Below are 72089 nucleotides of genomic sequence, written 5' to 3' on the forward strand. Positions count from 1 at the left end.
TTTAGTTCACTCATTGCTGCTCTTGCTAGTTGAATGCGTATTCTAATTTCGGGTTCACAACTGCCTGTGTTGTTAACTAGAGCTCCAAGATATATCATAGATGAGACTACCTCGCATCCCGCAATAGTTTCGGTTTCAGGAAACTGTTGTTGGCGATCAATAACCATGATTTTGGTTTTGTTGTAGTTAACCATGAGTCCAAATTTAGCACTTTCTTCCTCGAGTTTTTTTAATAATTCAATAATTTCTTCTGGAGTAGAGGCTAGAAGTGTAGTGTCGTCTGCGAAACGCAAGTTAGATATCTTAACACGACCTAGGTTTACTCCTCCCTCCCAACCATCCAAGACTCTGCGCATTATGAACTCCGAATAGATGTTAAATAATAAGGGAGATAAAACGCATCCTTGGCGTACTCCCTTCTCCAAAGTGCATTTGTCAGACAGGTATCCGTCCATTCGAATATATGCCAGGTTATCTTGGTACAGTTTGCTAATAAGGTGAGTCAAGTGTTTAGGTACACCCATTGTCGTCAATATGTTCCATAGTTTGTCCCATCTAACATTATCAAAGGCCTTTGTATAATCGACGAAACATATAAATATCGGGATCTGGTATTCTCTGGCTTTTTCTATGATGTTTCTTACATTAAGGATTTGTTCTCTAGTACCTCTGCCCTTTACAAATCCAGCCTGCTCAGGTGCTATTTGCCAACTTATGAAGTTTTCTATACGCCGTTGCAGTATGTAGAGGATCACCTTACTGGCGTGTGATATTAGAGCTAATAGCCTGTAGTTGTTACAATTATTTGTTGAACCTTTCTTATGAAGAGGTATGATTATGGTCTTTCTCCAATCCTCAGGCCAAACGCCTGTGTGCCATATTTCATTACACAATCGATGTAATATTTTCACTCCACATTCCGGAAGATGCTTCAAGACGTCTGCAGTAATGAGATCATATCCTGCTGCTTTGTTTAACTTAAGTCTTTTTAAAGCGAATTCCACCTCGGACAAAAGTATGTCAGGTTCAGATTCAAAACTAGTGTGGTGTGTCTCTGTTGAAGGAGACTGGAAAGTGGAGGTCTGGAAGTCAGGTACAAACGGGGTGTCCGCTGGCATCTGGTCCGTATTGGCGTATAAAGACTTACAATACGCCCTCCAAAGATCAATAACCTTGTCCAAATCCGTCTGTACATTACCTTCATCATCTTTGATAGACCAAGATCGATAAATCGATACACTAAACGAAGTAAATTGTAAAATAGCACTTAATTTAAAATATATTGATAAAACAAACCACCTTTTCATTAACCTTCTAACTCTCATAATTTACTTAATGAACCCTTGTAGATTATATTTTTTCTCTGAATAAATAACAAAATATTTCCATTATGTAACTTTTATTATCACCCCTGTAACAGTAGAATTTATCGCCATAAGCTGATCGCAAATTGGTTTAACAAAAACAGGAAATCGTTATCTAACCGGCGGCGATACATCGTCGACTCCGGCATTTCACATTTTTATAATCTATTCCAATTCCCGATGTTTAAATGGGCGATATTAGAAAAACAGTCAATCTGATAGATGCATTTACGTAATCTTTTTTGTTGACCACCTATTAAAATCTTTTTATTAATACAAAAGTTTTGCTAACTTCAACACCGTCTTGTCATTTGCAGCCTCTTTGTACTCTTCCCTGTGGAGGTACATATTACGAAAATCGCAGACCAAGTGTGATACGATCATTATTTATGACTAAAAACGAACCACCGTCAAATTCTCACTACTCTTATACTAATACACATTATATCTATATAAAATTTATCTGGAGGTCCGAACGCTGTCTAATGCGCTCACGAAGAGGAAGAAGCATTCGAAATGCACCAACGCAGTCTTTATATATACTGAACCGAACAAGTTACCAACATGGAAGTAATCTACAGAATCGGAAAAGAAATCGTGAGCAAAATTAGCCAAAGAATTTTAGGTGTTTCCATATAAAATTTAATATAAGTTGGTATACAGTGTTTATAGTACTTGTCGTATCTGTAATATGTCGGTAGTACTGATTCTCTCATGTATCTCTCGTAGCATGAGTAGGGAAAAATGTATCCAAGTTCAATAAATGTCTTAAATGCAGCACTTTTACATTGATCCTTATGGAACAACAAGCACAAATCTTCACATTTCAGGGGCCTTTTGAGCTACCATTCAGTCTTCCGTCCGACTAAAAGTATATTTAATACTGTCCATGTTACGGATAGGGGGAATAAGCTAGGCAAAAGTCTGGGTCTCTAGTATTACGGATAGGGGGAAGAAGTTAGGCAAAAGTCTGGGTCTCTAGCTTATTCCATACAAGGAGCTACTCAATTCACCCCCGGCCTATCCGTATCCTCGTCCATTTTCAAAGTATGGCACGGCTTCGCTGGTCATCAGTTACGCCTCAGCCCTCCAGGGCTAAGGCAATGTGGAAATGCAACAGGCCTTGACGAAGGCGAGTGCAAAGGGGCACACTGGGTTCTGACAAGAACTCAGTGTCGTTTCTTACATTAATAAAACCTAAAATAAAAAGATACAGCTACTCTGGCAGCGATTGGCTGGTTCTGAAAAGAACCAAGCCAAAGCCATTGCTTTCTTACATTTGAAAAGAACCCTAAAAGAGAACACTGGAACTATTCTAAATTTTTTTTTTTTATTAACTCCATTGAGTACAACAATCTGCCCATTGGGCATTAAGCATTTGTTATGGTAAAAAATATAGACATGTAGAGAGTTACTCCAGTGAGTAACCTCTTTACAATTCTAAAACTAAAATTTTATCAGTCTGAATACACTTTTGATTACGTTCAGTTGGTTAAGTCGGACGGCAGTTGCCGTTTTAGTCTACGCACTTCAAAGACGTCCCGCACATTTAATTGTCTGGCAAACGCATTAGGATGCACTAACACTCGTTCAAAGTATTTAACACTAAAACGTTGTATGGCTTCTTTCACGGATTCTAGGGGGATGTCGTGTTGAATCACCTCGTTGGATACATAGTATGGCGCATTGACTATGGAACGCAGCACCTTGTTTTGAAATCTCTGTAAGATGTTTGTATTGGAGACGCTAGCAGTGCCCCATAGCTGAATCCCATAAGTCCATATGGGCTTGAGGATGGACTTGTAGAGTAAAATTTTGTAATCCAGAGATAGCTTGGAATTGCGTCCAATGAGCCAATACATATTTCTCAATTTAAGTCCAAGCTGTTTTCGTTTTGTAAAAATATGTTTTTTCCAAGTAAGGCGGCGGTCCAAGTGCATGCCAAGATATTTGGCGTCCTCGGATTGAGGAATTAGACAATTATCAATATATACAGGGGGGCATGTTTCTCTGCGTAGCGTGAATGTTACATGTAATGATTTAGTTCCATTAGATTTGATGCGCCATACTTTCATCCATTGCTGAATTCTATTTAGGTTTGATTGAAGATTCCTTGATGCTGTTGTTGGATCTGTGTGGGATGCCAGGATAGCAGTGTCGTCTGCATACGTTGCAACTGTAGTTGTACTAGATGTTGGAATGTCCGCTGTGTATAAAAGATACAGAATTGGGCCGAGAACGCTGCCTTGTGGGATGCCTGAGTGAATGGGATATATCTTGGTGTGCTCGGTACCGTGCTTCACAAGGAAGTGTCTATTTTCTATGTAGGATTTTAAGAGCTGGAAGTGAGGATAGGGTAGGAGCTTCTTTAATTTTATTTGTAGCCCTATGTGCCATACCTTGTCAAAAGCCTGAGATATGTCAAGGAAAGCAGCAGAACAGTATCTTTTGGAGTTAAAATCCTCGTTTATTTGGTTGACTAGCCTATGCACTTGTTCTATGGTTCCGTGCTTGTCTCGGAAACCGAATTGGTGTTCTGGAATTATTTTATTTTCGTCTATTATCGTTTTCAACCTTTTTACGTACATTTTTTCAAAGACTTTGCTAATCATAGGCAAAAGGCTTATAGGCCGGTATGAAGATGCATTTTCCGGTCTTTTTCCTGGTTTAAGGATCATTAGGATTTGTGCCACTTTCCATGAACTAGGGAAGTACTTTAGACGCAGAATTGCATTAAATATAAAGGTGATTAGTTTTATGCACTTATCCGAGACTTCTTTTAGAATCTTGCCAGAGATTAGGTCAAATCCAGGGGCTTTTTTGATGTTGATTTCATCTATTATTGTTTGTTTTACTTGGTTGACTGTAAATTTCGTGTGGGGCAGATCCATTTGAAACGGTGCTGTTAGGAATCTGGTTAGTTCTGTTTCTTCCTCTGTAGATACTGTAGAAGGGTATGGCGTAAATACTTTTTGAAGGTGCTTGCCAAAAAGATCAGCTTTTTCTTTGTCGTTCCTAGCCCAGGTGTTTGCCTCATCTTTGATTGGTGGGTTATGCTGTTGGGGCCGTTTGAGCTTTTTCGTGGCTTTCCAGAGTGAATAATCTGTAGCTTCAGTTGGTGTTAAATTTTCTAAATATTCTTGTATTCCATGGTTTTCTTCTTCATGGATTAATTCCTTTAATTCCTTTGTTGCTTTGTTAAGTTTTTTCTTATTTTCTGCCGTTCTTGACTGTTGCCAATTTTTACGTAATTGTCGTTTTTCTAAAATTTTTTGTTTAATTGTGGGAGACACATTATTTCTGTTTTGAGATGGTTCGTAGCTGGGAGTCGCGTACCATGCAGCAATTTGTATGCTTTCTGTTAGTTTATCTACAGCTGATTCAAGTTCGAGTTCATTTTTCAAGGACAGATTTAGTGAGATCAGGCTGTCTAGTTTTTCTCTAAATTGGGACCAGTTAGTCTTGGTGTTATGCAAAGTTGGTTGATGTTCTTTGTTTAAGATTTTTTCGGAGATTGTTATTATAAAGGGTGAGTGGTCTGATGATAAATCAAAGCATGATTCAGCTTTACATTTTTTGGTATCGATGCCTTTTGTGATGCAGAAGTCAACGACATCAGGTATTTTGTTTAAATCAGACGGCCAATAAGTTGGTTCGCCAGTAGAAATTTGTTGCAGGTTATTTTCTACCATTGCTTTAGCTAATTCTCTGCCTCTTGGAGTTGTTAGTCTAGAACCCCACATCGGATGTTTTGAATTATAATCTCCACCTGCAATGAATTTGTTCCCTAGAGTGTTAAAATATTTTAGGAAATGTTCTTTTTTAACGACATGTTTAGGTGGGCAGTATAAGGCAGATATTGTTATTGGGCCGTGTGCTTCCTCAATTGTTAAGCTGGTTGCTTGCAGGTAGTCTTTGTTATATTTTTCCATTTCGGAGTGTTTAATAGAATCACGTATAATCATGGCGCTTCCACCGTGAGCTCTACCGTCTGGGTGATTTGTATAATACAACTTGTAGTTGGGAATCCGCATGTAGTGTTTTTCTGTAAAGTGTGTCTCAGAAATTAATAATATATCAATATTTTGATTAAGTATGAATGTTTTGAGTTCTTTAGCCCGTTGATAAAGGCCATTTGCGTTCCAGACTACTATTTTATATTTAAGTTGTGAAGCCATTAAGCAATCTTATTGATGACAGTAGTAAGTAAATTGAGCATTGTGCCCATTTGCTCCATGAGTTTTTGCATCATTTCTTCCAGCTTGGCTAAGTTGTTATTAGGTTGGTTAGGTCCTGGTATTGTTTGGTTGTTATAGCTACACTGTGGTTGATTTTTGTTGGACTATTTGAGCATAGGTTAAATCAGGTTGTATTTGTTGAGTATTATTTGTTTGGATATGCGGTTGCATGATTCTTTTCTCTCTTAGTGTAGGATATAGCTTCTGCTGTAGTTGAATGTGAACTTGGCATCCTCTATAGTTAGCCGGGTGGTCACCGTTACAATTGACACATTTTACTTTGTCATCACGTGATTTCCGAGGACAATCTTTTGTTTCGTGATTGCCTGTACATTTTACGCATCTGTGTACTTTGCGGCAGTATGTTTTGGTGTGTCCGTAGTCTTGGCATCTTGTACACTGGGGGATTGTTCTTTTCGTACGAGGAGGTTCGCATTTGATGATATTGTTTCCTAATTTTTCTATTTTATAAACCTCTTTGTTGTTTTCCTTCGATACGATATCAATGAAAAACATTGGCAAGGGGGTTTTTGATACATAATGTTTTATATTGTGAATGTTCACTGCTTCGTGGCCTTGTGCTGCTAGATTTGTCTTTATGTCATTAGTATCTGTACCATGATGCAGTCCTTTTATGACAAACCTGAATGTTTTCTCGCTTTTTGGCCTAAAAGTATGGTATTGAGTATTCCTTTTATCAAGTTCAGTGATCAATTTTTTAAAATGTTCGGCCTCAACGACTTGAACTTTTACTGTTTCATAACTAATGGTTTTAATAGTGTATTTATCTCCTGTGGTTTGTTTCAGTAGATCATGAATGTGTTGGACAACACCTACATTATATATGGTTATCGGTGGGGGCTTGGGTACATGTTTTGTATTGTTTTCTTGATCTTTTGCTTCGTCTTGGCTTTCTTCGTTTTCTTCTGTAAGCATACTATACGAGTTTTTTGTTTCTAGTGGCTTTTGCAGCCAATAATCACTTAATTTTGTTTGTTTCCTGGATATTTCCACTTCGGGACTTCTTATTCTTTTTTTATTTGTTACTTTCTCCCATTTATCTTCAGATTCAGAGTTAGGAGCTGCTTGTTCATTCATGTGTTGGACTACCTGTGGATTTTGTGGATTTTGATATACTAAGTGTTGGGGGAGAGGTAAAGGATTTGGTTGTGAAAGATATTGTGGGAAAATTGGTTGCATTTGAGTAGATGAGCCTGGCATTTGCTGATATATGGCCTGTTGATTTTGATCATGGTAACCCGTTTGGGGCTGTGACATTGACGTAGGAAAAAAATATTGTTGATAAGACATATTATTGTTATTCACCTGATATCCGGATTGATGAGTTGGCACACCATTTCATTTGATATCCCTTTTTAACTCCACTCCACTGGTATGAAATTGTTGGATATTTTCTTCAGTTATTATCACTAATTGCCTTATGATAACTAGCTCGATTCCAAAACACTTATTTACTTTTAAAATGTAAAAATGTAATTAAAAATAAAAACTGAATTTATTTATTTAAACAAGTTTACGGAGACGTTCAAATTACTGTTATTAAAACATGTAGGTAATTAAAATCACATTTAAATAATCACATTTTGTACACAAATCGAAATTAACGTTTACAATATAAAATGTTTTAAAATATTCTGGACTGAATGCGACCGCCTTACTCGGAGGTTTGTGGTCGACTAACTATTCTAAATGAAGAAATAAAAACAACTGCTTTGAGGTAGAATGACCCCAGACCACAGAGTCGGGGAAGGTAGGTGCAGCGCCCCAGGCTGACGGGCAAGCCCGTGCAGGCCGGAGGACGACTGCGGACTGAGATGTCGAGGATACTTTACTACTATCATTGTTTGATTTGCGTGTATAGATAAATTGCTATGTGGAAATGCGATCAATGATTGTCCCCGTTTAGGATTTTGTCCTCTTCAGGGTTTGTAGTGAATGTGTAGTGTTGGCAGCAAAAGCAAACAGTCCGAAAAACACACTGGGGCAAGCGCCGTGTCCTGGTGTTTTTGGATCCTGGGTTATGCCGGACGGTGGTGTCCAGAAGGCTAAGAAGTCAACAGAGAAGAAAGTTTGATGGATTGTTGTTGGTTCCATAGACATTTACGTGTACTGTCCGTGCTTTGCTCTCGACCAGTCTCCCTAGAAACCATTGTACAACGACAGGCGAACCTGCGTCCCTCGTCGGCGGTCAGGAGGTGGCTTTGAGCGCAGCGTGGACAGTGTGCGTTCGAGTGGAGAAAATAGTTGCGGCTATTTTCTTGGGACGAACAGGTATAATTGTGCAATGAAGTTGGGAAACCGCAAAAAACCAACTTCTCCCTGTTCGGGGTAGGGAAGAGGAGATGTTAAAGGTGGGTACGGAAGGCTAATGGGGTAGCCTCGAGGATGTTTTCGTACTCCACCGGGAGTTCGTCAATGCATGTTTGCATTAGAGCGGACGGTAAATGAATCTTTTGCGTTTGGGCTTTCGGTGGAGTACGTGGCCGGAAGATGAACAGGAACATTTGAGAGATTCTTGTGTGTCGGAGGGGGGGCCGTTGATTACTTTGATTGTGAAGTTCCTGTTCAGAGAGTTTATTCTCTCGGTGATTTTGGGGATGTTCGAGATGTTATGGATTTCGTTTGAGGGATATCGCCAGTGCTCATAGTTACATCTACGCAAGATTCTACGTTCAGCGCTCAACAACCACTCTTGTTTTGCTCTAGCGCAAAGAGAGTAGAGGCAAGATTTGTACTCCATGACGGGTCGAATAAAGGTCTTGTAAGTGTGAATGAGAGTCTTCTTGTGTGTCTTGCCAATTCGTCCAGAGAGAGAGTTGAGAAGTCTGGCCCTGTTCCTTACCCTATCTAAAGTTGCCTTTAGATCTGCGTTCCAGTTAAGAGTCCTGGTGAACAGAACTCCTAAATAGTTCGCAGTCGGACTAACAACCAGCCTTTCTCCCAACAGTCTCAGAGGATATTGGTCGTCTTCATTAATTATGATTCTGTGTGACACAGAAGGGGCGCGAAACACAATTGTTGTTGTTTTGTTCGCGTTCAGCGTGACTCTCCACTTACAACACCATTCACCGACACCGTCCAACAGAGCCTGGGCTCTTCTGAAGAGGAGTCTTGGGTTGTATCGAGAGGTTGTTGTGAGCAGAGCCGTGTCGTCTGCATAGAGAAACAGCCGAGTGCCTGGGATATTTTGGTTAGTGATATCGCTGTTGTAGATGATGTACAACAGCGGTGCTAGGACTGAACCCTGGGGGACTCCAGCTTGTGGAGTGAAGGGGGTGGACTTTTGATCACTTATTTTCACTCTGACAGTTCGGTTGTGGAGGTATGAGTGTACAATTTTGGTAAATTGCAATGGTAGCCCGATGTCCAGAAGTTTCCGAACAAGCTCGTCATGCCAGACCTGATCGAAAGCCTTCTGCACATCCAGGAATGTGGCTATGGCGAATGAACCATCGTTGATGGTTTGAGTAACTTTAGTAGTGAAATCAGTTATTGCATGTTTGGTAGATTTACCTGACTGGAATCCGTATTGAAATTTTGGTATGATATTGTGGTTTTCGAGAAAGTCATTGAGCCTCTCTTTTAGGATTAGCTCAAGAACTTTGCCCAGAGTGTTGATTAAAGAGATTGGTCTATAGGATTCCACGATGGTTGGGGGTTTGCCTTTTTTCAAAAGCATGATGGTATTGGCCACTTTTCAAGGAGTAGGGAAGTGGCTGTTTTTGAGACATGCATTGAATATTTTAGTTAGAAAAGGGATGATACTCTCTGGAAGTTTTTTTGAGGCATCTTCGGTTGATGCCATCAGGTCCGGGAGCGCTGTTTTTACCTATTTGGCAAAAGCTCTCCGTTTCCCTGTTTGTGAGGGGGTCCATGATAGGATCATAGACTGGAACGTGGTGATTGAGAGTAACATTTACTATGTATTCTGTGTTGAATTTAAATAAGTGATCAAAGTTCGGGTTGTCTGGGGTTTGAAAGTTGATTTGAAGCGAATTTTTGAATGCTTCGGCTTTCCCTTCTGGGGAATTGACTATGTGATTGTTGACCAACAGATGAGATGGTTGAGATAATTTTTGTTTTGTTAGGACTTTGAATTTGTGCCAGAATTTACTTCCGTCTCTGTAGTCCAGTTTTGAGGTAGTATCTTCCCACCGGCGAGTCGTTAGGTCAGATATCTCTCTCTTTATCCTGGCGCAGATTCGGTTGTATTCTGTTTTGATTAGTGGATTTCTGTTGGCCTTATATTGACGTAGAAGACGTCTTTTTTGTTGGATTTTGGCAATGATGTATTGTGGAAGTGCCGGTGATGTATAGGTTATTTGTTTAAGTGGAATAGCGTGCGTGATCGCCTCGGTGATGAGGTTCTCGATTTCGGTTGCACTGGTGTCGATACTGTCGTTAGTATCAAGTTCGCCTAACATAGGGAGATTTTGAGTGATGAAATTTTGGAATTCAGTCCAGTTAGCGTGACGATAGTCTCTTATAGTTCTTGGAGGATTGGGTTGTTTTGGAGTTAGTATGTCAGTGTTGACAAGAAGTGGTACGTGGTCTGACGTTATTGAGTCACCAATGTGGCATCTATCCCCGAACCGATCCAGAATGTTACTAGTAACTAGGATGTGGTCGACAATAGAGGCCCCAGCAGCGTTCAAAAACGTGTATTCAGTGTTGGTGATTCGAGAGATAGGAAGGTCTAGTAGAAAATCCGTGAGGCGGATGCCTTCTGGGTTTTGACGGTGATCACCAAACTGTGTGTGTCTACAATTCAGATCGCCCATCAACACGGCCTTGCCGAGCCTTGAAAAATACTCTAGCAAATGCCTGTTGAGTGGTTGATCCGGGTGTTTGTAGTAAGAGACTATCGTGAGGGTTTCGTTATTGGGAATATGCACGTCAATTGCCAGGAAGTCCACATCAGGTGGACGAAAATTTTGTGGGAATGTGTGTATGGTGTGCGGTATTCCGTGTTTAACGAGAATACCAGTCCCGCGTGAAACCTGACAGCGGCTTCGATGGATGATCGAATATCCTGCGAAGTGTGGATCGCTTTTCGACAGAGTATCTGTGAGTGCGAGGATCTGGATGTTATGCTTCGACAGGATATTCTTGATGAGGGGTCTCTTTTTGGAGAGACCCTGACAGTTGACTGTGCCTAGGGTGAAATCCATAAAGGGAGGGTGTTTAGTGGTTGGAGCGGAATGTCACCGTGACATTGCTTCCGTACCCGTGGTCCACTGTCGAGTGGTCGTAGACTTGGCTAATTAGATTAGCCGTGATAGCTGCGATATGCTCGCGAAGTTCGGGCAACAAGTTCAGCAGCAGAGCAGTCTGGATAGACAGGATGTTTTTCGTTTCAGTTGGGAGTTCAAATGGAGGGAATGATCTTTCGATCGTTAGTGGCTGTATTTCATGTGGGGCGGAGGAGATAGTGTGTCTTTGTGGACACTTATTGGAATATGCAGGGTGGTCGCCGCTGCAATTCGGGCATTTGGGTTCCTGCTGTTTTGTGCAGGCGCTGGATTTGTGATTGCCACCGCAGTGGGGGCAGACGAATGCTTTTTGAGGGCATTCATCAATAGAGTGTCCGTTGATGCAACATTTGCTGCAATATTTTGGGGTAGGGATAGTTGGATCGGAGCCATGTGGAAGTTCGGCATTGTAGATTTCTCCGTCGAGAGTTATGCCTCGGCTCAATGCTGTTGTGAATTTTTCTAAGGATTTAGTCACCACCTTGATCACCTTAGAGTCCTTGCCTAGCTTGTAGGACTTGACTCTCCACAGTTTTTCAACTGGGAATTCTTGTTCGGTGAGCAATGCGGTGACCTCCTCCTCAGAATAATCCACATCGATTCCGGTGATGCAGAGGAGGTAAGTGGGCTCTCTAGAGGAAGTGTTGGGGTTTTTGCTACGGCTGTGAACCGTAACCATTGTTTGGCCAGTTGCTTTTCGGATAGCTTTCTCTATCTCCTCTGCATTTATTGAATTAAAGAGTCGCAAGTGTGCGATGCCGTGAGAGAGAACTTTGCATGCGTGAATCTTATTGGCTAGAAGAGAGGTGGCATTTATTTGCCGAAAGAAGGTGCGTTTATTGCATAGATCTTTTGGAAGATCTTTGATAAGGTACTCGGACAGAGTCGGATCATTAATGGCATTGATAACGTTTTGATTTTTAGACTGATTTTTTGGGCGAGGATTTGCTGCGGCATTGGCATATGAAATTTGTTTTAGTTGTCTTCTTTGGAAGACGAAGTCGTTAGATTGTTGCGGATTGTTGGCGCTGATGGGTGCTTGTTGTGGCGTGGGTTGTTGTTGAGATGATTGAGATACTTGCTTAGATGAGCAGAGTATGGGTCGGTTGGGCCAGACGGTCAAACTCCAACTCAGACGTCCATAGCACTCCAAGCCCCGCCCACCACAAAGCCACGCCCATCGACCAAAGCCACGCCCACCGACCAAGCCCCCACAAAGCCACGCCCATCGACCAAAGCCACGCCCACCGACCAAAGCCACGCCCACCCGACCAATGATCGCCCACCACAAAGCCACGCCCACAGACCAATGGGAACAAAACCACCGGCCAATGATTGCCCCCCGACCAATGGGAACATAGTCACCGACCAATGATCACTCATCGACCAATATCCCGCAGCATCGCCCAAGGATCAATGAGATGAGCACTTACCGAACAATGAGAACGTCACAAAGGTCTCATCTAGCCTGTCTCTTCTTATAACACGGATGTAGTCAGAAAGCCAAATAAAGTGTCCTCTTATCCATCGGTCTACCCGATCCATGCAGCACCTATCTGCCATCTGCGCTGTTATTGGTTCGTTTATTACATGTAAGACATTAGCAAAAGAGCAGCAATCACAAAGACATTAGCAAAAGAGCATTATAGCATGTCTCCGACCTGACTGATTATATATTGTTGGAAAGCGGAAGGCTGAAGGAATATGTTAACATGAAAAACAAACGCAAAGACATTGCCAAAACGACACTATATCGTATCTTCGTGTCTATTGGTCCAATTCGTGTGAATATGGTCTCGTTGGGGAAAAAGAGGGGACAGTGAATATGTTACCATAAAAACAAAGATGTCAGCAATGCCAAAACAGCACTATATCTTCGTTGCTATTGATTTTAGCGCAACAGACGTTGAAGGAAAGGAGAAACATGGCAACACTGCCAAAACGGTGATATATATTTGTTGCTATTGGAGATATTTTGACCTAGCAACTTAATGAGGATTCCACGTCTATTACAGTTCTTCATCGTATCATGCCACCGGTCGGCTGCAACATGTAACTATGTCCAAACCCTCTATAAGAACATATACCATTCTTACGCTGTGGTCAATTCTTCATCTTATCATGCCACCTGTCGGCTGCAACATGTAACTATGCCCAAGCCATCTAGAAGAACGTATACCATTCTTACAGTATGACCATCAAACATCATCAATCTCCCTCCAATCATACGTTCCTACAATGAACATATACCATTCTTACGCTGTGGTCAATTCTTCATCTTATCATGCCACCTGTCGGCTGCAACATGTAACTATGCCCAAGCCATCTAGAAGAACGTATACCATTCTTACAGTATGACCATCAAACATCCTCGATCTCCCTCCAATCATACATTCCTACAATGAACATATACCATTCTTACGCTGTGGCCAAACCAGCAAACATTTCATGCACAAGTCTTTTCAGAAAAATGCGTATTATTTTTATGTAATTGACTGCTGTATTGTGAGTTGCATACAATATTTTATCTACGGAAAGTCCGGCAAGATTATTGTTTTTTTACAGTTTGATATTAAAGATCTGCGATAAGAATATATGAGGGCCATAGACGGTTCTTTAATAGCCATCAGATAACAATTTCCCCTGATCATGTTTATAAAACATACGGAATGCACTGTATATACTAACCCAAGCTGACAACATACTTTGCAGATATGGATTACGATCAGCTTATAGGTTTATGTACAATTCCCTTCGTAAAGGTACATAGGCGTGCATCCGTGCGGGTTAAAAGTCGACCGTCCTTTTTATACTCCAAAAGGAGGACCATATTTAAAGGTATTATGTATCAGATATATTGAGAAAAAAATTATATACACTTAGAGTATACCTAGGTAGAAAAAAAACTTTTGTTAATGTATAAAGACATATCTAACAGTATTGTCGTAAAGAAAAAGCATGTCGTAAAGGTCTTCACGTTAAAGCTAACATAGCTCCAAATTGCGTGCTGATTTTTTTTCAAGTCGTAAAGGTCTTCACGTTAAAGCTAACATAGCTCCAAATTGCGTGCTGATTTTTTCAAGGATAATCTGAAACAAAGGTTACTCGTGTTGATTTCCAAGGCACCCATGAGGTACAACACATACCTCGTTGGTGTTTTATCGTGGACACCATCCCCTAGAGGCCTACAACCACCAAATTTCCTCAGAGGAATCAAATGTGATGTTGATTCAATATATATATTTGTGATAGCATAGAACAAGCGATTGTTGCCCCACCTTCTAGTAAGTAACGAGCAAAGCTGTAATGATGTTACAAAATCACAAAGTGGTTCATAGCCGAAAACTGTTTATTGTATTTTAAAAATACCGAAAATGGTTCAGCAGGTATCTTTTTATTAACATTATTTTATAGTACAATTTTTTTTTATAACGAATATCTTTTAGTGACCTTAACTGAGTATCTTTTTAAACATACAGGAAATGGTTCAGCAGGTATCTTTTGATTAACATTATTTATAGTACATTTTTTATAACGAATATCTTTTAGTGACCTTAACTGAACATCTTTTTAAACTAACTAAATCTATGTGGTTCAGCAGACATCTTTTTATGATCTGATTGCCATCTTTTATAATAGCGGCTACACGAGCAACGGTTCTAGAGTTAACCAGAACGGCTCATTAATTTGCCAGTGGGCTATATCAGATATCTTTTAATGGTCTTAACTGAACATCTGTTAAAGATTTTTTAATCATGTAGGACAAACGACAACTCACTACAACTTTTTAGTAACCCACTTTTCAGTGTGACAGACGATCGGTTGTATCGCAAAGGAAAAAGCATCCACTGTTGACAAAACAAAAGTAATCTATTAATATATAACTTACTAGTTAAAAATGTTGATTGTGTGTGTTAAAAAAGGTATAGTGTTATAAAATAAAAAAAAAGCTGAGTCTGGGCCATAGTTTAAATTTTAAGTTTTTTATAACCATAAGGTAAGGATGTAAAATCGTCAAAAAAATTTCTTTTTGTTGAGTTTGGTCTATATTTTTTTCAAGGGTTTTTGTAATAACCCAATGATCCTGTGTCCTTTGTATTTGTTTAGTCACCACAGAAACAGGGTCAGACTTCATAAGTACCATCTTCTTAATGGTATCGAAATTAACTAATTTAGATGCCTCATAATTTAGACAAATACCTTTAACCTTACAACAAATTTTTTCTTCACCGTTAGGCAAAGTGTATTTATATGCGTAATTTTTAGGCCCTCCAGAAACGAACTCCGAAATATATCCACCACCAAGCTCATCTGTTAGATCACCGAGGCAATCACCTGTAGGAAGGTTTGGCAAACCAAGCTTAGAAAGGTATATTATGGAATCTGTGTCATAGTAATAAGCTCTTTTGCGAACCCGATCTAAATAGGAATATAGTTTGAGACGAGCCAGAGCCGTAACGTATGATGCCAGAACAACATTAACTGTTGACGACATTGAGTACGCCTCCTCCACATACTCCCACGTAACAACCAGTGTGTCCTCATTTACAGGGATCACCGTATTAACCTGAATGGATGGATTAATCAACATAGCAAAAAATTCTCCAGGCTTGTTTATTATGGATGTTTTAGGGAGGTTCTCTCGCTGAGCGAACTTACCCCAGAAAGAATTGAGCATAAGTTTAGCCAACGACCTCAGACCAGGGTTCTCCGTTATGTCGGAAAACTCCAGCATGACATCCTCCCTCTGAAGAAACTCCTCGATGTACCGGCTCTTTTCCTCATCCGATACACATCCTCGCGGCCACCCTGAAGCTTGTTGTTTCACTTTGATAAATTTGTTCATCATATCGGAAAAAAGACCTTTCTGAGATTTCGATAACTGTAAAGTATCATAGGACCATATCTCATAGGTCTCAATTATTTTATAACCCTTTGATAAAGCTTTCACTACCTCCTCAATCACCCAAGTACCTGTTAGAGCCCGTTCATCATTCGAATGCTCACACTCTTCTTCCTCAAAGTCCTCTCCACACTTTCGGCATAAAACGAACATACATTTACTGTTCATCTTGGTAGGAAGAACAGGATGATAGAGGTTTGTAGGAGGAAGCACTTTACACTTTATTAATCCAGATAACTCAGTAATGTCTACAGCAGTGCATTCCTGTCCAATATATATTTTCTTTGGATGTCCGATTGGGAACTTTCCGTACTTGCATACCCACGGATAAAGCGAACAAACATCAACGTATTTAATTTTTTCATCATCTTTACACTTGTAATACTCTACAGTATTGCCTGTACGACCACCATACAGAGCTTGTCGCGGATTTAAAGGTAAGCTAGCCATAAGAGGATGCCCCTCGGTATACGACTTTATCTCGGCCGTCAGCATTTTACGGAATTGACATTCCCATATTTCAACCACCTCATATCCTATTGGTCTAAGATGCTTAACTTTAGCAATTGTTTTATCATGACGATTTTCCATACAATCTGAAGGATCGTCATGAAGGGGTGCAGTTCTATCTGTAGGGTAACAAGTAGGACAACCGTGATAATAACAACCTTGAAAATCAAAGATGGTGTTTTCGTAAAGACCGTCCACCCTACAATTTCCAATAAGAGCTTCAGGTCCTCTGGCAGCATGCTGAATTTCAATACAGCGTTGCTTTTCTTCCCACAATAACCACTGCAAAGCGATTTTAGACTGATTATCCTTAAAACGATAGCCATCTTTTGGAATGAGGCTTATAGTGTCAGGCTGTAAGAAATTACGCCTGAATACCTTGTTGCAAGTCGATGCAACAGTTGTTGCCTCGAAAAACGGGCAGACATTTGAAGTATCCATCAACTGTTTTCTGAAAGTGAGACAAGCCTTAGTCAAAATCTCAACATCGCTAATACAATATTCAACAATTTCCTTTTGAAAATCAAAAACGTATCCCTCATCTACTCTTTCAACGTGCCACGCGATCAGCTTGTCACGTGCATCATCTTTTAAATTATCGGGATCGTAAAATTTAAAATCAGGCATAGGTCCAACATAAGATTGATTTTCCTCTCTGTTAAACAAATGTGGAAAATATCCCTTTTTCAACTCTGTCAACCCAAAAGCTTTAGGTAGAGCAGACAACGCCATTGGAAAGTAATTAAGACTATCAAGAAAACGAGCGTTACCAACAGCCATTGACACCAACTTTGTACCACGCATAATCAAATCGGGAGTAATATCAGTCTTTGTTAGAATATAATTTAACACAAACTGATGGTCGAAGCCACCACCGTTATGGGCCATAACAACGACTCTTTTGAATAACTTACGTTGATTAAGTACAAACTCCATAAACCGTTCAATAGGGTTGTTTTTTAAAACTTGCAGGTGAACACCACATTGTGTACACATGCGGGTATCGGATTCCAAACATTTGTCGCAGCACTGTTTAAAAACACACAGGTTAGGTTCTTGAAGAAGTGAACCATCAGGCATTAACGTTTCTTGACGAGTTTCCAAATCATAAAATATAAATAGAAAATCTTTTGACGGTGGCCTACCAGAATCAGGCTGTATGTAACAAAGATGATCTGACGGACAATTTTTCTTACAAGTTTTACAGAAGACCTCACCACAGACATGACTTTTGGTGTAGATCTTGTAACAGGTCTTACACCTTTTGATTTTCTCACAGACCGATCCTAGGTGAGCATTGAAACATGCCCCACCGTAAAAGGTTCGCCCACACTCACTACAAGGAATTTTCACGCAATCTTTGGAACACGCCGGTGAACGACGACAAGCAAAACATGTACCACCACATCTGTGGTCATTTTTGTTGTTAAACGGCTGGTGGCACTCCTCACAATAATAAATACAACAAAAAGCAGCTGTCAAAGAAGTGATCACGTTAAAGTGTCCTTCATGATACAAAAGATTTAACGCTGGACCATTAGTGTTACCACAGAACATAACGTCACGACCCTTGCTACCATAACTATACACCACAATTTTGTAATCTTTGAGGTATACCTGAAACTGTTGTAGTTCGGGTATTCCTGCCCCTTCGGCAGGAATTGCTACGTTAGAGGCTTCAATCAGTTGATGGGCTCTTTGTCCTTGTATTTTTCCAATATCTTGACGTACCTTCTTCCATTCTTGGTCCTTATCTACGTGAGCTTTTGCAACCACAAGAGCACGAGGTAAACAAAGGTTATCCTTGTTTTTAATAACAATAATTCCTCGTCGTTTCAAACACTCTTCGTTAAAGGAGTTATAGACTCTTCCTCTCGGACCACCTTTTCCCGCGGGCATTTTTACCGTCGTAATACCCAAACAAAATGTCTCGGTATTGAGGCCAGCGCTATTACTCTGATATATGGAACTAATCTTATCCCATATATCATCAACGGTCACTTCAGAGGCAGGCTTGAACCTCATCCAACCCTGACCTCTGGCAAAGTCTTTCGAGCAAAAAGTGAAACCGACCTGATCGGTTGGTTCCAAACCTTCTGTTCCCTTAAGTACAATCCCCTCAATGGCCTTTTTTACCCATCCCACAGGTTCCTCACTCTGCGGCACACCCCTGATTTTAAATTCCAGAGTTCGTCCCTGGAGGCCAAATTTACGAATTTTTTAAATGTATCTTTAGTAACTAAGAATTTTTTCATCGTTTCGTTATTAAAGGATGAGAAATTATTTAAAAAAAATAGTGACCAAATCAAACAACACTAAGTAATAAAATAAGAATAATAAATATTCAAAACCTAGAATGCAAAAATTTAGAACCCAAACTCGAAAATATGTATACAATTTTCAAAAATTAAAAATTTTCAAAGTTTACCACTACCAGAGCACACATCTGAACACTAGGAATATCTGAAACAGAATGAAGAACATACCTTAATGCCGGGTATTAAATATATGTTAGTCGGCCGGAAAACTGAACGGTATGATATTACACTCAAAAGGCCCCTGAAATGTGTAGATTTGTGCTTGTTCTTCCATAAGAATCAATGTAAAAATGCTGCATTTAAGACATTTATTGAACTTGGATACATTTTTCCCTACTTATGCTACGAGAGATACATGAAAGTATCAGTACTACCAACATAATACCGATACAGCAAGTACTACAAACACTTTACATTAAGTATAAATAGAAAATTTTAAATGTAAACACCTAAAAATCTTGATTATTCCCCACCACTTTCATTACTAACTGCAGTACCTCAGAAGTACAGAGGGGGTACCGCAGACGTACAGACGTCATCAGAGACACGCTAACAGATGACTACACAGGGTATCAGAGACATACAGACGTCATCAGAGACAAGCTAACAGAGGCTAGCACAGGGTAACAGACGTCATCAGAGACACGCTAACAGCAGACACAGATGACCACAGAGTGGTACAGACGTCATCAGAGACACGCTAACATAAGACACAAACGATGACAGAGGAGTACAGACGCCATCAGAGACACACTAACAGAAAACACAGAGGGGTACAGACGTCATCAGAGACATGCTAACATATAACTACACAGGGTACCTGAAACATTCAGATGTCATCAGAGACAAGCTAACAGAGGCTAGCACAGGGTAACAGACGTCATCAGAGACACGCTAACAGCAGACACAGATGACCACAGAGTGGTACAGACGTCATCAGAGACACGCTAACATAAGACACAAACGATGACAGAGGAGTACAGACGCCATCAGAGACACACTAACAGAAAACACAGAGGGGTACAGACGTCATCAGAGACATGCTAACATATAACTACACAGGGTACCTGAAACATTCAGATGTCAGCAGAGACAAGCTAACAGAGGCTAGCACAGGGTAACAGACGTCATCAGAGACACGCTAACAGCAGACACAGATGACCACAGAGTGGTACAGACGTCTTCAGAGACACGCTAACATAAGACACAAACGATGACAGAGGAGTACAGACGCCATCAGAGACACACTAACAGAAAACACAGAGGGGTACAGACGTCATCAGAGACATGCTAACATATAACTACACAGGGTACCTGAAACATTCAGATGTCAGCAGAGACAAGCTAACAGAGGCTAGCACAGAGTAACAGACGTCATCAGAGACACGCTAACAGCAGACACAGATGACCACAGAGTGGTACAGACGTCTTCAGAGACACGCTAACATAAGACACAAACGATGACAGAGGAGTACAGACGCCATCAGAGACACACTAACAGAAAACACAGAGGGGTACAGACGTCATCAGAGACATGCTAACATATAACTACACAGGGTACCTGAAACATTCAGATGTCAGCAGAGACAAGCTAACAGAGGCTAGCACAGGGTAACAGACGTCATCAGAGACACGCTAACAGCAGACACAGATGACCACAGAGTGGTACAGACGTCTTCAGAGACACGCTAACATAAGACACAAACGATGACAGAGGAGTACAGACGCCATCAGAGACACACTAACAGAAAACACAGAGGGGTACAGACGTCATCAGAGACATGCTAACATATAACTACACAGGGTACCTGAAACATTCAGATGTCATCAGAGACAAGCTAACAGAGGCTAGCACAGGGTAACAGACGTCATCAGAGACACGCTAACAGCAGACACAGATGACCACAGAGTGGTACAGACGTCTTCAGAGACACGCTAACATAAGACACAAACGATGACAGAGGAGTACAGACGCCATCAGAGACACACTAACAGAAAACACAGAGGAGTACAGACGTCATCAGAGACATGCTAACATATAACTACACAGGGTACCTGAAACATTCAGATGTCAGCAGAGACAAGCTAACAGAGGCTAGCACAGGGTAACAGACGTCATCAGAGACACGCTAACAGCAGACACAGATGACCACAGAGTGGTACAGACGTCTTCAGAGACACGCTAACATAAGACACAAACGATGACAGAGGAGTACAGACGCCATCAGAGACACACTAACAGAAAACACAGAGGGGTACAGACGTCATCAGAGACATGCTAACATATAACTACACAGGGTACCTGAAACATTCAGATGTCAGCAGAGACAAGCTAACAGAGGCTAGCACAGGGTAACAGACGTCATCAGAGACACGCTAACAGCAGACACAGATGACCACAGAGTGGTACAGACGTCTTCAGAGACACGCTAACATAAGACACAAACGATGACAGAGGAGTACAGACGCCATCAGAGACACACTAACAGAAAACACAGAGGGGTACAGACGTCATCAGAGACATGCTAACATATAACTACACAGGGTACCTGAAACATTCAGATGTCAGCAGAGACAAGCTAACAGAGGCTAGCACAGGGTAACAGACGTCATCAGAGACACGCTAACAGCAGACACAGATGACCACAGAGTGGTACAGACGTCTTCAGAGACACGCTAACATAAGACACAAACGATGACAGAGGAGTACAGACGCCATCAGAGACACACTAACAGAAAACACAGAGGGGTACAGACGTCATCAGAGACATGCTAACATATAACTACACAGGGTACCTGAAACATTCAGATGTCATCAGAGACAAGCTAACAGAGGCTAGCACAGGGTAACAGACGTCATCAGAGACACGCTAACAGCAGACATAGATGACCACAGAGTGGTACAGACGTCTTCAGAGACACGCTAACAGAAGACACAAACGATGACAGAGGAGTACAGACGCCATCAGAGACACGCTAACAGAAAACACAGAGGGGTACAGATGCCATCAGAGACACGCTAACAGATGACTACACAGGGTACCTGAGCCATTCAGACGTCATCAGAGACAAGCTAACAGAGGCTAGCAGACAGGGTAACAGACGTCATCAGAGACACGTTAACGTATGACTACATAGGGTACCTGAAACATTCAGACGCCATCAGAGACACGCTAACAGAAGACACAAACGATGACAGAGGAGTACAGACGCCATCAGAGACACACTAACAGAAAACACAGAGGGGTACAGACGTCATCAGAGACATGCTAACAGAAGGCATAAACGACCACAGAGGGGTACCTGAAACATTCAGATGCCATGGCGGATTCCAGCTCATCATGAGCCAGAAGCGGTAGGCGGATTCCAGCTCATCATGAGCCAGAAGCGGTAGGCGGATTCCAGCTCACGATGAGCCAGAATCGGTATGCTGGACCATAAAACTCTTCTAGACGAATCCGGAGTGCATAAAGATGACCGTGGACGTCTACGTCACCAATCTCACACAGCAAAATACGAAAAAATTATTAAGCCAATGTATCTAGGAAAAAGAAGAAGAAGAACACATGCTTTACATGGTACCGCAAGAAATGTGGAATCACAAGTAGAAGATACATCAGACATACAACAACAGTGTAAAAGAAGATATATATCACAGAAGGGACAAGATGCAAAGGACATGCAGATGCAAGGTTCGAAGAAAAACCGTGTTGATGTTCCCACAAGAACTGCTGAAAGAAGGGTTTGTGATGTAGCAAAGAAGCAGATACTTGACGAACTGGAAGAGATATGGTTTCTGTATAGCGAACATGGTGACCCGAACTTGCTTGTGAAAGGCCTTGAAATTCTTTCAAAAGCCGATGCTTTAACCGGAAAAGAAGCAGCTGAAATTATAGAAGAACTGAGGTACCTAGATATTATTGACTAATAACAGACACATACTTCAAGAAAACAAGAAATTTTAGAACAACCAAGAAAAACTTCAGAATTTAAGTTCATCTTAATAACAGATAACATATCCGACCTTCAAGAATGAATATACTAAAGTTCTGTGTTTTATACGTATTAATTTTTAACAAATAAAATATTATAGATTTTATTTAGCGTACCTTTTATTATAAACATACCAGTTCATCGATTGCACACGTCACTACCTTTAAAAGGAGCGATGACATCACCTATCCTAACTGGCTTTAACAGCCTCAATTATGAAAAATATTAGAATTCACAGGTATTCATAGAGGATATTTGAGACGTCGTACATAAAATAGAAAATGCAACACGATTATTATCACACTGTTAAAAATAAATACCAGCTACGCTTGGTCGTATATAAAATATAAATGACAGCTACGCTTGATCGTATATTGCTGAAAAGCAAAAGTACGGTAGAATGCGGCATAAAAAGATACTGAAATAAATCATAAAATTGTTCAGAAATATACGGACAGGTGTTGCATCATACATGCCTGAAAAAAAACATGAAATAAAACATATTTATAATTCAAATTAGAAAATAAGAACTAAACGGTAAAATACTATTATCCTGATGCAGATAACAAGAAAAATGTGCTAAAAGAAGACGGAGTACCGCGCTAAATGTATCATAAAAAGTTACTATTCTTGAGTGTCCGGGAGTCGGCATACCACCGATTCGGGGCCACATGCGGATTCTGGTGCATGAAAGTGACCACGTATCGGCATACCGATTCTGAGCCACATGGCGATTCTGGTGCATGAAAGTGGCCACGTATCGGCATACCGATTCTGGGCCATATGCGGATTCTAGACCATGAAAGTATTAGAAAATAAGAACTAAATAGTAAAATATGATTATCTTAATGTAAAAACCTACCTCATTTATTTATGTAACAAGGAAATATTAAAAGATGAAAAAAGTACAGTAGAAATGAGTCATAAACAGCTATTATTATTTTAGGGATAAAACGTAAAATCAGTTAAAAAAAAATATTAGCGATACATCCTATGATATATAAAAACAAGTAATAAAATTACTTATAATAAATCACATTGAATATAAAGTATAGTTTCCACCAGAGGAACATGAAGGAACTTTTGTGTTTCTGTTGCTTGTTGCTTAAAAATGTTTCGCAAAGTTCCTCAAAGTTCCTAAGTGTTTATTCTTGTTTCGACAACAAATGTTGCATGTTTGCGATTGTTGGTGGTTTCCAGTTTTAGCGGTAAACTTCAAAAGAAATACGGCAACAACAGGCAACATAAACATATTGTTGTCTGAGTGGAAACATACAGCAACTTGTAGTGACTTGTTTTTGTCTAGTGCAGCTCGACGGCGAACGTGGAATAATTTATAGTCGGTCGGACGTGTGAAAAAATAGAAAAATGCCGTTCATGTGGACAAATGAGTTAGTACTCGAATTAATCGAAAACTATAAGCTTTGTGAGTGTTTATGGAATACAAAGCACGCCCAGTATAAATGTAGAAATGCGAAACACGATGCTTGGACAACATTGGCAGAAAAAACAGGCTCAAATATAGAAGAAGTGAAAAGAAAAATGAAAAATGTTATTGCACAATTCTATAGAGAAAGAAAAAAATATCGTACGTTAAAAAAGTCGGGAGCCGGCGCCGTATTTATTTCAAAGTGGTTTGCTTATGAAGTCTTGTTGTTTCTTGCGGGCAGGAACAAAGTTAGAAAATGTACTGAAAAAGGAATAACTACAAGTGAGGTACGTATTTTTTTTTGTTTTATTTGTAATTTTTATACAAAGTTAAAAATTATTTTGCCATGGAACCATTCCTTCGGGTGACATAAAATATTGAGCAAATTCATCTCGAACTTGTTTAGCTTCCAACGTTGAATTACGTGCTTGTTTTTGCAGTGATGCAAACATATTGTTGTTTATTTCGTTTCTCCAAGAACCTGGGATCCTTTCGCCCGTATCTTTGTCTTCTGAATCAAAGGTGCCAGGAGGTGAGTATGACTTTCGGGAATGTAAACTGCTTCTCAGAAAATTATGGAGATATACACATGCAGCAACAACTAATTCCACTCTGTCGGGTTCAAGTAGCATGGGTTTTCTTAATACCCTGAACCTAGCAGACATGATTCCAAAAACGTTCTCAGAAATACGCCTAGCGCGTGACAAGCGGTAATTAAAAATTCGTTTTGAGGAACCTTTCTCTTGAGTGCCAGGGTAAGGTTTCAATAAGTTTGGTGATAGGGGAAAAGCGTCATCTCCTAGAAAAACAAACGGAACAGCTTTTGTTCTTCCTGGCAATGGTTCTAATTCAGGCAAATTGAGCGTGTTTTGATATAACATTTTTTTGAAATGAGTACTGTCAAACACTCCACCGTCGGATATACGACCTTGGCTGCCCACATTAAGATACATCACCTCATAATTTGCGTTGGCCACAATAAATAACACCACACTGAAGAAGGACTTATAATTATAAAATTCACTGCCACTACGTTTTGGTGCTTGTATCATAATGTGTTTGCCATCCATAACCCCGGCACATTTAGGAAAATTCCAAAGATTAGCGAATTGATGTCCCGTAATAAGCCACTCCTCTCTACTCTGAGGCATCTGAAAAATAAAAAACCGGTAAATTTGTTTAATCAAAACTTCTCTCGCTTTAAATATAATTTGTATTTCATATTAAAAGAGTAAGAAGTAAAAATATATTTTTAATTTTCAGGGTGAAAATGATGGGTCAGACAGCAGTGCAACGGACAGCGGGGAAGTTGAATCGCAAGATTCCAATATAGCAGACGAGGCAGATGCAGTAACTGATTCTTCTTTTATTGTTGGAGAGGCGAACAATGACGTCGACACTCTGAACAAAACTGTTGCTGCTATTACTGAAACACCTACAAAGCCTAATGAAAACAGAACCAGATCTCCAACGCCTTCCACAAGCAGCACTACAAAAAGTAAACAGGGACCTAGGCTCTTTAAAAGTCCAAAAACAATGAAGAAAAAACAAGCTGATGTGAAAACTGACGAACGACAGGAAGAGGCATATGTATTGCTGAAGCAGCTACAAAATAAAAAGCCACGTAATCGGTTCCAAATTTTCGGCGAACTAGTTGCCTGTAAAATCGAAAATCTTCAAAATGAAAACGCTAAAAACACGGTAGAGCATTTGATCTCTAATATTTTGTATGACGCATCTATGGGTAAATACGATCGGCCATTTCCATGTTATCAAAGTTGGCATACACCTTCGGCCAATAACAACACAGCAAGATATTATTCAGATAACCAGAACTATTACTCATCCAGTACCAATGATTCTGTAACATCACCAGCCTCAACAACACACACACCTATGCCATCCCCAAATAGCTCTTGTTATGAAACTAACTATCTTCCCCAAACAGAGACAAGCAATTCGACACTCTCAAAAGAAAAGCAGCCTTGTAGAAATCTTCAAGAATCATCTATATCTGATGCGATACGTCTGGCCATGTCAGATGCAGGACTTGATGTAAATTACTGATAAAATATTATTTGTTAAAAAGAATATCTCTTTAATTTTTTAATTAGATTTTTTAAATTTTTTATTTAGAATTTAAATAGAATATCTTGTTAATTTTTTTCTCACACTTCAAAAAATTGGTTTTTATTAAAATTTAATAAAATGTCTACTACTAATTACATTATGTCATTTGATTGAAAAGCTGTATATCTACCGAGGTATCTACTTACCTTAAGTTTATCCTTCAGAACTTCAGCGATTACTTTACATACTTCTGGTATAATTCTACTAATTGATGATACCGAAATTTTGAACAAGTACATCAAGGAATGGTAAGAATCGCCTGTTGAGGAATCGCAGTGTGAGCAGTAGTCGTTCCATTGGTGAAATGGCTTGTCTATAATTTGTATCTTCTTTCTGTATTTTGGGGGCAATTTGACATAATAACCATTCAAAATCGGTGCTGGACATTCGTAAAAAAATTTTGACACTACCATTATTTTTATTATTTCCTATGTATACATCGTCTTTTTTTAATACATTGAGTAGATGCATGCCACCATATTCACTTCTATCACAGAGACTTGGTTTCACCCAACATTTGTGCTTTCTTTTTTTCTTTTTTGCCGACAACACTATATAGGCCGCCGCTGCTGCAGCTATTTCATCATCTTGATCCATGTTTACCAACCGCGGTGGAAACACTAAGTTGCTCTCTCTCAGTTATCAGAAACGACCGGAAACAAAAAGTTCTGTCAGTGGAAATAAAAAGTTTACATTTGTTGCTAATAAGTTCCTAAATTTACAAACAAGAAGAAACACAGGCAACAAAAATGTTGCTACATGTTGCTATTTGTTCCTCCGGTGGAAACAATGCTTAAGAATAAAATCACCTATAGTACACACATTTTATTTTAAGAGAAGTATATCTATAGATACAAGAATCATAAATACCTAGAAGACCTGCAAACAAGTTGGGAAGAGAGAATTAAAACCAGTATTACCCATAGATAAAAAGAAACATATGTATATCAGAAATATTTAACACAATAGCAAACCAATAAATTCACAAAAAAAAACCATATGTAAAATGAACAACAAAATCGCTTACCTTAATTGAATATTTTCCACTGAACACTGCAACCATACTTTAGAAACTGTCAGATGTCGACTGTGGTATATGCTCGTTTATTTCAGTATTTATAGGTGAAATTCACGCAGCATGAACGTGATCAAATGTTTGAATGTGTTTTTGCAAAACACAAGACCTTATGGTTTTAAAAATATACGATAACATTTACACAAATAACAACTGTGGGTATATATTATCAACCAACTCCATCCGGCCTTTTAGCATTGTGGCTTGTTATATCTTTAACGGATTCCTGTTGTTGCAAAAATAACGTCTACATTCTTTCTTATCAACCATACGCATCCGGCATGTTAACAAACAACTTAAAATATTTTTGTAAATATTTCAAATTATTCGATTTTTCGTAATTTTGTACAAATATTTGTATCTTTGGAACGGATAATCAGAAATCAATGTATGACCCATCAAATTAAAGGATTTTGAATGACGAATTACGTTGTGATGTCTGTTTTAACACAATGTTCTGTATAAGGCCTTTTTGGTACCATATAAGTACATTTTGTGTCAATATAGTACATTGAGAATTTGTAGTTTTTTGCTGTTTTCAGCCATAAATAATAACCGTAACACACTTGGTCAGTGATTTTCTTAATATACATGAAAATACCTTTCTAATGATATATTGCACGGAGCACTTGGTGCAAAATTGAGCTAATTAGGATTTGCTAGAGATCAAACTGCGATAAGAGATTTTTCTATGCCAATGGCTTTGTTTTAACGTCAATAACAATAAATAAGCATTTACAGTTCAACCAAGTTATCACTTAGGCCGTTATGGCAATGTACCATGTATCTTTGGAACGGATAATCAGAAATCACTGTGTGACCCATCAAATTAAAGGATTTTGAATGATGAATTACGTTGTGATATCTGTTTTAACACCATGTCATGTATAACGCCTTTTTGACACATTATCGTTTATTATTAGCATTGTATGGTGAATCTCATCGTATGACACCTCAAATTACAGGATTTTGAACGACAAATTACGTTGTGATGTCGGTTTTAACAACATGTCACATATAACGCCTTTTTGACCCTCTATCTTATATTATTCGCATTATATGTCAAATCTTATCATGTAGCACCTCAAATTACAGGATTTAGAATGTCAAATTACGTTATGATGTTTGTTTTAACAACATGTCACGTATAACGCCTTTTTGACCCTCTATCTTATATTATTCGCATTATATGTCAAATCTTATCATGTAGCACCTAAAATTACAGGATTTAGAATGTCAAATTACGTTATGATGTCTGTTTTAACAACATGTCACGTATAACGCCTTTTTGACCCTCTATCATATATTATTCGCATTATATGGAATGTTTCAGGTACCCTGTGTAGTCATCTGTTAGCGTGTCTCTGATGGCATCTGAATGTTTCAGGTACCCTGTGTAGTCATCTGTTAGCGTGTCTCTGATGGCGTCTGAATGTTTCAGGTACCCTGTGTAGTCATCTGTTAGCGTGTCTCTGATGGCATCTGAATGTTTCAGGTACCCTGTGTAGTCATCTGTTAGCGTGTCTCTGATGGCATCTGAATGTTTCAGGTACCCTGTGTAGTCATCTGTTAGCGTGTCTCTGAAGACGTCTGAATGTTTCAGGTACCCTGTGTAGTCATCTGTTAGCGTGTCTCTGATGGCATCTGAATGTTTTAGAGTCATCTGTTAGCGTGTCTCTGATGGCATCTGAATGTTTCAGGTACCCTGTGTAGTCATCTGTTAGCGTGTCTCTGATGGCGTCTGACGAAGGTTTATATATCATATAAACATAAAACTGGATGACAAATGTAGCTTCCTATATATTGAATAGACGATTATTTAACTATAAAAGTAAAATATCAAACTGTAAAAAACAATAATATTACCCGGCTTGCCGTAGATAAAATACAGTATGCGAATTGCAATACAGCAGTCAATTACATAAAAAATAATACACATTTTTCCGAAAAGACTTGTACATGAAATGTTTGCTGGTGTGACCACAGCGTAAGAATGGTATATGTTCATTGTACGAATGTATGATTGGAGGGAGATCGAGGATGTTTGATGGTCATACTGTAAGAATGGTATACGTTCTTCTAGATGGCTTGGGCATAGTTACATGTTGCAGCCGATAGGTGGCATGATAAGATGAAGAACTGTGATAGGATGTTTGATGAATTGGTCATACTGTAAGAATGGTATATGTTCTTATAGAGGGTTTGGACATAGTTACATGTTGCAGCCGACCGGTGGCATGATACGATGAAGAACTGTAATAGACGTGGAATCCTCATTAAGTTGCCAGGTCAAAATATCTCCAATAGCAACAAATATATATCACCGTTTTGGCAGTGTTGCCATGTTTCTCCTTTCCTTCAACGTCTGTTGCGCTAAAATCAATAGCAACGAAGATATAGTGCTGTTTTGGCATTGCTGACATCTTTGTTTTTATGGTAACATATTCACTGTCCCCTCTTTTTCCCCAACGAGACCATATTCACACGAATTGGACCAATAGACACGAAGATACGATATAGTGTCGTTTTGGCAATGTCTTTGCGTTTGTTTTTTTCATGTTAACATATTCCTTCAGCCTTCCGCTTTCCAACAATATATAATCAGTCAGGTCGGAGACATGCTATAATGCTCTTTTGCTAATGTCTTTGTGATTGCTGCTCTTTTGCTAATGTCTTACATGTAATAAACGAACCAATAACAGCGCAGATGGCAGATAGGTGCTACATGGATCGGGTAGACCGATGGATAAGAGGACACTTTATTTGGCTTTCTGACTACATCCGTGTTATAAGAAGAGACAGGCTAGATGAGACCTTTGTGACGTTCTCATTGTTCGGTAAGTGCTCATCTCATTGATCCTTGGGCGATGCTGCGGGATATTGGTCGATGAGTGATCATTGGTCGGTGACTATGTTCCCATTGGTCGGTGGGCAACCATTGGCCGGTGGTTTTGTTCCCATTGGTCTGTGGGCGTGGCTTTGTGGTGGGCGATCATTGGTCGGGTGGGCGTGGCTTTGGTCGGTGGGCGTGGCTTTGTGTCGGGCTTGGTCGGCGGGCGTGGCTTTGGTCGATGGGCGTGGCTTTGGTCGATGGGCGTGGCTTTGTGGTGGGCGGGGCTTGGAGTGCTATGGACGTCTGAGTTGGAGTTTGACCGTCTGGCCCAACCGACCCATACTCTGCTTAGATGTTTGAGTGGGAACTTTTGGTATAGCACCCTGCCTAAGGTGAGTGCTCTGACGCTGAGGACCAGCCTGTGCTGGTCGCGTTAAAGGCGGAAAGTCGCGTGCATATCGCTGCAGAAAAGGGTTATTGGCGTCGTCCTGCTCGATGCGGCCGTAGGCCTCGAGATACTTCTCGCGGAGGATTTTCATCTCCGCGCTAAGCGTCGCGAGGTCCAGTTCCGCCTGGAGCCGGTCGTAGCCGCTGTGTGGAGGTACCGTGCTTTCCTGTTGCAAGGAGGCATATTGGTTGGCTGTAGTGGTGGTAATAGTGGTGGCAACATTTGTCGATGTCGACGTCCAAGGACGAAGCGACCGGGTGGAGCTGACGGACCTTACTGATGAAGGCATGACAATTGGGAGGATGCTAGTCTGGCGATCGGAGGGCACCTCAGCCTCAAGGTGTTCTGGGGGGTAAACCCCAGGGATAAAGGTGGCTTGTCCACCCCTCCGTGCTTTTCCGGCGTTAGACAATGGCTATATTTACCTGATGGGTGCAGTTTACCCTGCCGCTGGTGGGTCCCTCGCTGAAAGCCTTTCTCGTGATTAGTTTGTCCCCCTTACTCGCACTTGTTCTTGGAGCCGTATGTGAATACTAGGTAGAGTTCGGGGCGAGCGTTGCCACTCGAGCCCAGGGCCAGAGTATTCCTCTGAAACCCAGCAATCCGTCTACCTTTTTGGTTTACACGGCCAAGCGTCGTTGGTTTTTCACACTGAGTCCAAACTAATCGCTTAGGGCTAGCTGTGCGCCGCTACTTCAGCACTTGGTGCTCTCAGGCTTCTCGCTGTTCGCCGGTAAGAGTGGGGTGTGCAAGCAGTGACCTAACTCTTCGACGTCCGGATCGAGAATGATGTCGAGCAAGCAAGCAAGCAATTTGATTTAACCCGACCTGTGGGAATGTCCACCCTCTCGAAAGAGTACATTCGGGTGTAACAATTCATTGGGGCGAGGTGTTTTGACCCGAGTATATACAGGGATCACCCCACCTCGCTCCAATGCCCCAGGCCATCCCTTTCCCCCCCCATAGCACGCTGATGTGCGATGAGGGCACAACTATCGTAGCCAAATGCTCTTCACAATGGAATCCTGGGTAATAAGATTCCATTGTGGTACCCTAATCGAATGCAAAAAACTAGGCCAGCGTGATGCGCTCTATGCCTTTATCCTCTTTCTTACTTATCCGTGGAACTAAAAATTGCTTGCTTGGGCCCCGAGTCATCGTGCTGAGCCCTAGTGGGCTCCGCCCGATGACTCGTTGCTCGAGTTTGTATGTGTTTTATGGTTTTTTTTTATAATTTTTTTGGGGGCTTTCTCCATTTTTTTATTTTATTTATATTTTTTTGGGGGCTTATGCCCTTCTGTAATTTTCTAAAATTCACTTACCTTAGAGGCGGTCGTGGTACTTGATCTTCGTATGTAACGCTGTCTTCGGCACTTGTTTTCGAGCTACGAACTCACTACTATCACTTTTGTACTCTTATCCCACTATTTGTTGCTTCGGACGTCTGTGCTTCCATCGGTGGAACCTTAGCGTCTCTCGCAGTATGTAATTTGGGTGGTGCTCCAGTTCCGCGAATTTGGTCCTTGCCTTATCTGTCATGATTTCGGTGACTCTCACCTGTTGGAGTTCTCTGAACAGGAATCTTTCAGCTACATATCTTGGGACTCTGGCGGCCTCCCTCAAGCTGTTGTTGTGGGCTGCTTGGATCTTCTTCTTGTGTGTGTTACATACGTGTCCCCATGCGAGAGACGCGTATGTTAATACCGGTAGGATTATACTATTGATCAGTCTTAACCTTGTTTTCAGTCTTAGTTTGCTTTTCCTGCCTGTGAGTCCTCTTAGTGTTGCTTTTGCTATGTTGGCCTTCCGGACTGTGGCTTCTACGTGTTTTTGGAAGGTTAATCCTTTGTCCATGATGACTCCTAGGTATTTAGCTTCGTTTTTCCACTCGATGGGTCTGTTCTGCACCGTCAGCTGTTCCTCTGGCTGTTGTCTTCCTTTCTTGTATAGAACCGCTTGCGTTTTATCTGAGTTGATGGCTATCTTCCATTTTATACTCCATTCTTCTATTTCTTCTAACGCTGTTTGCAGGTTGGTCACTGCTATATCTACATTTCTATGTTTGGCCGCTATCGCTGTGTAGAATGATGTCGAGGATTGGAACCGCCAGCTTTTATAGAACCGTCGACTGTGACGTGCACGACAGCTGGGAATTCCAAAGCCTCGACGGGTGGAGCTTCTGACTCGCGTCAGAGTAGAGAAGGCGGGGCGATGCACATCGAGAGCATAGGCCTCGATGACACTACATTATCACATTGTCTTCATTCTGTTTCAGATATTTGTAACGTTCAGACGTGCTCTGGTGAGTGTTAAATTTTTTGATTTTCGAAATTGTTTTTGAAAAATTTATAAATATTTTGAGTTTGGGTTCTAAATTTTTGAATTCTAAGTTTTGAAAATTAATCTATTTTCTTACCTACTTACCATTGCCAGATTTGCTCTATATATTTTTTATAAGGCCATAATGGAAAAGTTTCTGATACTTAAAGATAATGTTAAGAAAATCAGGAAGTTTGGCGTCCAGGGACGAACTCTGGAGTTCAAGATAAGGGATATACCTCACGGTGTAGAACCTATTGGATGGGTAAAGGGAGCGATTGAGGATATTGTGTATAAGGGCTCAGAAAATACTCAGCCTCATGACAAGGTAGGGTTCACATTTTGCTCGAAAGACTTTGCCAGAGGTCAGGGTTGGATGAGGTTCAAACCTGCCTCTGAAGTGACCGTTGATGATATATGGAATAAGATTAGTTCCATTTATCAGTCAAATTCTGCAGGCCTCAATACTGAAACATTTTGTCTTGGTATTACGACGGTGCGTTTGCCTACAGGTAAAGGTCGTGGTTACAACTATAACTCTTTCACCGAAGAGTGTGCCCGTAGGAAAGGTATTGTTGTAATCAAAAACAATGATAACCTTTGCCTTCCTCGAGCTCTGGTTGTAGCTAAAGCCCACGTAGACAAGGATGTAGAATGGAAGCAGGTACGTCAAGATATTGGAAAAATACAACGAGAAAGGACGTTAAAATTATTGGAAAGTGCATGTGTAACTATTCCGGAAGATAGCGCTGGTATTCCGGAATTACAGAAATTTCAGGAATATCTCAAAGATAACAAAATCGTGGTCTATAGTTATGGTAGCAAAGGTCGTGATATCATTTTTGAAGGTAATGGTGTTGGACCTTTGTTGAATTTACGTTATCACGAGGGACACTTCAACGTAATCACCTCTTTGACAGCTGCTTTTTGTTGTGTTTATTATTGCGAGGAGTGCCATCAACCGTTTAACAATAAAAACGAACACAGTTGTGGTGGTACGTGTTTTGCTTGTCGTCGTTCACCAGCTTGTTCCAAGGATGTTGTTAAAATATCTGATATAACCCACTGGCAAATTAATGAGCCGTTCTGGTTAAGTCCGTTGCTCGTGTAGCCGCTTATTATAAAAGATGGCAATCAGATCATAAAAAGAAGTCTGCTGAACCACATAGATTTAGTTAGTTTAAAAAAGATGTTCAGTTAAGGTCACTAAAAGATATTCGTTATACTTTGATAAAATGTACTATAAATAATGTTAATAAAAAGATACCTGCTGAACCATTTCCTGTATTTTTAAAATATAATAAAAAGTTTTCGACTATGAAGCATTTTGTGATTTTGTAACATCATCACAGCTTTGCTCGTTACTTACTAGAAGGTGGGGCAACAATCGCTTGTTCTATGCTATCAAAATATATATTGAATCAACATCAAATTTGTTTGATTCCTCTGAGGAAATTTGGTGGTTGTAGGCCTCTAGGGGATGGTGTCCACGATAAAACACCAACGAGGTATGTGTTGTACCTCATGGGTGCCTTGGAAATCAACACGAGTAACCTTTGTTTCAGATTATCCGTGAAAAATCAACACGCAGTTTGGAGCTATGTTAGATTTTTACAACGATGTATCACATGTTTCGCCAAATTACGCTATTTATTAGCTTTAGCGTGAAGACCTTTACGACGTGCTTTTTCTTTACGACAATACTGTTAGATATGTTTTTATACATTAACATAAGTTTTTTTCGTCTATATTCTACCTAGGTATACTTTAAGTGTATATAATTTTTTCTCAATATATCTGACTCATATTAACGTTGAATAATTGATGGTCCTCCTTTTCGAGTATAAAAAGGACGGTCGACTTTTATCCCGCACGGATGCACGCCTATGTACCTTTACGAAGGGAATTGTACATAAACCTATAAGCTGATCGTGATCCATATCTGCAAAGTATGTTGTCAGCTTGGGTTAGTATATACAGTGCATTCCGTATGTTTTATAAACATGATCAGGGGAAATTGTTGCCTGATGGCTATTGAAGAACCGTCTACGACCAACATATCTTTCTTATCGAAGATGTTCAATACCAACCTACAAAACATAATATTACCTGACTTGCCGTAGAAAAAATATTGTATACAACTTACAATACATCAGTAATATCCATAAAATGATACGTATATACAGAATAACAACTATGTATAATAATGTACGTTCAGTGGAGGTCTATGTATAGTAGTAATCTATCAGAAAAGACTTGTATATGGAACGTTTGCTGGTTTAGCCACACCATAAGAATGGTATATGTTCAAAGTAGTACTCAATCAGAGAAGATCGAGGATGTTTGTGGGTTTGGTCATACTGTAAGAATGGGGTACTCTCTTCGATTAATCATGTTCTATTTCTAGTAATACACTGCTGTACCGTTTATCGTTTTCGGCGACACGTCGTCCTTTCCTGAATTGTTTCGTGAGAGAAGAAGCGATAGGCTGCTGGAGTGTCTTTTTTTTACGATGACAGGTGCTAGATGGCTTGGGTATAGTTACATCTTGCAGCCGACAGGTGGCGATTTGTATGACGAAATGATCAACTGTGATAGACGTGGAATCCCCATTAATTTGACTCGTCAAAATAGCTCCAATAGCAACAAATATATGATATATCGCCGTTTTGACAGTGATGTTTCGTCATGTTTTCTTGTTTCTCTGTTAACCAATCTCCTTTCCTTCAACATCTGTTACGCTAAAATCAGGTCAATAGCAACGAAGATATGATATAGTGCCGTTTTGTCATTGCTGACATCTTTGTTTTTATGGTAACATATTCGATATCCCCTCTTTTTTCCAACGAGACCATATTCACAAAAATTGGACCAATAGACACGAAGATACGATATAGTGCCGTTTTGGCAATGTCTTTGCGTTTGTTTTTCATGTTAGCATATTTAATATCCCCTCCTCTTTCCAACGAGACACCGAACGCCACGCTCCGACCAATAGAAACAAAGATATGACGTAATGCCTTTTTGGCAATATCTATGTGCGGTTGTTTTTGTGTTAACGTATTCGTTACCCCTCCTCTTTCGTTTAATGTCTTACATGTAGTAATCGGACCAATAACAACGAATATATAATAACAACGAAGATATACTGTAACGCCTTTGTGGCAACGTCTTTGCATTTGTTTTTTTGTGCTATCGTATCCCCTCCCCCTTTCGTTTAATGTCAATTACGTCATCATAGTCTCTTGTCGGTACGACACCATGTCTATTTTCTGACTACATCCTGCGTATTATAAGAAGAGACAGACTAGATGATAGCATCTTGGTGAGCGGACCTTTGTGACGTAGATTCGTTCTCATTGGTCGGTAGGCTGGACTTTGACCTCATTGGTCCTTGGTCGATGGGCGGGACTAAGTTCTCATTGGTCGGTGGGCGTGGCTTTATTCCCATTGGTCGGTGGGCGTGGCTTTGTGATGGGCGCGGCTTTGTTTCCATTGGTCGGTGGGCGTGGCTTTGTTTCCATTGGTCGGCGGGCGTGGCTTTGTGGTGGGCGGGGCTTACAGTGCTATTGAGATACGAAATTTTCCCACGCCAAGGTGACCCAACCTCTGCTGAGGAGTACCTCTGATACCCTAAAAGTGCAGTTTTTTAGTAATATATCATGAGAAACACAGTCGAAGGCCTTTGAAAGATCACACAACGTTACAGCAGTTTGGTTATGCTTCTCCAGGCCATCCACTATGCCACTCATCACATCTAAAAGTGCATGAGTTGTGGAACGATCCTTTCTAAAACCATATTGTGAACCGGTAAGAAAGTTATTTGTTTCAAAGTACGATATTATGCGTTGCTTCAGAATTTTTTCTATTAGTTTACTGAATATGGAAACGATAGGAATTGGTCTATAATTGTCTACAAGATCACGATCGCCCTTCTTAAATATAGGAACAATTTTGGAGTATTTAAATCCAGTTGGAAATATCCCGATTGAAAAAATGTTATTAAAAAAAATTATTTGAAGTTAGTTAAAAGTGTGAAAGTGAAATATTTTGTTGTTGGATTGAAAAGTCAGGTTAAAAATTTGTAATTTAATTAATATCCTTTTTTAGCGTTTATTCCTTGTTGAATTATTTAAAATAATACAATCTCATTATGGATTTGGACACTCTGAAAGGTGAACGGAAAGTAGTGAAGGGAAGTATTACAAGAGTTACAAATTGGTTCACCCTGAATAAAGATATAATTCTCGATATTTTTCATTTTGAAAATAGGGAAACGCAACTCAGGCAATATTTTGAACAATACGAAAATATTCAATATCAGATCGAATGCTTATCGACTACTGATGAATCAAAAGATAGGGAGGAGGTTGAATTAAAATATTTTAATACTCTAGCAGGCATACAAAGCAAAATAAATCGATCCAAGGTAAGTTCTCTCAATCTTCCGAAATCTCATTCAATCAAGTTATCCGATATTTTAATAAAAATGTTCACAAGAGAGTTCTCCGACTATCAATCATTCATTCAACTCTTCAATACTCTAGTCATTGAAAATCCAGAACTTAACGGGCTAATTAGTCTGGGCTGATTATCGGAGAATAGGCCATTTTTGGGAAAAGGTATTTACCAGCAATTTTATTGCTGGAATCGAATTATAAGATCCTATATATTAATAATATAGGTATGCAAAGTCCTCAGATAGTGTGTTACTTGTTTTATAAACAAAATGGCGCACGAAAATCGTGTTTTTTTCAATTATTGCTCTATAACTCCGAAGATTTTCACTTTACAACAAAAACACCCAAATAAAAATTCACCGTGATTAAATTCTGCATAGAGACGCGTTTTTTCCGATCTGCTTCGACGAAAATTTTCCTCGGAAAATGCGGGTTTTCCCAACAAAATCTTTAATTTTCAAATAAAGTTTTAGATAAGTAATTATCTACCAATAATTAAATAATTTGGTGACTTAAAAGCCTTTTTGGTTTAGATTATATTTCCAGAAGCTGATGAAAATTAAACAAATATTTTAGCAACAATTCAATTGTAAATTAACAATTTACGGTCGCAATAATCAAAATAATTATGATACACTGATCAAGCTTTGAAATCTTATAAAGATGAGATGCCTATTTAATATTTTGTCGACAAAATATGAATTTTTTATTTTTTTGCATAATCTTTAAATGTTTAAAAAATATAGTTATAAACAAATTAACGTTTCTCAGAAAGTTTTTATTATATTATAATTTAAAAAAATAGCTAAAATGGGCATTTTAAATATCTTTAAAATGAATGCAACCATTGCAACCATTTGTAAAAAAGTTATGAAACAGCAAAGTAATCATACGATTACTACTGTGTTTATACTTTTTTTTTAATTCTTTCAAAGCGTAGAAGTGAGTTTAAAGTACAAGCTAATTATTTACAAAAAAATATCGATTATCAGTTTAATAGTTATATTTTAATTAAAGATTATAAATATATTTTTTTGTAATTTACACGCGCGAAAGTAGAGTAACACAGTACTGTAGCTAACATTTTTACTCGAGCGACGACCGGCCGCGTGATGTACACTTTTAATAAATAATGCATGCTGCGTGTCAGTCGCTTCGAGTGAACATTTTAGCTCCGACTCTGTATCAGGCCTACGTTTGCGCTAAAAATTACAAAAAAAAGTGTTTTTAATCTTTGATTAAAATATAACCATTGCAGTAATTTTTGACATTCTTTGTGAGTAATTAGGTTGTACCATAGACTCACTTTTAAGCTTTGAAACAATTAAAACTAATTATAAACAACGGAGATTTCGTATATTTACTTTGCTGTTTCATAACTTTTTTGCAAATGGTTGGAAAATTTTTTTAAAGCATTCATTTTCAAGACCTATGAAATATGCATTTTAAGTATTTTTTTTAAATTAGAATATAATCAACAATTTCTGATAAATGTTAATTTGTTTATAACAATTTTTTTTAAACATTTAAAGATTATGCAAAAAAATGAAAAATTTATATTTTGTCGACCTTTTTAATCTTTCTAAATTTGATCAATGTCTCATGATTATTTTGGTTGTTATTGCGACTGTAAATTGTTAATTAACAATTGAATTGTTGCTAAAATATTCGTTTCATTTTCACCGGCTTCTGAATTTATAATCTATAACAAGAAAGCTTTTATTTCACTAAGCTATATAATTATTGATAAATATTTACTGGCCCAAAAAATTTATTTGAAAATTCGAGATTTTGTTGGGAAAACCCACATTTTCCGAGGAATATTTTCGTCGGAGCAAATCGGGAAAAACATGTCTCTATGCAGAATTAAATTGGGGTGAATTTTTATTTGAGTGTTTTTGGTGTAAAGTTAAAATCTTCGGAGTTATAGAGCAATAATTGAAAAAAATAAGATTTGTCGGCGCCATTTTGTTTATAAAAAAATTAGCACACTATATGCGGACTTTGAATACCTATATTAATAATATATAGGATCTTATAATTCGATTCCAGCAATAAAATTGCTGGTAAATAACCTTTCTTTGTACTTTACTAATTAGACCAGCGTATTATAACTATTTTTTTTTCAAAATTTAAATATTATGCAAAAAAAAGAAAAATTTATATTTTGTCGATAAAATATTAAATAAGCATCTCATCTTTATAATCTTTATAAGTTTGATCAATGTATCATGATTATTTTGTTTATTATTGCGATCGTAATTTGTTAATTAACAATTGAATTGTTGCTAAAATATTCATTTAATTTTCACCGGCTTCTGGAATTACAATCTATACCAAAAAAGCTTTGATGTCACTAAGTTATTTAATTATTGATTAATAAGTACTTACCTAAAACTTTATTTGAAAATTAGAGTTTTTGTTAGGAAAACCCGCATTTTCCGAGGAAAATCTTCGTCGGAGCAAATCGTGAAAAACATATCTCTATGCAGAATTTAATTGCTGTGAATTTTTATTAAGCTGTTTTGGTTGTAAAGTTAAAATCTTCGAAGTATAGAGCAATAATTGAAAAAAATAAGATTTGTCGGCGCCATTTTGTTTATAAAAAAATTACCACACTATATGCGGACTTTGCATACCTATATTAATAATATATAGGATCTTATAATTCGATTCCAGCAATAAAATTGCTGGTAAATAACCTTTCTTTGTACTTTACTAATTAGACCAGCGTATTATAACTATTTTTTTTTTCAAAATTTAAAGATTATGCAAAAAAAAAGAAAAATTTATATTTTGTCGATAAAATATTAAATAAGCATCTCATCTTTATAATCTTTATAAGTTTGATCAATGTATCATGATTATTTTGTTTATTATTGCGATCGTAATTTGTTAATTAACAATTGAATTGTTGCTAAAATATTCATTTAATTTTCACCGGCTTCTGGAATTACAATCTATACCAAAAAAGCTTTGATGTCACTAAGTTATTTAATTATTGATTAATAATTACTTACCTAAAACTTTATTTGAAAATTAAAGTTTTTGTTAGGAAAACCCGCATTTTCCGAGGAAAATCTTCGTCGGAGCAAATCGTGAAAAACATATCTCTATGCAGAATTTAATTGCTGTGAATTTTTATTAAGCTGTTTTGGTTGTAAAGTTAAAATCTTCGAAGTTATAGAGCAATAATTGAAAAAAATACGATTTGTCGGCGCCATTTTGTTTATAAAAAAAGTAGCACACTATCTGCGGACTTTGCATACCTATATTATTAATATATAGGATCTTATAATTCGATTCCAGCAATAAAATTGCTGGTAAATAACTTTTCCATGAATTTTGCTAATTAGCCCAGAGTAGATTTGCAAAGATTGATATATTTAAAAAGTTATGTCAGTGGTGAACCTCTGGAATTAATTAAAAGTTTAGAGGTCATTGATACAAACTTCCCCATTGCTCTTAATACGTTAAAGGAACGGTATGATAATAAAGCACGCATCGTAAGTAATTTCATTAAACGATTTTTGAAGATTCCATCTCTGGTTAAATGCTCACCACAAGCGCTCAGAAACTTTCTCACTAGTATAAAACAAACTATTCAATCTCTTAGTAATATGGAGATTCCAGTTAAACATTGGGATCTCATTTTAATCGAACTAATTTTAGACAAAGTTGACTATAATACCCATAAAGCCTTTGAGTATGAACTTGGTCCAAAAAAAATACCTACATTAGCCCAGCTTTTCGAATTTTTAGAGAAAAGATGTGAAATACTTGAAAAATTGCAAAGCTCAAATGCTCATACTCAAAACTCTAACCGTAATTCCTCTACACGTACCACACATCTTTCTAATGTTGAAACGAATGCAAATAATTTAAAATGTTTGTTTTGCTCTCAACCTCATAAACTTTATAATTGTAATGGCTTTAAAGGCTTATCATATCCAGAAAAAATTGCATTTGTACACACAAACAAACTATGTAGAAATTGTTTAGGGACAAGGCATTTTATTGCAAATTGTGGTTCGCATTCAACTTGTTCTGTCTGTCATGGAAAACATCACTCATCCCTTCACCAGGACAAGCATGTACAACATTCCACTTCTACACAAAGACCTTTCTCTTCAGAATCTCATATTGGTAGAAACGGTAACCATACTCTCAATGGGAATTCTCAACGTGCTGGCTCTAATACTCAAATCTCATCCGTTAATGGTCAAGCTCCTTCTACTAACACTAATAGAGATATTACTCGATCTAATAATCATCATATTTCTCAACATAATCCTCTAGTTAGTCAACCTTGTACTTCATCTCACAGTTATGATTCAAAAGACACTCAATCTGAAGTTCAAGGTCCCTCCCATTTTCCTAGATCAGATTCACAAGGGGCAACTCAGTCATTCTCTGCTCTTTCACTCACTAATGAAGTGGTATTGGCTACTGCTCTTGTAACACTTATAGACAAAGACAAAAATTTGGTTCATGCCCGAGCACTTCTTGATAACGGTAGCCAGACAAGCTTTGTAACCCAAGAACTTGTTAATAGGTTAGGACTTCATTCCTAAGATAGAAAGTTAAAAATTTCTACCTTGTCGCAAACTTGTTCCACTTCCAACAAGATGATAGATCTCAAAATATATCCCTTTAGGACAATGCATAATGGATTAAACGTATCATGTGCTGTACTACCAAATATAACTTGTAAACTGCCTCAGGTAAAGATAGATAGGTCTAGTTTAAACATACCCCTGAATATAAAACTTGCTGATTGCTCATTTTCAGTTCCTGGTAAAATTGATCTGTTATTAGGTAATGACATATATTGTGATTTGTTAACAGATGGGTCAATAAAACTTGGTAATGGCCCAGTACTGCAAAATACTCATCTTGGATATGTCTTCCAAGGAAGACTACCTTCCAGCCCCAAACGTAATACTCATTTACAAGTATCTAACTCTTACTTTTCAACTCAGGTGTTTTTCGGCATTAATTCACCGAATGATAGTGAATCTCTAGACGCTCTGATTAAAAAGTTTTGGGAGGTTGAAGAACTCCCAGAAAGGCCTATGCTCACTTAAGATGATGAACTGGCTGAACACATCTTTCAAACCACCACACAATTATTGCCTGAAGGTAGGTTCCAAGTAAATCTGCCATTCCGATCTTCTACAGATCCTAAGATATTGGGCAATTCCTTTTATTCTGCCCGACAGAGGTTCTATAATCTTGAAAGGAAACTCATAAACAATGATCTGGTTTAGGCCATGCAACTATCGTACCCCTCACTCTTACAAACCCATCATCTGATAATAAATACTTTATTCCACACCATTGCATTATTCGTGAGGAAAAGCTCACAAATAAACTACGTGTTGTGTTTGACTGCTCTATGAAAACCAGCTCAGGTGTCTCACTAAATGATATAATGTTAAAAGGGTATAAAACTTAAAACTCAACCTGAACTGATTTTAGAACTCTAATAAATTTTAGAACATTTTTGTATGTATTTACCTCTGATTTAAGACACATGTACAGGCAAATCCTCATAAATCACTCTCAAAGATATTTACTAAACATTCTTTGGCGAAACTCCCCCCAAGAGGATTTGCAATGCATCCAGTTAAATACCGTGACATACGGTACTAATTGTGGTAATTTTCTCAGTTGTAGGTGCTTAGTAGAATTAGCTCGTACTCATCAGGCTTCGTATCCTCTAGCAAGTGATGCTCTCCTCAATGTATGTTATGTAGATGACATGTTGTATGGCGCTGATGACCCAACAACTCTCTCAAGGGCTTACCTTGAAATAACAGAATTATTGGACAAGGTAGGTATATCAGCCCACAAATGGTGTTCTAATTCTCAAAGTTTCTTAGAGAATGTCTTTTCCCGTTCTCATGACTCAAACTATGTCATAGCCCCTGAAAATGGTAAGAATAAGGTATTAGGCCTCTATTGGAATGCCAACTCAGATGAATTCTCAATTTCTCTACCTCAACTCTCACCAGAATCTCTCATCAAATTCACATATACCAAAAGAGAAGTACTCTCACTAATTGCTCAAATTTTTGACCCTGAAGGTCTGATTGCTCCAGTGGTAGTTGTTGCAAAATTATTAATGAGAAAAATTTGGGTTTCAAAAATTGGTTGGGATGACTATCTTTACTCAGACATTTTGAAAGAATGGCTCAAATTCATTCATGGTCTGTCACATTTGCAGTCTCTAAAAATACCTAGATGCCTATTTAAAAATAAGAATATTCGAAAAATTGAAATCCATGCCTTCTCAGATGCTAGTATTCATGCATATGCTGCATGTGTGTACCTTCGTGTTATTTATGCCTCCAACACCTCCTCTTGTGCTCTTATAGCCTCCAAAAGTAGGGTGTCACCACTGAAAACTGTTAGCCTTCCCAGACTCGAACTTATGGGTGCTGTTATATGCTCAAAACTTACTGAACGAATTGTTACCACTCTTAAAGTTAGAATTTCTCACATTGATTCCATAAATTTATGGAGTGATTCAGAGATTGTTCTTGCTTGGCTGAGATCACCTCCGTCCCGTTGGACTCCCTTTGTTGCAAATAGAGTTGCAACTATACAAGAAAACTCAGAATTTATTTGGAGATATATTAAATCCAAGGAAAATCCTGCAGACATCTTGTCTCGAGGTATATCACCGTCCAAACTCCCAAACTCCACTCTGTGGTTTAATGGTCCAAAGTTTCTTTCTGCAATTAATTTAGATCTTTCCCTTCTCAACTTTAGAAACAAAATTACCAATGTTCCAGAAGAGAGAAAATCTCAGATTGTCCATCATACTCAAGCCTCTCCCTCATTTCTAGACAAGCTTTTTCAACGATTTTCTTCATTCACAACCCTACAACGAGTAATTGCATATTGTTTACGATTCGCTCATAATGCTAGAAACCCGTCAGAAAAATTCTCCAGTAACCTTTCAGTGAATGAACTTAAGTCAGCTGAACTCATGATTGTTAAACTTATTCAAGCCAATTCATTTTCTCAAGAAATTTCTCTTCTCAAGGCTAAAACTCCAATTACAACAAGATCTCTGTTGTCTATGAACCCCTTTCTGGACGAACATGGATTGTTAAGAGTCGGTGGTAGGTTAAAGTATGCCTCTGTACCATTTGACCAAAAGTACCCTCTCCTCTTGCCCTCAAAAGACTTTCTAGTGAAACTCATGTTAAAAAAAGAGCATATTAGATTATGTCATGCTGGTCCACAATGTACACTCTCCAACTTCAGGTTGAAATATTGGCCACTTGACGCTCTGCGTGAGATCAAGAGAATCATCCATAACTGTAAAACGTGCTTTAGATGTAAGGCTCAACCAGCTTCTCAATTAATGGCAGACTTGCCGAAAGAGCGTCTAGTGTGTTCTCAACCATTCACAAATGTAGGAACAGACCTAGGTGGACCATACAATCTCAAAACCTCCAAACTTCGTAAGGCCCCCACAACCAAATGTTATATCGTTGTGTTTATCTGCATGGTCACTAGAGCCTGTCACCTTGAACTTGTCTCAAGTCTCAGTACAGAATCTTTTCTCCTCACCCTCAAACGTTTCATCAGTAGACGTGGCAATCCCTCTGTCATATTTTCTGATAATGCCACCAACTTTCTTGGCTCAAAAAATCAGTTGAAGGAAGTTGCACAATTTTTAAAGGATAAGGATACACAATCTTCAATAAAGGATTTTTTGGCCTCTTCAGAGATCACTTGGAAATTTATTTCTCCTCACGCTCCTCACCATGGTGGAATCTGGGAAAGTGCACAATTAAAAGTGCAAAGTACCATCTCCACAGGCTTATTGGCAACCTAACGCTCACTTTTGAAGAATTTTCCACGGTATTGACCCAAATAGAGGCTGTGCTCAATTCTCGTCCCCTCTGTGCCATGTCCAATCAGCCTGGAGATCTGTCAGCCCTTACACCTGGTCATTTTTTGATAGGCAAACCCCTCACTTCTTTTCCGGAGGTCGACATAAGTGAAATACCGTCATCTAGATTAAACCTCTGGGAAAATTGTACGAAAATCCGACAAGTCTTCTGGCGAAGATGGAGTACAGATTATTTGAATAGGTTACAAAACCGTCCCAAATGGCTCGTATCAAATAGGAATGTTCAAGTAGATGATCTTGTCCTTTTGAAGGAAGATAATACACCACCTTTATATTGGCCACTTGCTAGAGTGCTAGAGGTCTTCCATGGCAAAAATGACAAGGTCCGAATTGTTAAAATTAAGACTAGGGATGGAATTTTCACCCGTCCTATCACTAAATTGTGTCCATTGCCAGAAGAGCATTCTTTGTAAATATGTTGTAAATATCACCTTAAATTTTATATTATATAAATTTTGTAGGTTTAACTTTTGCATCACTATGTAAGAAATGTTATATAATAATAGTTGTTTTATGTTTAAGTAATGGTTCTAGGTTAATAGCCCTATAGAATCACCAATATATTAGCATAAGTGTTTGTTGAGTTAGTTTTTGCTCTTGCTTTATCCGTTTATATCTCTACATGAATATACATATATTTTTTTCTCTCTTTTTGAAGCAATGCTTCAAGGCCCGGCAGTATGTTGGAAAACCAACCATAGAATTATAAATGTCTAAATATTTATATTGTCAAAGGCTACTTTCAAAACTTCCGGTCCCTCAAAAAATCGCATTTCCACTTACTTCCGAAAAGTCACTTCCACTTCCGCCCTCTCCAAAAAAGTTGGAAGCAAGCACGCCACACTACTCTCTCTCTCTCTCCGCATTTTTCACCGTTTGTAAGTTATCTTTTCGTCTAATAGTTAATGTTTTATTCTCTCTCATTTAAATTTCTCAAGAGCAAAGTAGTTTTAGCAAGTTAAGTGTTTATTTTTTATAGTTTTCATAATTAAAATTAAATCAGTACATTAAATTAAAATCAGTGCAGTGTATAATTTCACCTCCGTAAAAAATAGGAAACTGAACCAGTCGCCACACACCGCAAATCCTGTAAATCTGTAAGTACTTACAATACTTATCCTCAAATTCGACAGGTCGTCACGAGGGTTTGACGCTCTAGGAGGAAATTTGTGGCATAACCCCCGCATTTTATTGGAGTTTTATTAAAAAATTTATTTATTAAAAAATTTTATTTTTTTATGCATTGCCAGAAATTGTCGATTCATTTACAGAGATAAGCGAATGGAAAGAGTCCGAGTCAGCCAAAAAGGCTGTGTTGTATATCAACTCAATAACAAGCACTGAATTCATTTTTTCTTGCGTTTTTCTGGTAGATATTCTGAAAAGGACCCTTCCCCTAAGCAAGTTATTGCAAAAACCAAACTTAGACTTGAACAAGGCTTCCAATGCAGTGACAGACACACTGACATGTCTGAAGGATAGGAGACGAAATTGTGATGATCATTTCACAGAGTTATACTTGGAAGCTCTAACTACCTCTGAAAAGTTGGGCGTGCAGCTCAAAATGCCCAGAGTAGTGAAAAGCCAAAGGCATAGAGAAAACTACGAAGCAGAGACAGTGATGGAATATTATAGGATGTCCATGTATATACCACTTCTCGACAATGTCATCACTGATCTACAAACCAGGTTCTCCGAAGAAAACCTATTGTGCTTTGACCTCAACCTTTTAATGCCTGCAAATATGTTGAACACCAATGTCAGCGAAAAATTCTTGGAGTTGAACGTGAGGCTGCAGAAAGTTTGCCAGAACTTTAAAACTCTTTTGCCCAGTGATTCTGAAGTTGTACTTGAAGGAGAGCTAAGCATTTGGAAAGCGAAGTGGTTAAGGGAGAAAGAAGAAGGAATGAAAATTCCAAACTGTGCCATAGAAGTACTCAAATGCTGCGATGGAGATATGTTTCCAACTGTACGAACACTTCTACAAATACTTATCACACTACCAGTAAGTGTTGCAAGTGCTGAAAGGTCATTCAGCAGCCTTAAACTCGTTAAATCCTGGCTACGGACAAGAATGGTTGGAGAGAGGTTGAATGGATTGTGCCTTTTATACATACATCGTGATATTGAGGTGAATGTTGAGAACGTAATTGAGCGTTATGCTAAAGGAGGAAAAATAAGGCTGGACTTTATTGTTTAAGTTTTATGGAGAAAGTATGTAAATAATAAAGTAATGCTTTAAATCTTCAAAAAAGTGTTTTGTGTTTTTATTTCCCTAACCAAGTAGGCTTTAATGAATAAATCCAATTAAAAACTATAGATTTAAATTACAAAATATGATCATGTTTTAGTTTCTAGATTGTCTAAAAACACGAGTTTTCAGTTACATTTTTCCAGACCCAGACCCCCCCGAAAGGTTCCCCACATAATCCTCCTTGCCCCCCCCCGAAATCATGCTCTGGATCCGCCACTGATGTGTTAAAGGTTCAGTAATTATTTCACAAGTAATTTTTATAAAAGAAGCGTTTAGCTCATTTGTATCCAAACAATTTGAATTTTTTAATGAATTTTAAACTCCCGTACTTCTTGTTGAGTAGTTGGATATAGAAAGAATGAACTCGATGGAGCTGCGAAGTTTTGATAGTTCAAGATTATGTCGTCTGATGTATTAGGAAGGGTTTTTATAACGTTCTCAGCAATTTCAACAAAAAATTTATTGAAAGTGTCACAAGATAAATTGGTTGTTATATTATGTGAACTATTTGTTTTGTTACGCTCATAGTTAATTATCTTCCAACACGTCTTGGATCTATTCTTTGATGTTAATATTAATTTATTATAAGCCATATTTTTCGCGGTTTTCAACTCGGAATTATAATGATTTTTGTATTTTTTATATTCGTTGTAATGTATTGGATTTTTACTAGAATCGGCACGTATTTTATAAGAGTGCAGATAATTTCTCATATTTTTTAAGTTGTCATTGAACAAATTTACAGGACATTTTTTTATTTTTAATAATCAATGTTTTTAGTGGAAAATATTAAGATACTGCATGATTATAATTATCTATTAAAAACGTTTCTAAGTAATCTACATCAAAATCACTATCAAAAATGTCCCAGTCCAACTCTGATAAAAAGTTTCTCATTTTTAAAATACCTTTCTGTGTAAAGGCTCTCGTGCAAACATTGGATTTTAATTTATTTGATGATTTGATTAAATTAATATACTGTCCGCGATGGTCTGAAAAACAAGGTTCAAGGACATCTGTCCGAAACTGATTTTCTTCAAAATTTGTCATAATATTGTCTACACAAGTGGCAGATGTAGCAGTAACTCGAGTATAGTCATAAATTGTTTGTTTTATACCAAAAGATGATGTTATAGAAGTCAATTCACTAATGTTTGGCGTTTTTTCTTTAAAATTGATATTAAAATCTCCCAAAATCACTATATTCAAATTTGGCCTCATAATGTGATCCAATAGATTTTCAAAATTTTTGAAAAATTACATTACATTACATTTTGAATTACATTTACTAGATCTATACACTACCAATACAACAGTGTTAATATCTTGAAGAAAAATTCTACAAAATTCAGATGTTTGTTCAAACATTAAAACTGTCGCAGTTTATAGCTTCGAATTTTAAAGTGTTTTTAACATAGATTACAGTACCACCGTTCTTTTTATTCTTCCTACAGAAACTGCTAGAAAGTAAATACCTATCAATATTTATGTATCCGAGATTTGCTTCACTCTGCCAGTGCTCTGAGAAGCAGACAACGTCAAAGTTAAATTTCAACAAAAATAAATCAATAATTTCTATTTTATTTGCTAAACATTGAACTTTAACATGGAACATACTCACCAAGTTTTCGCCAATTAAAATATTATTAAGTTTTTCAGGAACTTCTAAACTTCCTACGTTAACATCAATATTTTTTCCATTTGTGTTGACTAGTCCTTTTCCAATACGGCTGCACTGTTTTGAAAATTTCGTTTAAATTTAAATCTTCGAACAATTGCCCCTTGGGGCCATAATGATGGATTATTTATTTCATTAAGTTTTTCTAAGGGGAAAGAAACTTTAAAGGATGATGCCGTTTCTGTTTTATGCCATTGAACACATTTAAAATTAATATCTGGAGCAGTCTCTTTTAGAACATTTAAAAGGTCCTCACTTTCCATTTCTACACCCACACGCAACACATGAACGTGACCCATTTTAGGGACGGTCGTAAAATTACTGACTACTTTATTTCCAAAAATTGGTTTGTATTTGTCATAGTTTAAACTATTTGGTTTTTGTCTATTTATCGGAACAGTATTATTTTATTTGTTGTTGATGTTGTCAGCTGTCAACTGTTTTGGTGTAAAAGATCTACTATTTGATACAATCTCACTGTAGGTTTTATCTACCGTCTGTGCATGCCGCATGTTCTGTGATGTTGACATCAGTATGGGTTCACCAAGTTCACCTTCACTAACTTCACTTTCACTTTTTTCTCACTGGTAGCTTCTACAACAACAGGTTTTTGTTGGACATTTTTATTATCAATAATTGTTGGAATATGTGACGTTTTTTGCAATATCGTATTGGAATGTTTCAATAAATTGTAGTTTTCCTGTAATAATTTATGATTTCTTGCAAAATTTTATATTTTTCTTCCATTTCTCGAATTATTCCATTAAGAAGTTGAATTTCTCGTTCACTCTCCTTGGTAGTTAACACTCCATTTTCGTTGTTTGAACTGGCACCTTTTTTATCATTTTCAGTGTCACAGCACTTAAGGAACCTTTCGTTTACGAATTCAAGTTTTTTTAATTTAGCACAACTATAGTGAAATATTTCACCACACTTTATGCACTGAATGTTGTTAGTTGTTTTTGTTTTACAACATTTAAACACGCGCTTAAAATTATCGTCTTCGTCAGTCGGCGCCATCTTGAATGGGAGGTGTATCTTTCCATGCTCAGCCATTGGTAACACTGAATCAGTTTCATTTAGTTTATTGTTGTGAACACAACAATTATGAAAGCATGAAAATGTATCAATTTGTATTTTTTGTGAAAAACCGAGTGTAAAATACAATAACTTAGTGCAATCACCAAAACTAGCGTCTTATCAAGTTATTCAAAAAGCTGCATTCCGTCGAAGAGATGATGTTACAAAGCGATTTAATAATTTGTACAATGAAAATTCAAACCAGCAAAAATTTGTATGGTATAAATCTTGTTACTCTCTTTATACAAGTGAAGCTAAAATTAAACAACGAGAAATGGCATTAGTTAAAAAAGGCGAACAATTAAGTAATTCTAGTTTTAACGATAAAAATATGACTACTTATCTAAGGATAAAAGTAAAACAAAGGAGAGTATCATTTCCTGATAATTGTTGTATTATATGCGACAATGGTCGCAAAAACAAATAAATAAAAACTTCCACATTTTCTGATATTAAATCTATAGAAAAAATTATGTCAGCCGCTCATGTAAAAATGGATAACCTTTATACAAAAATTTGTATATATGATTCAGCTGAATCTATACTAGCTAATAATTTTAAATATCATGCCACAAGTTTACGAAATTATATGTTTATCTCGAATTCAGTAAAAAATTCAGAAAACCCCGTCAGAAGACGGAACAAAAAAGGTATCTAATGAAGAAAAATTTTTATTCTCACATGCAGCTAATAAAACTAAATCAACGATGATAATTTTCTTAGTAAATGTTTCCTTGGTAGAATTGGTTGAACACATTAGACAGTTAAGTGAACCAAAAAGAATTGTACAAAAATTCACTGAGAATTTAAAAGAAGAAATAGAAAAGTGTAGCAATATTGATCTGTCTCATTATGTTTGTGATGACAATATTATACACTAAGCACCAAAATTAACGCACCCCTTAAAAATGGGACATTTTTGATGTCTTGTATTTCCTAAACCTGTTGTCCGATTTTAGTGATTTTTTTAATATGTTATAGCTTTATTCTTCAAGAATATCGATGTAATAATATTGTTGCTAACCAGATAAGTGTCATTGTATACCGGGTGTAACAATGATAGTGTGTTTCTTCTTCAAAGTTTAGAATACCCTGTGGAATATTCTGGCGTATATAAAATATTGAAATTAAAACTCGACTGTAGCCTTATGCTTTCTTAACATTATGCTTTTTGATTCATTAGCTTATGTTGGATAATAAAAAAGTTAGGTACTTTAACACAGGGTGATACAGGGTGTTTCTAAATAAGTGCGACAAACTTTAAGGGGTAATTCTGCATGAAAAAATAGTGACCGTTTGCTTTATAAACATATGTCCGCAAATGCTTCGTTTTTGAGATACAGGATGTTAAATTTTTTCTTACAAACTGACGATTTATTTATTGCTCTAAAAACGGTTGCGATATGCAAATGAAATTTGGTAGGTTTTAAGAGGTAGTTATTATTAAATTTTTGGCATACAATTAAGAATTTTATATTCACCATTGGCGTGCATATGGGTAATATGACCGGGTAATATGACCCGTATGCACGCCAATGGTGAATATAAAATTCTTAATTGTATGCCAAAAATACGCAATAACTACCTCTTAAAACCTATCAAATTTCATTTGCATATCTCATCCGGTTTTAGAGCAATAAATAAATCGTCAGTTTGTAAGAAAAAATTCAACATCCCGTATCTCGGAAACGAAGCATTTGCGGACATATGTTCATAAAGCAAATTGCCATTATTGTTGTTCTGAAGCTATTTTCTTGTGGCATTTTTATAATCAAGTATATTCAAATGGGAAATAAGCCACAATTTTACCTAAAAATGATTTTATTAACGTTTCGACGCCCAAGTCGGGTGTCGTTGTCAAAATACAAAATAATACTAAATAAACAAAAATGTTGTTGCTTAGTAAAAAATTCTTCTAATAATTTATTTAATCTGGCTCATTTATATCGGCAATTCAGACACGTATTATACATTTTAAAGTAGACGACTTTAAAATGATATTGCCAATATTAATGAGTTGCGTTCCTGGGACGACTTTACTAAAAGATAGTTCATTCGATTACATGAAATCAATCACAACTCAAGAATATCCGCCACAAAAAATCATAGCATGTGGTCTGTCTTTAAAAAGACAACCAAATGCAACGGCGGCACTGAAATTCTCGCGTTAGAGATTCCATAGTAAATCACGAGGGAAAACCAGGAAAAACCTCGTGATACTATCCCGACATCGTAAGTATTTGGGTTTACATTTAGTTTACTCTCAAAACTAATACCAAATTCTGACTTGATATTTTAATTTTAAATAATACTAAAATACTAAATGTACTAACTCGATATGTTACTGATTTACTAATTGTGGTATTTTCTTTCTATTGACTTCCTCCTTTAATATGGGTAACCACATCCTACTGCATTCTACCGAGGAATTTGCGACACAATTGGTTTCATTTAGCATAATTAGAGCCGCTTCTTTGATTTTTCTCTTTTTACTATCTGCTTCTTTTAGGACTATACTTGAATCTCTCCACTGAACTCTATGTTCATTATCCCATGCGTGTTGACATATTTGAGATCTATCAAATTCTCTATTTTTTATATAAGACTGATGTTCATTTACTCTAACGTCTAATGGTCTTGACGTTTCACCTATATAAAATTGTTCGCATTCACAAGGTATTTTATAAATACAATTCTTTGTTCTTTCTTGTTCACTGTTAGGTTTAGTTTTAGATACAATAGATCTCAATGTGTTTGTTGTTTTGAATGTTGTTGATATGTTGAATTTATTTCCTATTGATTTAAGTTTCTCGGATAGTCCTTTTACATATGGTATTGATATTTTCCTCGTATTATTTCTTGTGAATGTTGTAGGATCCCGTTCTAAGTTGTTCTGTTCCATTCGATCCAATCTTGACAATTGCTTATTTATAAACGATATGGGATAATCATTTTTTAATAAAACAGATGTTAACAATTGTTTTTCTTCTAAAAATGAATTTTCGTTAGAACAAATAATTTTGGCTCTATCATATAAGGATTTAATGATTCCCTTTTTAACGTTGATGTTATGATTTGATTTGTAATTGAGATATCTGTTGGTGTGTGTTGGTTTTCTATACACTTGAGTCTCATATCCAGTATCCTTCTTTGAGACCAAAACATCGAGGAAAGGTAGGGTGTTATTGTATTCCTTTTCCATTGTAAACTTTATTGTCTCTTCTTGATCGTTTATAATATTCAGGAACGTATCCAACAATTCCGATCTATGAGGCCATATGGAAAACACATCATCTACTTATCTCTACCATACTGTGGGTTTTAAATTTTGTTTAGAAATGATATTAGTTTCGAAATCCTCCATAAATATATTAGCCAATAATGGAGATAAAGAAGAGCCCATTGCGAGACCAAAACTTTGTTTATAGAATTCATTATTTAGTTGAAAATAGGTATTATTAGTACATAATGTCAATAACTCCATTATAGCTGATACATTTAGTCTTGTCCTAGTTGTTAATGTATTATCATTTTCTAATTTCGTTTTGATTATGTTTAAAGTTTTATCTAATGGCACATTTGTAAATAAACTGTTTATGGCAAAACTTACTAAAATATTATTTGGATTAAATTCAATATTTGATAATTTGTTTAAAAAATGTTGTGTATTTTTTATAAATGTGTCATTATTATTTGCAAATGGTTTTATAATATTTAATAAAAATTTTGATAGTTCACTACAAGGAGAATTGATGGTACTACAAATAGGCCAAAGTGGAATATTTGCTTTGTGAATTTTCGGTACTCCATACAAATGTGGTGTCTTACTGTAATGAGGTGTCATTAATTTTCTTTGATAGTACGTTAGGTCATTTTTAAATTTGAATAAAGTTCTATAGATTTTGTTTTCCAGTGTCTTCGTTGGATCCTTCGTTAATTTGGTATAGGTCCATTTGTAATTACATCTGTCGTCTACTTTAAAATGTAAAATACGTGTCTGAATTGCCGATATAAATGAGTCAGATTAAATAAATTATTAGAAGAATTTTTTACTAAGCAACAACATTTTTGTTTATTTAGTATTATTTTGTATTTTGACAACGACACCCGACTTGGGCGTCGAAACGTTAATAAAATCATTTTTAGGTAAAATTGTGGCTTATTTCCCATTTGAATACACTTGATTATAAATTGCCATTATTTTTTTATGCAGAATTACCCCTTAAAGTTTGTCGCACTTATTTAGAAACACCCTGTATTGATGAAGAACAGGGCTGGTTGTTAAAGTACCTAACTTTTTATTATCCAACACAAGCTAATGAATCAAAAAGCATAATGTTAAGAAAGCATAAGGCTACAGTAGAGTTTTAATTTCAATATTTTATATACGCCAGAATATTCCACAGGGTGTTCCAAACTTTAAGGAAAAAACACACTATCATTGTTACACCCGGTATACAATGACACTTATCTGTTTAGCAACAATATTATTACATCGATATTCTTGAAGAATAAAGCTATAACATATTAAAAAAATCACTAAAATCGGACAACAGGTTTAGGAAATACAAGACATCAAAAATGTCCCATTTTTAAGGTGGTGCGGTAATTTTGGTGCTTAGTGTAGATAAATATTTGAATAATTTTACACTACCTTCTACTTGGGAATACTTTTTAGTGTTACTTTTATATAATAAAAAGAAATTGAGTGAAAATAAATTAAGACGTGCAAAAACATTATTTATGAATATATGTTATATTATGAAAGGGATAAGAACTCCAATACATGTTGCTTTGGCTCAATCAATACACCATTTAACTAGATCAAAGCACATAATTGATATGTTAACAAAATTGGGACATTGTATCAGTTATGATGACTTATGCTACTTGGATGAATTTTTAATAAAATCAATTATTTTTGTGATCAAACGGATGATTGTGTGAGAAGCCCATGCAATATTGTAAACAATCCTACATTATTTTACATGGAGCGATAGAAATAGTCACTTTTTAGAGGAAACCTTGAGTGGGAAAAATTCGCCACATGTAACAACTATGGTGTTGTATCAAGAAAAAGCATCTACGTTGCACAATAATGTCTATTTCACATCAAACGAAGAGATTAAAAATATTAATATCAATACTTTGACTAGTCAACCACTTGAAAACTATTCTATCGCAATTAATAAGCCAAAGTATTTATTTAATTATATAGACATTAATTCATTAGATCGTTTTAACAATAATCATAACTTAGAATTAATTTGGATTTTAAGCAAATTTAAAGTAACTGATGGAAAAATTATACTTGATATTATTGATAACCATATATATTGTATATTATTGATATACCATTATTGATAACGAAGCTATAATTCCTGGTAAGTTTATATCTGATTTTTTCAAACTTTTATAAAATTATAAGACAAGCCTTACTTATTTATGTATCTTTATAAATATCTACATACATATTTTTATAAATAACTACATACATCTTTTAATAACTTTATAAATAAACTAGTTAACCTAGCACTTACTTTTTAAAATATAAATATTTAAAATTTTGAAATACTTTAATGTTTTAAAACCTATGAGCATGGACATTGAACAAAAACAGAAAAAAAAACGATTTTTATTATAAATTTTTTAGTGAAGATTCAAAATAAATAACAGTACATTTTTTCAGGTTGGACACCATTTCAGCAATTACTGAGTATGAGTAATCAACCGATTTCTGTAGTTGGATTCTGTCCGACTATTCCACATGCACCAGTAACATATCCTGTCGTATATACATCAATGAGAAATTTTGTAAAGCAATGTGAAAAACAGTATTCCTAAATTAATACTACGAATAGGGTCGTTTCATCTACAAAAAACTTGGATACATTGTTTAGGTCAGTATTTAGAAGGTTGTGGAATAGAAGATGTTTTAATAGAGTCCGATACCTATGGTGAAAGTACTCTTAGATGTATTTTCAAAGAATTACAGTACAATAGAGGAGTCGAAGGCATAAGTGATACACAAATGGGATTTAGGAAAGGTCTGGGAACACGGGACGCACTGTTTGCAGTAAGTGTTCTTTCGCAGAGATGCCTAGATATGAATGAGGAAGTATATGCCTGTTTCATTGATTTTGAGAAGGCATTTGACAAAGTGCAGCATAATCGTCTCAAAGAAATTTTGTTAAATAAAAACATAGACAGTAGAGACATTAGAATTATATGTAACCTCTATTGGAATCAAACAGCAAAAGTGAAAGTTGAAAATGAACTGACTGAGGATATCCAGATTCGTCGTGGGGTGCGCCAAGGATATATCGTCGGCTTACTGCCAAAACCCACTAACTCCATTTTTAAAATTTTGAGAGATCTACTTTTTAAACTTTAATTTGAAATTGAAGATCGACTGAATTTAAAAAAATTATTTAAGAACTGAAAAATATGACAAAAATATTTTTCAGTTCTTAAATAATTTTTTTAAATTCAGTCGATCTTCAATTTCAAATTAAAGTTTAAAAAGTAGATCTCTCAAAATTTTAAAAATGGAGTTAGTGGGTTTTGGCAGTAAGCCGGCGATATTTTATCACCATTGTTATTTAATTTATATAGTGAAACCATCTCAGAATTAGCGTTGGCCGAAGTCAATGAGGGCCTAATAATAAACGGTGAGTCACTTAATAATATAAGATATGCTGACGATACCGTACTTCTAGCGGGAACACTGGAAGAATTGCAACACCTTGCTCAACAACTAAATATACATTGCAACGATTATGGACTAAAAATAAATTTGAAGAAAACCAAGTGCATGGTATTTACAAAAGCACAAAACATCAGAGTTAGACTAGTACTGGATAATACAGAAATTGAGCAAATATCTTCGTACAAATACCTTGGAGCATGGATCACAGAAGATACTGATCAGACAAAAGAAATAAGATGCCGCATTGAAATTGCACGATCCATTTTTAACAGAATGAGGAAACTTTTCTGTAATCGCAATATCAATATAACGCTCCGGATAAGAATGCTTCGTTGTTATATTTTCTCCACCCTTTTGTAGCAGTTGAGGCATGGACACTAAAAGAATCCAATATTACAAACCTGGAAGCATTCGAAATGTGGTGTTATAGACGTATTCTGAAAATATCATGGACAGATCGTAAAACAAAAGCACAAGTGCTCGAACAACTAGGAAAACAATGCAAAGTTTTAAATTCCATAAAAATCAGGAAGTTGGAATACTTGGGGCACATCGTGAGAGGTGAAAAATACGAACTATTAAGGAATATAATGCAGGGCAAAATCAAAGGCAGAAGAAGCGTAGGAAGGCGTAAAATCTCGTGGCTACGCAATCTCCGTGAATGGTTTGGATGCAGCTCAATTGAACTATTCCGGCGCGTAACCAACAAAATTATAATTGCCAGAATGATTTTCAATCTCCGATAGAAGCGGAACTTTAAGAAGAAGAGGAGTCAGATGTCACCAAATTATTTACGAAAGTATTCGAGTTATTCAAATTATTGAATATTTTGAATGTAATAATTCTGAACTTACTAAGCTACTCAATTTACCCGAATTTAACGTTCTGCGCGAATCTATTGTTGACAAAAATCATGAAAATGTTCTTACAATCTTTCAACAGATGTGCGATCAAGCCACGGGACTTTTTAAAAATTTTGATGATTATTTAAAAAAAAATTGTAACGAAAATCAAACGTTTAAGTTCTTTTATAACTACTGTGAAATGGTAGAAATTATTTTAGACTCTATTAAACCAGATAGAGAAGGCAATTTCGATTTACATTTAGAATCTACGAAAAAAATGCTTCCATACTTTTTTTCAATGAATCACCCTCTATATGCACGTGGAGTTTTGATGTATCTTCAGGATATGCTTCAGCTTCCAGTCGACTTGAAAAATGATTTAAAACGAGGTATGCTGTCAGTTAAGAGAGTTATGAGAGTATGCTGTGGCAGTTTCAGGAGCTTGGTCAGGAATTACTCAAAATGAAAAAGCTTTACAAACTTGGGTATTGTTATATCCTTTTAAGAACTCTATTCATGAATCTTTACTTTCCTATTGTATTAGACTGTGACGACTCGTACTGGCAACACGTACTTGACCGAACATTCTAACCCTGTCACTCGACTCTGTCTCAGAGAGAACTGACACTCGATTTCTTCTAAGTGCTGGAGTATATCAAACTGGTCGGACGGTATACCGAGCAGTTTGGAATTTTTAGACTTAGAAAAAATTCAGGAAGCGGAGAAATCCGTGAATAATACCAATGAAATAGTCTTTGTTAAGACTAAAAAAGGTCCAGCGTTTGGAACGTCGAAAAGACATTGCAGAATTATCAAGGTTTCTAGCACCCCTAGAGCAAATAATCTTCCTAATCTGAGAAAAGATTTAGCGAAGCAAGTAGCCAAAAACATCAGGTCAACCTCGAATAGAGGTACGCTTACGAATACGAAAATACAGGATACAATCGAAAAACAAGTTTCAGAAGAAAATAAGGACTACCAGAACAAAATGGCAAACTCAAACATCGAAGTTATGGATCAAGACGGATTCCAACTAGCCTAAGTTTCGAAGAAATCAGGAAACGAGAATATCATCGATGCACGCGGTAGAGCTGGAACGTCATCCGGCATACCGACTAGTAATGTGTTCGATATATTCAAACGTCCTGAACTTCAAAACTCAGGCAACGAAAACCCTACTATTCAAGAAAAGAAGACGAGAATACCTCCGATAGTTCTCCAAAACGGTATAGGCCACTATACCAACTTAGTTAAAAACCTAACTAAGCTGCTAGGGTATAAGAATTTTTCTATTGCCCCTGCAGGAAAAAGCGGTACAAGAGTATTTACAACAAGCATGGAGGACTTCGTCAAGGTTAAAGAGAACCTCGTTAAAGAAAACTTAGGGTTTCATACCTTCTCTCAAAAAGAAGTAGTAACCAAGAAGATTATTATGAGAGCAGCGCCAAGGATGGACCTTCAAGAAGTGACTCAAGAAATGAAAGACGCTGGTATCGAAGCAAAAATAACAGCTCTGAAACCAAAAAGTGGACTAGACGGAAGTACCTACCTTGTGCAGGTACCTAAGTCTCAGGACTTAAAAGAAGTAAAGAAGATTACGGGAATACAGAACATCAGAGTGAGATGGGATGCCTACAGCCGCCCCCAGAGAGCAACCCAATGTTACAACTGCCAGGATTTTGGGCACAGCGCCCGAAACTGCTTCAAACCTCCAAGATGCATGAAATATGCATCAAGTCACAGCACTAGAGACTGCCATTTACCCAAAGGGCAAGTCAACAAAGTTAAATGCTGTAACTGTGGTGAAAACCACACATCCAATTATCAAATGTGTGCTAAACATATTCAATATCTTAATTTTCAGGCTCAGAAAAATTCCAGAAACCAACACCATCATCAGGCAGCTCCTCCAAGCAGACCAGTCCATCCATCGACCTACAGGAACGTTTCCAGCGGTATGTCATACGCACAAATCGCTAGAAACACTTACCAACCACGTCAGGCATCCAGTCAACAGAAGCAAGAAGAAATAAAGGAATTATGGCAGGAGATCAACGAACTTTGCGATTACGACAGGACAATTCAACTTCTAAGGGAACTAACAGACGAATTAAGAAAACACACAGATCTCAGGACAAGAGGAGAGATCTTAGCAAGATACGAAGCTCTCTACAATGTCAAATAGGAAGTTAAAAATTCTACAATTCAACATAGCCTCCCTAAGGTTAAGAACAAACGAATTAAGGGAAATGGTGATCCGTCTTCAACCTGATGTCATATGCTTGTCCGAAACGAGATTTCAAACAACATCACAACTACCGAGGATAACAAACTACGAGGGAATCGGAAGAAATACCCACAGGGGCGTGGTTATCTACGTGAAAAATAACATCGAATGGAACCAAGTAGACGTCGAAACTGAAAATTTCGAAAATATTGGTATCAAAAGAGGAAATATTAATATTTTTTCAGTTTACAGGACCATCAGAGCAGACCTAGACCTAGATGAAATAGAAGAAATGTTCAACACAGAAGAGACAGTAGTCCTAGCCGGAGATTTCAACTGCCACCACGTTTTCTGGGGGTGTGAAAATACGGACAGAGCAGGTGACGAACTTTTTAGATACTGCGAAGACAGGGAAAAAATGTTGTTTGCACCTGACGAACCCACAAGGATAAATCCAATAAGAGGACATCGTGACAACGTACTGGACTTATTCATCACGAAGAACATCATCGTAGAAGATGTCAGAACACATTTTGAATGTAGTTCTGACCACAAACCCGTTACAGGAACCACAACTACAAGATCAGACCTCCCTACTGTTGAACCAGAAGAAAGATGGAAGTGGAAAGAAGCAAACTGGCCAAACTACAGAAGACAAATCAATCAATTCCAGATGAAAAGAGAATTCGAATCAACAGAAGAAATGGAAAGAAAAATAGAAGAAATCACCAGAAACATAAAACAAGCCATGAGGGACAACATTCCACGAGAAATGACGAATAACAAAGGACTCACCATTCCAAACGAAGTCAAAGAACTTATCAGGGATAGAAACAACGCAAGAAGAGCTTATCAAAGGACAAGAAGAGAATACAAGGAATACAGCGAGGAACTGTCAGCAGAAATAAGGATAAGACTGACAAGCCTCAACGAAAACAAATGGCACAACAACATCAGAAAAGCCGAAGAAAATCATGGAAACGTCTGGAAAATGATGAAGGCCAGAAAAAGGGGAAAACAGAAGATGCCCCCAATAACAGATGAAGAAGGAACTCACTACGATGCCCAGAGAAAAGCTGATGCAATCGCAAGAAAATTAGAAGCCACACACAGGCAAAACCAACATATGTCGAACCAACGAACCCTAGAAGAAGTAAACAGGGCCTACAACAGGATTGCAGAAAGAAATCAGTTCGTGATAGAAGAAGAAGACCATCTACACCCTTCAGAAGTCCACAAAATCATCAGGAAGCTCAAAGGATCCAGAGCTCCAGGACAGGAAGACATCCACAACATCGTCCTCAAGGAATCACCGACGAAAATGATAGTACAACTGTACTACATTTTCAAGTATTGCCTTGAAAAAGCTCATTTCCCAAACAACTGGAAACACGCAAAGACGATACCTCTCCTGAAGCCTAGAAAAGATGGAAGAAGACCAGAAAGCTACAGACCAATCTCACTGCTGGAACCCTTAGGAAAAATTCTGGAAAAAATCATATTCAAGAGACTCATGAAACACGCTGAAAGAAGAAGAATTATCCAAGAAGATCAATTTGGATTCAGAAAAGGAAGAAACTGCGAACTACAACTAGCAAGAGTTGTCAGCGACACCAAAATCAAGTTCAACAGAAAACAGGGATGGCTATACTGGACATAGAAAAAGCATATGTCACGGTTTGGAAGAAAGCACTGATCTACAAAATGGAAAAGGCTAGATTACCTCATTATATTGTTAATATATGTGATACTTATTTAACTAATAGAACTTTTCAAGTTACAGCTGACAAAAAGATGTCCAGGATACAACAAATTCAGGAAGGGATGCCACAAGGCAGTATTTTATCTCCTATTTTGTATAACATTTTTGTTTCAGACTTACCAACAGATGCAAGAACCGGTACAGCTTTGTATGCAGATGACACAGCAATCTACACTTCAGGCAAACAATACAGAAGAATAGTCCAAACTTTAGAAGGCCACTTAGATAGGATTTCAGAATACACGGATAAATGGAAAATCAAGATCAACGCGGAGAAGACACAATTTATCTTTACGCAGCAAAACAACCCACTGCAAGCAGAACTAACGATGAGAGGAAATATCATACCAGCCACAACATCAGTGAAATACCTAGGATTCCACTTAGACAGAAAACTGACCTTCCATCTGCATACAAAGCAAATTAAGAAAAAAGCTACAGCCATTAAAAAACTAATTCTGCCTTATATTTTCAGGACTTCTCCACTATCAAAGAAGAAGAAGATGCAACTATATCAAGCATACGTCAGGTCAGCAATACTTTACGCGGTCCCAATATGGGGTTCAACAACCAATCACAACTGGAAGAGACTAGAAGCCACAGAGACGTCATGCTACAGGATTATCGACGGTACAGCATGGCAGGACCGGGTGACAAATGCAACCATCCAGGAAAGGCTCCAGTACACACCACTGAGGGAGGTGGCCGAGAAAAGAACTCATTACTTCTTCCACCAGGCCACAAGAAGACTCCTTAGAACCAGAGACATCCTCGAGAATAACAGGATCCAGAGGATGATCAAAGAACAACATCGTCTGATCGATCATATGATCAGACAATAGCCAGGTGGTTGCAAACCGGTCAGGAAAGTAGGTACGATGCCAGAAAAAGTACCTACAGAAGAAGATGTCCAGGATACTACAAGTGAAGAATCAACGCCGAAAGGATGGAGGATAAAGGAAGTGGTGCACTCGCGGAACACTTAATGTGTAAAGAAGAAAATGAAATATCTTAAGATAATGAAATGTACATATTATTAGGGCAATATACGTTTTTATTTTATTTTTATTTTTATTTTTTATTTTATTTATTTCCTATTGTAATATAAAAGAAGATTCTTCGGATAATAATTCCTTCAGTAACAACGAATGGTTGGCTAGTCGCATTAAGCAAGATAGCAAAGATATTGCCAATATTATTAAATTATTAAAATCCAAAGATATGTTTAATGATAGAAAGGAATGTACACAAATTTATTTAATATTTCAAGTGGTAAGTTTGCCGAAGAAGACATAACTTCTTATTTATTATTTCTCAAAGAGAATGGTGTTGAATTATTAAATGAATTTATATCAGAACGATTTGTAAAAAAGGAAAAAAGTATTTTTGATAAATTATCCAGAGTAATTTAAAAAAATTTTAGCTACGTAAAAAAGTATGATAGAAAATAAGCAAAGGTCTTGAAAATTCAAAAGAAATTATAAATATTCAAGAATTGATTATGTTGATGCTTCAAAGAGGTTTGAACTTTGAAGTTATATCTACTCACGAATTACTAAATTATCCGAAAGCTCTTTGTGATGCAGATGGTTTTTTCAAAAAGTCAAATCTGATCTCATAAACGAAATCGAAAAACGCACTAATTGTATTGCATGGTAGTAGTTAATTTATTGCAGTTATCAAAGTTTATAACGTTTGGTGAATTTGCACAAGCATTCTTTAATTATGCTGTTTCATTCTTCAAGCAATCAAATGTTCTGCGCGTCGATATAATTTTTGATAGGTATGATGACCTTAGCATAAAACATATGGAAGCTTGTTTGAGGACCAAAAATATCATTGCACCTGAAATACTTATTCAAAATCATGAAACAAAAATTCTAAAGAACATTAAAAGTTTAATGACTAATTCAAAAAACAAACTTTAATTAGTAAAATTCTTATGTTTAAATGTATTAAATTATATATCATGTGATTATGAGCAAATAATTATTTCAGGAGGATTTGATAACATCGAAAAATGCTATAAAATTCAAGGCAATATAGTATGTGAAATTATAGAACTACAAAATAATCATTTAGAGGCTGGCACTAGAATTTTCTGTCACGTCCAATACATGCTACCATTAAATTCAGAAATCATAATACATTCAGCTGATACAGACATTTTTGTTTTGGACATTCACTTTTGGTCTTCTTTCAAATTGTATAGTTGTCAATGATTATATTTTAAAGTAAACAGTCAAAAACCAAAAATTTTAGCTTGTCATATAGCAGCTGAATCCTTAAATTATAATATGTGTAACATTTTGCCAGCCATGCATGCATTCACGGGTTGTGATACCACCAGCAAAATTGACACGAAACGGAAAGCTTTAGATCTATTTGAGATTACTGTCGAGCAATTGAATGCACTAGAAAAAGTTTACCAAAAAGTATTAAATAAAAAAAGTTTCTCAATAGATGAAGCTAGACTAAATATTTTATCCCGTTCATGCGGCATGGGTATTACTTGGGAAATATTCCATGTACATCTGATGCTTTTAAATTTCATGCATTGAGATCTTCATTGCAAACTTATATATGGAAAAATGCCATATTTACAAAATATCAGGTTTTGAATTTTCAAGATTTTCTAAAGTATCCCTGAATCAATGAAAAAATTACCTATTAACTCATTCAAAAGAAAAATGAAATTACATCTACTTGAGTCAACACATAATACCCTATAAACATTACTTTTCATGTCCTATCACCTGTATTGTTTCTTTTTATTTTATTTCTATTATTTAAATTTAATTAACTGTAATATAACTGTTATATATTTGATTTATATATGCCAGCAGAAAATGTCCTTTAATTGTTAAAAAAGGGCCAGAGCTTTGATCAGCAGGCACAGCATTCGTGTTGTGCTATGTTGTTCTCTTGTCCCTTTTACAGAGATTTTTTTTCCTATATTGTTATATTTGGTACTTCTACTTCTTTATTTTGTCTCTGTAATAAAGAGTTTATTATTATTATTATTATTATTATCCAGATTTAGCCATACGGCTCACACTCCCTCTAAGGGGAAAATTGACTCATCCCAGATACCTACGGTATCAAAAGGATTGAGCTCTGGTGGGACTCTTTCCGTGTTATCGAGCCCTAGGTGACTTGGAATGCAGGTGTATTTCCCAGAAATTTTCGTACTCATCTGGCCGTCGCGAGTAGTACAGCTTTCTGCATGGTCTTATAAAGATGTTCATTCAGACCCAGCTTTTTTATGCTTTCGAGGAGGGTCTTCGGAATGACTCCAGTAGTAGACATGATAATCGGTATCGTCTGGGTACTTTGCATTCTCCATTGCCTTCGTATTTGAATTACCAGATCTCTGTACTTGGCGATATTTTCAGTAAATTTACTACGTAGATTATTGTTGTTAGGTATCGCCACATCAATTAGTGTTGTTTGTTTTGTTAATTTATTAACTAGTACGAGATATGGTCTATTATGTGCCACTGTTTGGTCTGTGAGCACAGTGCGGTCCCAGTATAGCTTGTAGTTGCCATCCTCAAGCATACTTTCAGGAACGTATTTATAATATGGGAGATGGTCCGTTAAGAGAAGTCCTAGCTTGATAGCTATCTCTTGATGAAGGATTTTTCCCACTGCGTCATGCCGTTCCTTGTACTCAGTTGCAGCAAATGCTTGGCAGCCCCCTGTAATATGTTGGATGGTTTCTTGGGCTTGACATCCATATCGGCATCTGTCGTTTTGAACCTGAGAGTCTTTAACGATATATTTCAGGTAATTTCTGGTTGGTATGATCCTGAATGGCCAGTAATGAACCCTTCGTTTCAGGGAACATTTTTCCTGATGTCAACCAATAGTTCGACGCTGTATTGTCGACATAGTCTTGGCTGACCTCATTGGGATGTCGCCCGTGCAGAGGTTTACCCATCCAGGTGCCCAGTTTTTCGTCCTTAGTAAGGTGGTTTATGCGTATTTCTGGTTCCCTCAGTTTGATCGGTGTTGTGTCATCTACTGCGCAAATTGCACGTGTAGAGTAGATGTCTCAGCCTGCATCTGAAAGTTCTTAAATTAGCAATGTGTTTATCTAATTGCTCACCTATATCCATAAGTCCTCTTCCTCCTAAATACCGGGGTAATGTCGTTCGTTCTACTGCACTTTTAGGGTGGTGTTTTTGTGCCTTTGTGAGGTGTGTTCGTACTTTTCGCCGAAGATTTTCTATATCCGTTTTTGTCCACTTAACAATACCAAATGAATAGCTAAGCGCGGAACAAGCGTAGGTGTTTAGTGCCTTAAACAAATTTTTACTGTTAAGCTGTGAACGAAGCAGCTGTTTTACCCTTCTTATAAACTCAGTAGTTATCTCAGTTTTCATTTGCTTATGGTCAATTTTCCGCGCCCGCTTTACTCCAAGATAATTGTACATATCGTTATCGCTCATCGCCTCGATGTTCTGGCCATTTTGCATATCGAATCCACCGGGCTGTACCTTTCCTCTGACTATATTCAAAACATGGCACTTGTCTAGACCGAACTGCATACTAATATCATTAGAGAATGTTTCTACAGTTTTTAGCATCTCTTCTAGGTGTTCTCGAGTGGAAGCCATTAATTTCAAATCATCCATATACAACAGTTGATTGAGCTTCGCTACCACAGTATTATTGTTTTAATGCTAAAACCTGAGTCAATGGAGTTTAATAGCTGGGAAAGGGGGTTTAAAGCTAAACAGAACCACAATGGACTCAACGAGTCTCCTTGAAACAGGCTCCGGTTGACGGCGATATTTTCGGTTTCGATATTGTTTTCACCAGGTATTTGGAGGTGAATTTTAGTCTTCCAATCTCTCATTATATGCCTTAAAAAGGTTATTATTAAAAAGGTTATTAATTATTATTATCCAGATTTAGCCATACGGCTCACACTCCCTCTAAGGGGAAAATTGACTCATCCCAGATACCTACGGTATCAAGAGGATTGAGCTCTGGTGGGACTCTTTCCGTGTTATCGAGCCCTAGGTGACTTGGTATGCAGGTGTATCTCCCAAAAATTTTCGTACACATCTGGCCGTTGCGAGTAGTACTGCTTTCTGCATGGTCTTATAAAGATGTTCATTAAGACCCAGCTTTTTTATTATTATTATTATTATTCTATTATTATTATTATTATTTTATCGACGTATAAAAGTCGTCATTAAAACCATCACAGTTATGACGTCAAATCGATGAAACAAATACACGTGATTTTCAAAGTCACTACCACGTCATAGAGACACGTCGATTGGTCATTTTTATGACATATTATCGACGTTATAAAAACGTCGTTTGGTTGCCTGGGATTGCTTCGATCAATAAAAGAAACTTGGAACTTAAAATATTTCATGAAATGTGTCCTAATTTATACTATGTTATATTATTTCGTACGAATTTTATTACAATGTGTTAAGAATAGGCGAACGAATTTCATGGTCATAAAATGAATAATTATTTACCTGATCAGAATGTTTAACTAAACCGGACGAATTTCATTGCAAGCCGGACCAACTTCTTTGCGGGCTTTGCAGCAATATTTCAGCGGAACATGAAAAGTTGTTGCAGCTACCAGAATTCAGAGAACAAATTGCTGCTGCTCTCGTTGTATTCAGGGAAAAACGTGTACTTAGCCGACCTTCAACATCAAGATTACAATCAAGCTCACCGCAACCAACTACTAGCATTGGAAAAAAGCAAAATATTCCATTCATGACATTCGCTTCGATGATGTTCATCACTTCCCAATTTGGTTCAGCAAAGAGGGTGGTAAAAAATGTAAATTTTGCAAAGTGTCGAAAACTCAATGTGTGCGTAGCAAATGTGATCTTTATTTGTGTTGTTCTAATGACAAAAACTGTTTTTTATAATTATTACTGTAAAAAATATTGTAGACATATTCTATTCTGTTTGTTTTTTAAGTTTATTTCAATAAAAACCATTCAAATCAATAAAACGCTATTTTTAACTTAAACCTGCAAGGGGCACCTGAGGGCCCCTTTACCTGTTTTTACCTGGAAGCCAAACAAAAATTGATATTACATTTTAATAGCGCGTCTAGGTTTTTTAATACATTACTAAACTTGAAAAAAAAACCAACCAAGTAGAATAATTTTTAGAATATTGCCAGTTAGAGGCCGGCGTCCACTTATACGGAACAGCCCGCTACGGAAGGGACCGCGACGATCGGCATTTTAATATTTCCGTATATTCATAGAGCTCAGCGCGATGTGCTACGATCCAGTAATGGAATTTAATTTTATTTATTTACAATTTATCGAATTTTAATTTAAACCTATTTTCAACATCTGTTTATTTAAAATATTCTTCACTGATTTGTCTTATAGCTTTTGATTTAGTAGTACAGCTTTGTTTTTGTAATTTTTCTGTTTTAAATATATTGTATTTAGTGTTTTATACTTGCGATATAATAATTTATGAGACAATCAGTGACAATTTAGAGCGATGAATATTCGTCATTATCCTCTATGAGTGATCTAGTGATGACTTATAAGAAATTGTATTGGAAGATATAATTCGCCCTGAAAATAGCAGCTATTTTTAAATAACTGTTCCGCAATGCAATGCTTAATAATTTAAGGAACATTTCCGAATAAGTCGCCATGTTACTTAGTTCACAGCTAAACACTTTCAAAATAGTGACTAGTATAAAAGACAAGCAGGTCCGTATGGTAAATTGTCAGTAATGCAAGCAGTTTTAATTTTTTTATGGTAGATTGGCCATCAAACCGATAGTTTTAGAGATGTTGCAGACCGCTTCAATATAACAATAAGTTCTTTGTATAGAGTGATACGAAAAGGGACTTCCTTTTTGAATAACCGCACAAATTGCGTAATAAAATGGCCAACCGATGAAGGAAAACTTTAAATTGAGATTGTTTTTCGCACGAATTGTTTCTTAGATGTAATTGGGATAATTGATGGTACACAAATATTGAATCTGCTACCCTTGGAGTGTATGAGTTATCAGAACGTCATACTGGCGAGTACGTTTCTCAGATGTTATAAAAACTTGTGAAGAATGGAGTTATGGTTATGGTACATCAGGGCAGAGCCCTCTTGTGAGCCCTTCAGATACTTAGACCTACGTCGGGTCCATTGTATCACCCCTTACGGACCAGGTCCATAAGAACCTGGTCTTCGGCGTTTATGGTGCCCAGGCTGCACCGAGCTCCCATGCTAGTCCCCCAGAAACCTTATGGCCTCACAGAAAGCCACAAGTCTCTTGAAAGACAACTCCCTCACCTGGCTCGGCTGCATAGATGCCGATCCCAGGATCTGCCACCTCCGATAGGCCAATACCAGGCACTCCCAGAGGACATATGAGGAGGTTTCCTCCTCCTCGTTACATAGACGACACCATGAGCCATCCGCCAGTGCAAGCAGATGAAGGTGCCGGCGGAGTCTACAGTGGCTGGTGAGCATACTGACCACCGGGGAGCATCTTCTACGATCCAGAAGAAGCAGTTTGGCTGTAAGACTTTTGGATGGCCGCACTATGTGGAGCCTGGCCTGTGTTAAACCTAAACAAATGGCACAGGAGTCTTCTAACCTCCGCAGAAGATGCTTCCTGAGACTACCCCGACCAGTAATGAAGGGCACACTAATCACAGGTTCGGGTCCCACAAGCAGAGAGGATGAGTCCCGTCTTGCCAGGGCGTCAGTCGTTCGTTACGTGAAGAATGGAGAATAAATAGTATTAAAGTTCTAGCTGTAGTAGTAGATGCGGAAGTTAATATGCTAAAAGCCGTTGATCCAGCATTTGGTAAAAATGTCACATACCTTGTTTTGCTCATATGTTAAAATCAATTGCTCAAAAATCGCTTGAGGAGACAAATAATAGGAGTAATAAATTAGTGATTTTGTACGTGCATAGAAGGAGCTTCAAAACAATTTCAGAACAAATTCAAAAGTCAGTACGAAATGTCAATGACAAAAGCACAAATTTTTTATCATATACAGGGTGTCCCAGACTAATTTATCCAGGTGATATCTCTTAAACGAATATAGATTTTCGAATGGGACAAAAACTGATATATTCCATTTGTAATACACTTTAATAAGGCGTAGAAAAAATTCATCCCCTAAATATTCATCCCTTAGTTACAACCCCTAACTTTAATTTTTAAATACCACCCTGTAACTAAGGCATGAATATTTAGGGGATGAACTTTTTCTACGCCATATTAAAGTGTATTACAAATTGAATAGATCAGTTTTTGTCCCATTCGAAAATCTCTATTTGTTTAAGAAATATAGCCTGGAAAATTAGTCTGGGACACATAATTAACAAAAATAAAATGTTATTTTCTTCGTTACTTACCAACCGATTTTATTTTTTAAAAATCTGTTGAATAGACGATAGAAGATCACATCCAAAACTATAAAAAAATGTACAGCGTGCTATTAAAAAAATTAAAGTTAGGGGTTGTAACTACGGGATGAATATTTAGGGGATGCTTTTCTCTACGCCATATTAAAGTGTATTATAAATGGAATAGATCAGTTTTTGTCCCATTCGTAAATCTCTATTCGTTTAAGAGATATAGCCTGGATAAATTAGTCGGGGACACCCTGTATGCTTGACACAAGGGAAAATCTTCTTACTTAGATTTAACACAGGAAGGGACATCAAAAACACTGCTCTTCGCAAAAGCAAAACATCCTGAAATTGGCGTTTGGCCAATATTTAAAAAGTTTCAGGCAAAAAGTGTACCTTTTTAAAAACGTATTTTTGAAAACAGTGTCATTTCAAGAGTGGCACCGATTGAGTGGTGCAAAAGCCACAAAAATATTGATACTAACATCATTGATGTTATTGAACACCTTCACACAGCACAAGAGTCTTTGGCAAGCGATGGAAGATTTTTTTTCCTTTGGGCTGGTGTAGTCGAAAATTCGAAAGAGATTGGGTACAGCAAAAGCCTCCAAACTGGTATTTTTATTTAATGTTTTTAATAGATCTGTCGCAAATGAAGAACATAGATATCTTGAATATTATGACGTTTGGTATTTTTGTCGTATTAATTTTATGTGTGTATATATAAAAATAAAAGTTGTCTTAATCATTTTTTTTCATTATTTATTAATATTATTTTATAAAATAATTTATTCCTTTTTAAAGTATTCAGACAATACTTTTTATAAAATAAATCTGGTTTAAACCAAATAAACGTGTCCACTTTATTGACATGAGATTCAAAAACATACATTTCCAAGGCGCTATGGCATGTTCTAGGGCTGTTAAAATTATAAAAGATTTGGTGACAATCCAAGAGACCGATGAAAATGAGAAAACATATCTAACCAAAGAAAATTATTTTCAAAATAACACCAAAGAAGAATTAATTTAATAGAATTTATGGAATGGCCATTATAAACTTACTTAAGAAAAAAACTGCTTTACAATGAACAATGCCCTTCTAAATGAACTCAGTGATATGCCTTCAGAGCCTAGCTACTATTTAAAAACCCCCAAGAGTGATTTGAAACAGGAGGCGTTACAAATTTGGAGCCTTGGAATTGGTTCCTCATTTCCAAAAATTAAGCCGGTTGCGATAAAACATTTACCTTGTACCACTGCAATTTCCACGCCAGCAGAGATACTGTTTTTCAAAGCAGGCATTAACCCAACAAAGAAATAGACTGAAAGAACAACTACTTTCAAAATTAGCGTTTTTTGCAATCAGTTGATAAAAAATTTTGGGACATAATTGTAATTATTATATAATAATATACCATAATATAATAATAGATATAATTGATAATAAGGTAAGGATCAAAAATTATGGTGCAACGTAAGTGATACTCAAGGAGGCCCTATCTATAAGTAGAGCTTAGCTAAGCTGGAGCTTAAGATCTGTTGGTGCAACCAGGCATAAATTATGTAAATTTTGCATTATGGTTAATTTAAAATTTTTTATTAGTACCTACTTTTGGAAATGTGTTATTTTAATTTTTATTAGTTATTTGTTTTTTTATTTTCTGAGATTTTATATATCACTGTATTAGATTTTATTTATTCAACAACTACAACTTTCATATTTTATCAACAACAACCTACTTAATTTTTTTATAAACATTTTAAATAACAACCTAAAGGGTGGTTTATATGAACATTACAAAAACATATTCCAATACTCCCACCTTTGTGTTAAGTTGTTCAACCCATAAACAAACCTTTTAAATAAAAAAAAAAATAACAAATGTCCACTTTATTGCACTCTTGAGTGTCTATCTCTTGCT

General features: G+C 37.1%; 1 protein-coding gene across 1 annotated transcript; it reads right to left on the reverse strand.

The window, feature by feature from the left end:
• Positions 1–23881: 23881 nt before the first annotated feature.
• Positions 23882–27249, reverse strand: LOC126892413 (uncharacterized). The gene is made up of 2 exons (XM_050661942.1): positions 26305–27249; positions 23882–25179 (listed from the first exon to the last, which is right to left on the reverse strand). Exons 1-2 carry the CDS (start codon positions 26569–26571, stop codon positions 24358–24360), a joined length of 1089 nt encoding a protein of 362 aa, XP_050517899.1. The 5' UTR covers positions 26572–27249; the 3' UTR covers positions 23882–24357.
• Between the last annotated feature and the right edge of the window lie 44840 nt (positions 27250–72089).

The sequence above is a fragment of the Diabrotica virgifera genome, chromosome 9 (genome assembly GCF_917563875.1).
Source record: "Diabrotica virgifera virgifera chromosome 9, PGI_DIABVI_V3a".
In the NCBI taxonomy this organism is placed as follows: domain Eukaryota; kingdom Metazoa; phylum Arthropoda; class Insecta; order Coleoptera; family Chrysomelidae; genus Diabrotica; species Diabrotica virgifera.

Coding starts and splice junctions, on each gene's coding strand:
- LOC126892413 (XM_050661942.1), bottom strand. CDS start 26,571: ATGGTAGTGTCAAAATTTTTTTACGAATGTCCAGCACCGATTTTGAAT. Junction 25,180..26,304: donor TTCTGAAGGATAAACTTAAG/GTAAGTAGATAC, acceptor TTTATTTTTCAG/ATGCCTCAGAGTAGAGAGGA.